At 41.8% G+C, this 72,089-nt stretch overlaps 1 protein-coding gene across 3 annotated transcripts; it reads right to left on the reverse strand.

Moving 5' to 3' along the window:
• Positions 1-10,731: 10,731 nt before the first annotated feature.
• Positions 10,732-60,050, reverse strand: S1PR2 (sphingosine-1-phosphate receptor 2). Of its 3 annotated transcripts, XM_044278780.1 has the most exons (3): positions 59,506-60,050; positions 15,695-15,789; positions 10,732-14,255 (listed from the first exon to the last, which is right to left on the reverse strand). In XM_044278780.1, exon 3 carries the CDS (start codon positions 14,131-14,133, stop codon positions 13,090-13,092), a length of 1,044 nt encoding a protein of 347 aa, XP_044134715.1. In that variant the 5' UTR covers positions 14,134-14,255; positions 15,695-15,789; positions 59,506-60,050; the 3' UTR covers positions 10,732-13,089. The 3 variants fall into 3 exon arrangements, with proteins under 3 accessions (XP_044134715.1, XP_044134713.1, XP_044134714.1); XM_044278778.1 differs by lacking the exon at positions 15,695-15,789; XM_044278779.1 differs by lacking the exons at positions 15,695-15,789; positions 59,506-60,050 and adding an exon at positions 57,475-57,988.
• Positions 60,051-72,089: the final 12,039 nt, after the last annotated feature.

The raw sequence follows: 72,089 nt of genomic DNA on the forward strand, positions 1-72,089 counted from the left end.
AATATAAATTTGACCAGCTAAGAGAGGCACCCTAAAAGCATCTTAAACTCTAATTGTGAGAGGTACATAACTTATGGAAATAAAAGGGTGAGGAACAAGAAAAAAAACATTGTGGATAGATAGAAATTTAAAGGGGGCAATAAATGACAAAAATAAAGTATTTAAATCACTAAAACAGGAAGGTAGCGATGAAGCACTGAAAAACTATCCAAGGAAAAAATACAATATGTAAAAGACAAATAAAAACAGCCAAACTAGAGACCGAGAGATTAATTGCCAAAGAGAGCAAAACTAACACAAAAATGTTTTGAAATTATATAAATAAGTTTAAACAAGAAAGTGTTGGCTGTGTTGGAGTGATGAGGGAGGAGTTGTAGAGAGCGATGAGGAGAAAGTGAAGCTATTAAATATTTTTCTCCACTATATTCACTGAGGAAAACAAAGTGTCAGATTAAATGCACAGTGTCAAAATAAACTTCCCATTAAAAGTGTCCTGTCTGACCCAGGAAGAAGTGCAGCAGCATCTTAAAAATATTAAAATAAACAAATCTCTGGGACCAGATGGCATACACCCCCGTATCCTATGAGAATTAAGTAATGTAATAGACAGACCCCTATTTCTGATATTTAAGGACTCTATACTGACTAGGAGTGTTCCATAGGATTGATGCTTAGCAAATGTGGTGCCAATATTCAAAAAGGATTCAAAAACAGAGCCCGAAAACTATAGGCTGGTAAGTCTAACATCTGTTGTGGATAAACAGTTTGAAGGTTTTCTAAGAGATGCTATCTCAATGAAAATATGTGTATAATGCCGAATCAGCATGGCTTTATGAGGGATCGGTCCTGTCAAACTTATTTAATCAGTTTCTATGAGGAGGTAAGTTCTAGACTTGACTGCGGCGAATCAATGGATGTCGTATATCTGGACTTTTCCAAAGCATTTAAAACTGTATCAAATAAAAGGTGAGTACATAAAAAGAGAATGCTTGGACTGGGAGAAAATGTGTGTATGTGGGTAAGTGGCTCAGTAATAGAAAACAGAGGGTTGTTATTAACGGTACACGCTCATATTGGGCCTCTGGATAGACTTGCGGGATAACAGGCTGAACTGGATGGACAGATGTATTTTTTCAGCCTAACAAACTATATTACTATGGATCTGAACTTCGCTGCAGGAGCTCACCGGGTTACTTTCCCAGAATAGTTGCAGACTGGCAGAGGGATAGCAGATGAAGAAGTCATAATCATTGCTTTGGCTAGTCATTGGCTGCAGCAGCGCCCTTGACCCCCATATATGCTAGAAGTGTGGGATCATGTGAGAGGTATTGCGCAGTGAAGACAGCGGTGAACCCACAGGGCCGGTACGTGTGCTTCCCTTGACAGGTCCCACTGGCTGGGGGCTAACTTAAAATACACATAGAAGTTGGAAAACCCTTTTAAGGATTGAGCAGCTGGAATTCTGCTGCAGGATCTTTCTGTTTTCTGTCAGATAAGCCATTCAATTTGAAGCATACATGTGTCTGAAGAGCTCAGGAGAGATAACTGTTGGCTTCTAATGTGTATGACCACCTATGGCTACCAAGTGGAATATGGTCATTCATTAACAGAAGCTATGTAGAAGAAACCTGTCAACTCACAGATAAGGAAGCGGTATGTAGTATATATATAGTACTTGTGAAGGACAGAATAGAGTTTACACAAGTTTGTAATTCCATTTATCGGTACAATACAGAATATTTCAGGGTCTTAAATGGAATGTGTCATCAAAAAATGACCTATTGGTTAAATGTTTATGTTAAACATTTTTTTTTTCTTTGGGGGGTTTTATTTTTAAATTTCACTCTTTATGTAATTTTCACACCAGATCTAAAATACGTTAAGACTTCCCATCTTTTGAGACGACCTACATGGGCCATAGACACAATGGACAGGAGCTGACCCTATTGACTTCTACGGGAGAGTTTTCTAGGCATGCTCTGCGGCCTGTGTAGAGGTCAGGAGGGAGAAGATAAGCGGTGATATCACCTGCTGTGAATGGTGGATCCAGTGTTATCTATATAGAAGTGTTACTTGTCGTTGTAATTCTGCCTATGGTGATAATAATAATTACTGAAAAGTTACTTGCACAGGAGGGGAAATCATGACCTATTATTGGGCCTAGTGGCCAGCGTGATTTTATTAACTATAGATCATGACATGGGAAAAATGTAAAAAATGTTTTCACAAAAAGAAAAAAAAGCATTGATTTAATGATTCTCAACAAAAGTTATACAAATTACATTTTTTTTTTTTTTTTTAAAGAATGTGATTTAAACAATAGGTCATTTTCTGATGACACATTCCCTTTAATACTTCTTTGACTTCTTCATGACATGACATTATCCAGTGGGACATCTGAGGCTCTGGGTATCATTACTAGAAGAAGAAAGACTACAGTATTCATGGAGGCTGAGTGCTTTCCTCTTCGGCATTTACCTTTTCCTTTTTGATATTTCAATGTTGTACATTTTTGAGAATTGCTAGTATGTATTTCTTGGTTAATATAAGATATATGGTAGTACCCACCACCCTTTAGTATCAGCACTAGAGGTTGACACCAGCTTGCTTTCTGTGGCTGTGTTGCCAATTTATCAAAAACTCTAGTAGTAGACTGTGACATTAGATGAGGAAAATAAAACCCTATAAAACTCACGTCTTTCACAAACATTGCTCTGACTAAGAACATTTCGCTGAAAACGTGTGACTTAATTCTTCTGAACCTTACCCCGTGAATGACCAAAGGCAGTTACAAATTTCACAAGAAGAGAATGACTGTATTTCTGAAATTCTAATAAACATTATATATATGACGCCAACATATTCCACAGTATAGGAGAAGTGGGACTGGCACCACCAATATAGCAAACAGTCTAAACACTACGGGGCACATTTATTAAGACCGGCGTTTAAGAAGAGAAAGAGGAAATACATGCAAGTTCCACGGTACAATGTTATAACATGATAAGAAGGCGAAAGCATAAATAAATTATTGATATGATATGAATGTGCAAACATGATTAGTTATAATGTGCCAGTGCAAATAAAAAAAGTGCATGAGAAATAAGCATATAGAACCTGGAAAATTGCCTTTTGGATAACTAAGGCTTTCATGGGATGCTGCAGGGCTAGACCCCACACGTATTGCCACCATCACTCATCTGCGGCTTCATCAGGGGTCATGATTTCATTGTTATAAAGTGCCAGTGAAAATCAAAAAAGTGCATGAGAAATGAGCATATATAACCTGGAAAATTGCCTTTTGGATAACTAAGGCTTTCTTAGGATGCTGCGGGGCTAGACCCCACACGTATTTCCACCATCACTCATCTGCGGCTTTATCAGGGGTCATGATTTAATTGTTTTTACAGTGACCCAATAAAATGTGTTGATTTTAAATGGTGTGCGTCCCTTTTTATGCATGTATTTCCTCTCTTTCTTCTTTTCTTGATAATATATTCTGCAGCACTTTACAATTTAGAGGGCACTTATACTGAAAAACTGACGTTGCAGGGTAACAAGCTAATGAACAATTCAGTCAACAGGCATCAGGGCCTTGCTCTCAAGAGCTTACAATCTATTCTGCTGAATATTTTTCTTATTTTTTAGGCCATCAGCATTTTTTTACTTCCTGTACCAATTGGTTTTAGAACCCGTTAGTGTTCAGTTTGTCCACTGGACAATTTCTTTAATTAGAAGAGTTACGTTACAATAAGCGAATCAGGGTGTCCTGCTGCTGGATTTCCTATCAGCTCTAAATTTTTGGGATACTAACATTAGGTAATGTAATGTCCTGGTGCAAGGGTACTTTGGACTGTAGACATTGCTACTGTGCAAAGCTATCAACTCTCTACTCTATTGCACTTTGAAGGGTTAACATGCACCATGATTTATAATGTTGTGCACACCATATTGTTGAACTGCATTTATATGTTTATTGTAATATCTCCTGTTCATTTGCACTGTTATTACACTATAGCGGCACTGCGATATGGAAAGGGTTTAATGCACAGCCAGCTAATACTGAGAGACGCTATGACTTTCTACCTATGCAAAGTTTTGGAGGGAAAAAACAGACACGCTGACCTTCTGACTGTCTGGTTTAGCTATGTTTTTTATGTCTGGAAAAACGGCTTATTCATTCCTATTGCCTTGCAGTGAAGCTTTATACAAATCTATGATAGACAGAAATTGTAACACTGTTTCTGTTTAGGCTGTGCTTCTCCACTCCACCCCTTCCACTAGAAGGTTCTAGTTCAGCTATAAACTTTATATAAGGTGAACAGTCAGATCCCCTATTTGTCTGCAGATAGGGGCCCGTGCTTAATATAGGAGACACTGCCAGACTGCATGAGTGACCAGAAGAAGACATTGAGAAGGAATACTCTTCCACAGAACCTGGGTCACCAGCCTTTGGACAGGGAGCCAACCTTCTGAAAGATGGAGGGACAGCTATCTCAGGCCTTTCCCCTATAATTATAAAACGTTATGGGGTCAGAATATGGCTATGAAAAGAAAAACACTTTTTTTTTCCAAAGTTTTTTTTTTTAAGTATCAAAGCACAAGAAAATGTATACAAATGTGATATCAGTGTAATCGTACTGACCAAGTGAATGAAAGGAAAAGGTCAGTTTTACTGCCTAGGGAACACAGTAAAAATGAAACCTATAAAACTATATCAGAATTGCATTGTTTTCCAATTCCACTTCGTTTGGACTTTGATTCCAGGTTCCCACTAGGTCATATGCAATATTAAATGGTGTCATTAGAAAGTACAACTTTCAACAAGCCCTCATACAACTAAGTGAATGGAAAACTAAAGAAAAATTATGGCTCCTGGAAGGAAAGGAGTGAAAAACAGATACGCACTAGGTCATGAAAGGGTTAAAACAGTCAAGTTTAATTTTTGGTTGGCATAGAGGCAATTTAGATGTAGATCTAAGCTAATGCTGACATATTTCTTTGTGGCTTTGAAATACACCGCCTGTCTAAAAAAAAAATCGGCACCAAAAAATGCCTTTAGCTTCGATTACAGCACGCATTCGCTGTGGCATTGTTTCGATAAGCTTCTGCAATGTCACAAGATTTATTTCCATCCAGTGTTGCATAATTTTTTACCAAGATCTTGCATTGATAATGGAAGAATGTGACTGCTGCGCAAAGCCTTCTCCAGCACATCCCAAAGATTCTCAATGGGGTTAAGGTCTGGACTCTGTGGTGGCCAATCCAATGATGTCTCATGCTCCCTGAACTACTCTTTCACAATTTGAGCCCGATGAATCCTGGCATTGTCATCTTGGAATATGCCCGTGCCATCAGGGAAGAAAAAAATCCATTGATGGAATAACCTGGTCCTTCAGTATGTTCAGGTAGTCGACTGACCTCATTCTTGGAGCACATACTGTTGCTGAACCTAGACCTCACCAACTGCAGCAACCCCAGATCATAGCACTGCCCCCACAGGCTTGTACAGTAGGCACTAGGCATGATGGATGCATCACTTCATCTGCCTCTCTTCTTACCCTGATGCGCCCATCACTCTGGAACAGGGTAAATCTGGACTCATCAGACCACATGACCTTCTTCCATTGGTCCAGAGTCCAATCTTTACGCTCCCTAGCAAATTGAAGCCTTTTTTTCTGGTTTTCCTCACTGATTAGTGGTTTTCTTATGGCTACACAGCTGTTCAGTCCCAATCCCTTGAGTTCCCTTCGCATTCTGCATGTGGAAATGTTCTTACTTTCACTATTAAACATAGCCCTGAGTTCTACTGTTGTTTTTTCTTTGATTTGATTTCACCAAACATTTAAGTGATCCCCAATCACGATCATTCAGGATTTCTTCCCCGCCACATTTCTTCCTTGAATACGATGGGTCCCCACTATCCTTCCAGTTTTAAATAATGTGTTGGACAGTTCTTAAACCAATTTTAGTAGTTTCTGCAATCTCCTTAGATGTTTTCTCTGCTTGATGCATGCCAATGATTTGACCCTTCTCAAACAGACTTTTCCACGACCACGAGATGTGTCTTTCGACATGGTTGTTTAAGAAATGAGAAACAACTCATTGCACCAGTAGGGGTTAAATAACTTATTGCCAGCTGAAAGATAATCGCCCCTGCAGTAATTTTCCAATAGGAGGCTCAGAACTATTTGCTTAGTTAAATCCAGGTGGCGACTTTTTTTTTGGACAGGCAGTGTAGGATACTGTAATGTAACTCGTGACTTCCTCACTTTGGGTACTTACGGCTAACTTACATTCTGTAACTGGGAAAGGGTTAACGGGAGTTTATTATTCAATTATATTTGTAATGGCAGGGAGGCCATGGAACAATCTTCTATATATACATACGTATATAGATGTTCTGTCCTCTGCACATGGGGCATGCGCTGGATGCCGCTGCAGAAGAGTCCAGGACTCCTCACCTGAAAGCTCTATTTTTTTCTTTTATAAAAATACAGAAATGGTTGGTTTTGATATGGTTAGCTTTGGAATGCCAATCCCTAGTTGCTTTACAACCTGCTAGTGGTTTAGTGGCTCCAAACCTAATGACAGGTTTGCTTTATCGGGTTTATCTATTTGTAAGTATGGAACAGAGGTTCCAGGTGCCACGTGTGGCCAAAACTCAACCACACACGGTGGCCAATGGCTGACTGATTTTGCTAGTCAAAATGAGTTATTACATATAAACATGTGCGCTCATTGGCCATGGCATATGGGCACAGTTTCAGCCACGTGTGGCATGCCGACAGTTTCTTCTTATCCTCGTGGTGTGGTTGTGTCGCTGTTGCGATGAGGCAATCAGGTACCACAAGCTAAAGTAATGAGGACAGCACTGTTTAGTTGGTCTGCATTGTTAATGGCCACGCTGTATTGCGGAAGGCCATTAACAATGCAAACCAACAGTCCCCATTAATTTAATTAGGGCCTGCTGTGGTCTGTATGGCTACGTAATACCAGACTGCAGCACGGCCCCAATTGCGACATGGCCACCCTGTGTGGTCGTACCCTTACTGTACTGTAACAAACCATGCACCTGTGTGATCATCAACACAATGAATAAACCATCCCCGCCCATTTTATCCTTTTTTTTTAAATAAAAATAATACAAAAAACACTACAAAGCATTCTTATAAAAAAAAGCACAATGTTTTAATAAACATTCAAAATGTTGTACAAACGTACATCAGCAAAAATTGCACCATGGGAAAGATATTACATTTATACAAAAACATGTAGTGTCTATAACTGGAGGAGGTTGAACACAGGCGATGTGAACAGTTTGTAATCTGTGTATGTCAGGATGTGTTACACAGTCATTCAGACACACGAGCAATGGCGTTACACGGGTTTCAGCACTTTACATGCATACTCCCTTGTGTTTCGTGATGGGATGCTTGATGTACCTGTAAGATGGAAAGCACTAGTACCGTTCGCGATAAGAGCCATGAAATACTGGAAATGTTTGTACCGTTCATAATGCTGACACATCAAGTTATATATTAATGTACATATATACAAAAAACACATAGACGCAAAAGCAAAAAGAAAGAGCAGAATTAAATAGTTGTATATGGCGTAAACAGTGTGGGGAACAAAAGATAAAGTGGCTTTCTATCCACTGCCCTTTTTCATTCTTGTGTTAAAAGGAACACTCCAGGAAAAAGTGGTACAATTGCCTAATGTAGGGTCCGCGGGGGTGGAGCATGACACAGGAATTCTCTCATTGGTGTTTTTTGCTCTGCCCCTTTAGGCCCAGCACTAGTCAAATGCAGCATTTCAGTTGTAGAGTTTCTTTAAGGTAGTTGGCAAGTTTTTAAAAAAGTAAAAAAAAAAAAAAAGTTCTCATAATGATGATCATATAATCCACTCACTGATCTAATTCGCGCATCAGGGCTGCCTCACAATGATGTTTAATAATATCCTATGAGCTACAGGTATGGAGCCTGTGCCCATTGCGGTTGTGGTAATGTGACCGTGTACTATGTGACATCATATAGATAAGGATAACTGTGGTGGGTATTAGCAAACATTTACAAGGAGCATGGGGTAACATACAGGTCAATCCCTTTAAACACATTCGTTTTGAGGGCTACACATGGTTATTGAGGGTTGTACATTGGTGTTTTTGGCCTGTTCTTCCGTTTACTGCCATATGTTCCAATGCTGAGAAAAAGTAGGATTACGTAAGAAATGAGGAGAGATTTTCCACCCCCCAAAAAAAATCCTTACTGTGGTGGAACAATTATACTTTGGCCAATTTTTTGCCTGTTTCCCTCCTTTTTATGGAACATATGTTAATGGGTGAAAAGATAGACATTGTACTGTTATCTGACCTTCGTTCTCTCTGGCTGACAACTAATGGTGGGAGTTTTTGAGAGGCTTTCAAGCACTGAACTGATCGGACAACTGTTAGGTCTTGTGAGTCAGCACAGATGTCAGCTAGGAATTAGGCACTCAGCGGAAGAAGCAATGCCATGAGAAACTGGGAGAAGGGAGTTTCTTTGGAAGGTACAGCATATTGATAGAACTTTAAGGGTTCGACCACACGGTCAGATTTCTGCATGCAGTTTTGAAGGACAAAATCCTAAATCCAAGGTCCCCAAATTGTGTTAGCTCGAGATGCACAGATGTTGTTTGGCCACCTTAGAAAAAATGAAATGGCTATAAAAAAAGTTTGAGCCAGCCTAATATAACCATTGAAGGTGTTTATGAGATCAGAAAAAAAATACTTTTTCCCAAGAGACGGCGCAACTTTTAGGCTGTGCATGGTACTGCAACTCAATTTCTTCCAGAGTCACATGGTCAAAATTGGAACTATTTCTGCAAAAAACAGTGCCAATATTGTCTAATATCATGCAAAACATCAACCAAATAGCAGGTCAAATAGTCAAATGTGGATCCCGAGCCAGTAGTTTGGGGACACTACTTTCTAAGGGTTATCCCACGAAAAGTCTCTATCATCTATCCAGGGGGGTCTGACTGCTAGGACCTCTCATGATCCTGGGAGGATCCAAGTGGTCGGACTACCCACAAACCATTATTTTTCACTTATCCTGTGGGTAGATAAGAAATTGTTTTTGTGGAATAATCCCTTTTATGGAATAAAGTAATTCTTAAATACAGAGTTGTATGTACAGCTGATCGATGGCTTGGCGCAGTCCACACCTCTACTAGAAACTTGCATCCAAATTGTTTAGCTTTTTATTCTTGAAAACCCATATTTACCCTTTTTATCCTATGATTACATTTATGTCACAGTACTCTGTTTATTAAATCATATACATAGTATATAATCAGCATTTCTATTGCACTGCAGCCTACAGCTTTGACATAAAGACCCTGGCTCTTTTGTAGTCAGTGTTGCATAGTTTCTTACAGAACTTGAAGGACATGTCCAACTTTGCAACCATTTGTATTGTACAAGTGCATCTAAAAAAAAAAAAAGAAACTTGCTTAAAAATATTCCGAAATTTTAAGTGTACAACTAATATGCAGACTAATGTGTTTCCATGGCTACAGACTACAAACAAATACTTTGTAATCTGATCCTGCAGCCCTGTGTTACTCCACTAGGTTAGTAGGCAAATATGTCAGCGGAGGTGGAGTGGCACATGACTGCAGAAACAGACCGCATCCGGTTTGTTTGTAGTCTGTAACCATGGAGACACATAGGTCTGCATAGAAACTAAATGCACCAAACGGCAAGAGATTTTTCAAAAATTGAGGCTATATGCAAAGTATTTTCATTTTGTATTGCTGATGCACTGGAACAATATATATATTTTTTTACTTTTAGATAAAAAATAGAGTCTTACAGCCCATAACACACATAAGCCTAGAAAAAAGTACATTCTCACTTGTTCTAAAAACTACTAATACTGTATTCAGTAATGGCTATATCTTGCCTAGTTACCTGCCTTACAATTCCAAGGCTGGCGTCAAAATCAGGCAAGCCAGGGACGATGGTGGGGTCCACTAGGCTTGTTGGGTAAAGCAGGGAGTTCACTATTTTATCCAAGGGCCCGTCTACACCTGGCACCAGCTCTGCTACTCCTACACAGGTCAGTTTGCCGCTCTCTCAATCTGGCCAGTGATGTTTTTCACTTTGGCCATTCTAATTTTTAAAGGCTATGGATGCATTCTAGGCATTTTTTTTATGATTTAATTTTACTCATTCTGGGCTTAAACCATTTTTCAATTGGTCTTTATTCAAATTTTTCTGCAGTTTTTTTGATATACGTGGTTAAAAATCTGTTTATTTGCAGACCTCCTGATTTCCATCAGTTAAAGGCTAATGTGAAGCGTTATCTCTGATATCCTGACCTCATAAACATTTAAGCCATATTTTTAGCAATTTGATAAGAGTTTAGCTATAATGAGTGTTCAGGAGATCAGAGATAAGGCTTAAAGGGGTTGTCAGAGCTGAACCTGGACATATCCCCATTTTCACCCAGGCAGCCCCCCTGACTTGAGCATCGGAGCAGTTCATGCTCCGATGCTCTCCTTTGCCCTGCGCTGAATCGCGCAAGGTAAAGGCATTTTTTGGAGTTCCGGGCTCTCCTTAGGGCTGCCAGGTGGAGGCTTCTGCCCAGCAGTGAGCCCAGTGAAGTCACTGGCACTGATGGGCGGGCTTTAGCTCTGCCCATGCCTGTAAAACAGCTAGGGCAGCGCTAAAGCCCGCCCATCAGAGCCGGTGACATCACCGAACACACTGCTGGGCGGAAGTCTCCACCCGGCAGTGTGTTATGGTAAATAAAAGAGCCCTGCGCTATCCAGAAGGTATCCATAGCCTTTAAAGTGGCATGACATGTTCAATAATTACAGTGATATTCCTCATGGAGAACTTTTCCAATTACTCAATTGTGCTAGAGCTACATGGCAAGCAATGGTCCTGTGCAATTATTTTTTTCATGGAGATGCCTGAAGGCCTCGTTCCTGTAATCTTGTGATTTTACTGATACTTGCAAGTAGCCACATGCCACAGTTTAGCCTGCTGCAACTTGAAACCCAGGCTATTCTATAAGAGATGTAGCCCAATTCTCATCCTGTACTGTAGATTTAGGCGTGTAGTGCCCTGACCCTCCCTGGATGAGGATGGCTGCTAATTCTTCTGACCTAGTCTTCATGGTTCAGACCAAATGAAAAGGAATCGTGATCATAATAATGCTGCTATTTGAAGTTTGTTGATAGTAAGACTTTTTTCACTTCCATTTCCTGCTGGGATGAGAAGGTTCCCACAGGAAGTCTATGAGTGCGGCTCTGTTTTATGTCTCTCCAACAAACAGAGAATTTTTATTGGTGTGGCCGGACTTAAAATGAACAAACATTGACAAAATATGAGAATCATCTTTTTAGTGGTTTCTGAGATGTTAGAAAAAAAAAAGAGCCTGTTTTTATTTTTTTAATTTCTTTCAAAAACAGTGCCACACTTGTCCAAAGGCTACATCTGGTATTGCGCCTCAGCTCCAGTGGCTGTTTTTGAAAAAATAAAAAGAAGCAGACTTTATAAAAAGTGCAATAAAATCAATTGCAATATATTCGAAAAGAAAAAAAATTATATTTTGAAGTTCTGATGACATCATCATAAGTTACTAAATGTAACGATCTCCTTAAGATCAGTCAGTAATATAAAAAAAAAACTATTTTCATATGTCTATAATTTACTTGTGTATGGTCTGGAGGACAGGGGGAAGGAATATATATATATATATAAAATATGTATACGAAATTATTATTGAAATTTCTAAATTGATACAATTTAGAAATGATAGCTGTGTTTTCGCTCAATTCTTGTCAGTGCTAGTGACTGGGCCGAGCCCCACCGTTCCTATAATTTATAACAATACTGTACATTGCCAAAATAGTGCCAACTAGTGGTCTATTTATGTCACTACCTACTAAAGCTTTGGGCAAGTGAATAATTTTTATTAAAATTTTTGTAAGCAAAATTTTTGTAAGCAAAATTTTTAGAGTGGTGGGGGATCAGGCTTATTAATGCTAGAATGTTGACTATCATTGCGGCAACAGATATCAGCAATTTTTGCATCAGCTTTTAAGTGCAATATAGAAGTTAAAATTACAAAGATAAAATATATGTTAAACGTGTAACATTTTGAAATAAGTAATAGCATTAAAGTGGTTCTGCACCTTTTTAACAGTTTTTGTATCCACCCTCTGCGGAACATAATTACCTGCTCCCTGCTTCTGAGTTCTGAATCCTTCCATCCACCGCTGCATTTAATGCGCTCGAGTCACCTCTCACGGATGTGGGTCATTTGTGCCACGAAAGCCAATAACAGGCTCCAAGCTGCATGTGACACAGTTGGCTGGAAGTTCACTGGGAGGAAGGTAGAGCAGAGCGTTGCAAATGCATTGGTGGACCAAAGGAGCTGGGACCTACCATTGTGGAGCATTTAAGTATACTTCGCTTGATAGATTTGAGGAAAGGGAAGGTGAACCAATTTTTTTTTTAAAAAGGTAGATGACTCCTTTAAGGAAATTCCTGCTTAAGGTAAGGGGTAGTAAAGATTATTTAATAATCTTAGTGTGCAACAGCCTTTCAATTTTTTTCTTTTTAATTTTGCAATTAAAAATGTGAAAATGTGCTTCTTTTTATCAATGTCAGCTCATGTGATTGGCTACCTTGTAATGACATTGAAAGTCTTTTTGTGGACTTATTTTTGGAGTGTAGAACCACTTCCTTTCCGCTGGCCAGAGAATACTGTAATTGCTTTTTTTGCCCATGTCTACACATATAACACACTGTTTTTCACATTTTTTATGCCACACTTATCGTCTTACTCCCACTGCAAACATAGAGTGCTATGTTTTCTCAAGAGCTTTTCTCTGAAGACCTTAGGTCTAAAACCTGGCAGGAAAAATAGTTTCAGGCCCAAAAGGTAAGGAAATGTCGTCAATATACCTTCCCAGATCTGGTAGCCATACCAAAGTAATCTTGTTCGGATCGCACATAATAACCACCAGTTTTACTTTTAGATAGAAGGGTTCTTCTGTCCAAAAAGCATTGAAAAGTTGTTACGCTCCTAATCACACAAACGTATTGCAGTCCTTTATGACAGGTGAGGTGGGAAAATAGTGTTTTTGCGTGCAACGTTCTAAAGAGCTAGAACTACGTAAGTGGAGCATGCATTTATCAGCGTTTCTGTTCTTTTGCACATAGTTCCAACAGCAAAGCACCCTCAGAAATTCCCTTCTCATGTCTTTGCTCCTCAGAGTATAGATGATAGGGTTCAATGCCGAATTCAAGGTGGCCACCCCGAAGAAGTAGTCAGCTTTGTAGAGAATGGAGCAGGATTTCACTTTACAAGCCACATCCATAAGGAGAATAGTAAAAGCTGGAAGCCAGCAGATAATAAAAACTCCAAGAACTATCGTTACTGTTTTAAGGAGGGCAAGAGTCTGTGGTGCAGCTATTTCTGCATGGCTTGACTTTACAATACAGTATATACGGACATATAAAATCACAATGGAGATTAGTATAATTGTGAAGATAGTAACTACGAACAAAATGTACTTTTTGGCATAGAGCGGGAAGACGGTGGAACATTCATCCAAGTTTCCAATGCAGTTCCAGCCAATGATGGGTAAACCTCCGATAACCATTGAAATAACCCAACAAGCTCCTATCAGGATTATCATCCTACAGTTCCTGTCGCTGCTGTAGACTTTGACTTTAACAATAGCCACATGTCTTTCAATGGCTATAGCCAACAGACTGAAGACAGAAGCAGCCAGAGTTGTGAAAGCCGTGCCTTCACGGATAAACCAGGCCACAGGAGTTAATGTGAAGGTGGTTTTACCAGATAGTAAGATATTAGCAATGTAGGCACATCCTGTAAGAAGATCTGAAAATGCCAAATTTCCGATGAAAAAAAACATGGCGGAGTGAAACTTCTTGTTCCTCCAAACTGAAATAAGGACAAGAATGTTCTCCAGGATAATGACACAGCAAATGATAATAAAGATTACGGAGATGACATCTCGAGAAGAGCTGTCCTTTTTAATCCCTTTAGTATGGTTATAATGTTCACAGATCTTTGACACATTCAGGTAATGCTTGTAGATGCTCATCCTGGCTGTTTTGGTGACCTAAAGCTGGTCAATTGTTCTACAAAGGATCAATGATGGTACAGCGGAAGAACACTGTTTAGTCCATTCTTTTTGTTTCTTAGAGATATCTTCTCTGGCGTGATCTAAAATATATGTAAAATACAATAATGAGTATCAAATAAGTATAACACAAGAGTAGTGGCATGTTAAATATAAGGCAATACAAAGCTGACATAACAAGAACTCTAGAAGAACAGCTAGAAATATGGGCCCTATAAGTAACCTGAGCCTAAGAAATGTTAAGACAACAAAACTATGCACCATTAAAAACATGTAATACAAAAATCTATGGGTTTTCTCATCAACATTTACTTGAATGGGATCTGAGCTGCAGTAAACAAGAGTAAGCATCCCAATACACTTTGAATGCATCTTGGCTTTCGGCTACATTCAAAATGGTAGTTCTGCTGTTGGTGGCTGTAGGAAACAGTTGATCAGTGGAGGTACTGAGTATTGGAGGAGGAGATATAGGGAGAGGATATACAGTATGTAGTAGGAGATATAGAGAAATTAGTTATATGGAGTAATAGGAGGAGATGTAGGAGAGGTTATATGGAGTAATAGGATGAGCTATAGGAGATGTTATATGGAGTAATAGGAGGAGATATAGGAGAGGATATATGGAGTAATAGGAGGAGATATAGAAGAGGTTATATGGAGTAATAGGAGGAGATATAGGAGAGGATATATGGAGTAATAGGAGGAGATATAGGAGAGGATATATGGAGTAATAAGAGGAGATATAGGAAAAGTTATATGGAGTTATAGGAAAGGCTACATGGAGTAATAGGATGAGATATAGGAGAGGTTATATGGAGTAATAGGAGGATATATAGGAGAAAATATACAGAGTAATAGGAGGAGATATAGGAGAGGTTATTTGCAGTAATAAGAGGAGATATAGGAGAGATTATATGTAGTAATAGGAGGAGATATAATAGAGGTTATATGGAGTAATAGGAGGAGATATAGGAGAGGCTATATGGAGTATTAGGATGAGATATAGGAGAGGCTATATGGAGTAATAGGATGAGATATAGGAGAGGATATATGGAGTAATAGGAGGCGATATAGAAGAGATTATATGTAGTAATAGGAGGAGATATAATAGAGGTTATATGAAGTAATAGGAGGAGATATAGGAGAGGCTATATGGAGTAATAGGATGAGATATAGGAGAGGCTATATGGAGTAATAGGATGAGATATAGGAGAGGATATATGGAGTAATAGGAGGAGATATAGGAGAGGATATATGGAGTAATGGGAGGAGATATAGGAGAGGTTATATAGAGTAATAGGAGGCAATATAGGAGAGATTATATGGAGTAATAGGATGAGATATAGGAGAGGATATATGGAGTAATAGAAGGAGATATAGGAGAGGATATATAGAGTAACAAGAGGAGATATAGAGATGTGTTATATGACGCATTAATAAAAGGGTAGACACAGATTACTAGTAGCATGCATTAAGAAGTATTAGGTATCTCATCATTATAATGACTGGTAGGGTGACGTACCTGGCAGCCAGCAGCCTCCAAGGTGTGATGTGAAACTAGTGCTGGCTGTCTGTGTTTGTTGTGTCTGTGGGTGTATGAGTTGTCGCCTCCGCTACCTGAATAAAGTGGAAATAGACACTACATCATCAGGACTTGAGACATTCGGGGACTTCCTACATTTATAGTGATATTAGTAGGAATATCTCCGAGTCACTTCTCCTTCCTGAGACAGATGCACGTATACTGTATGACTGTGGTACAGCACGTGGTACAGCACTCGGGTCATAGTATCTGTGTATACAGGTACATCGTGACATCTTGTCACTTGGAGATTTATTTATTTATTTGTAACCAGTCTGGTTTTTATTTTGTTAAAGGTATCATCAGGGCAGAATACATTTAGATTTGGCTATGAACATGACCAAAGTTCATCTAGCAGGAGCAGCCACTAAATGAGCAGGAACGTACCAGTCACGGGTCCATCAGCCCCAGCTCTGGCTTCCTAGGATCCTGACTTTCAGGTCTTTGATACAGAACCCTCTTTGAGCTATGTTAGTGACATTTGCTGCAGCTCTCTCCCTGTAACTGCCACAGCTTCTAACAGTACATATGGCTTTTGTCCATTGAAGGAAGGAACTGAGCATGTGTGACCACCTCAGTAGAAAGATGTGCACATTACCGTATATATATGTTAAACTACAGAGGGCGCCATTACAATGAAGTCAAGTGAATATCTCAACTGGAGCATTTTTATAACAGTAAAATACAAAAGTTAAGTTTTTTATAATGAATTATATTAAAATAACATGTAATGATGGCTCAAACCCTTTAAGTGTCAAGTTAGAGTTTACTATGCTATATACTGTAGTATTACATTTATAATTCCATATGGCTGGCAGAATGGTGTCACCGTGACTCTCTTTATTATGAGGACAGTACAGACAATCACTGTTGCTGCCATTTACAGTATGCAGACAATTTGACTGGTACCTTTTGGTAAACTATAGGAAGAGGGGTAATCCTGGTATCCCTGGCTGGTTCTTATGGGAAGGGGTATGTAGATATATAGAACTGTCGTTTCTACTCTTATGGAGGCATTCAAAATGGAAAAGTGAAAAATGCTTTGGCGTGTGTATGTGGCAGGATTGTACCTAGGATTTAGGGCATGTTTCACACATTTATGTGACCAGTTAAGTACCTTCCATGTATAAAGGTGCTTCAGCAAAGGGTGTGGAACCACTGTGTCAACCAACAGATATCACTTTGGGATACTCCTAAGGGTTTTATCCTGGCAGTACAAAAATTGTACTCGGGGAGAGGCCAAGAACAGGGCAGGCAGAGTATGTGCTATACAGTAAACAGCCCAAGGTCAGGTCAGGCAGCTGAGGGTCAATACAGAGATCAGGCACGGGTCAGGTCAGGCAGCAGAGGGTCACAATCCAGGAATCAGGCAGAGCGTTGGTACGCAGGCAGACAACAAAACAACGGACCTTCGCGGGATACTAGCAGGATATAGAACCTTTTGCTCAGGCACCTTCACACAGGGGAAGGTGCCCTAAGTACGCCAGGGTTGCCAATCATCAGCTGGTGAAGATTAGGGTGTGCACACTGGACCTTTAGAGCTGGAGGGAGTGTGCGCATACGCCATATGGGCAGAGGAGGATAGGCCTTGCTGGTAAGCAGTCCACAGCCTGTGTGGAGGGATAGGGCCCACCTGGAAGAGGAGAGCAGGAGGAGGGTCTCCACCACCAGGATACCGACCAGTGAGTGGAGCGGAGGAAGCTGCTGGCTGCCGCTGTGACAAGGGGGTGATGAAGGGATAATTACCCTCCAATATTAACAGATAAAAAACAGAGACCCAGGGATTACATATATTATACACACAGGTACCACTGTATATATGTTCACGGCTCACAGAGCTCTCATCAGGCCAAAGGAAACAACATCTCTAGTGACTTCTGTTTAGATTCACGGAACATTTCTACTGCCTGTTGAGATTTATTGTCAGTAGGTGCCTACTACATCTGATGTGTACACTGTGACATTATAGTCCCTTACGTGACATTGCAGTAACATTGCCCTGCTCTTCCCCTGTGCCGTTCCACTCTCCGGTCTGTCACTTTGAGTGGTTAAAATACAATAAAACAATTCAGTACGGATGCAGAGGGCACAGGGGGACATTTCCGCCACCGGCCGGATCCCTAGCTTGAGTCTGTGAATTGTCCGGATGAAGGAAGGGGGTAAAAGAGCAGACACGTCCCCAGTGGGAAGGGTCCCTGCTTGGGAGGGAGAAGCGTTAGGTCACATCTGCTCTTGTGTTCTGAACTTCCGCTTGGGGGGAACAATCTATTTTTGTCCCTCTACGATATCCTCTGTTTCCCAAAACCATTTCCTTTTGGCTTTTCAAGCTGTTTTCCTCTCGAAGAAACTTATGTTAGCAGCAGATTCTTCTAATACCTGGTGGGTTGATACTGTGTCCATTCTTAATTTGCTCTTAAAGCTTGTATGAGATATTCAGATATTTTTGATTTTATTTAAATTCATAGTATCTACTAGGATACCTTTGTAATTATGCAGCCATCATCTACGTATGGCAATCAACTGGTCCTAAAATTCATGATGGTGTATGCTTCTAGCAGATATGCCTTCTATGCAAGAAATCCAGTCTTCAGGATTACCAGTAAATTCACCGGTGGTCCAGTGATGGCAGCTGCTGATTGTCCCTGCTGCCTGCAGTGAAAATGTTATTGGTTGCTATAGGGAACATGGACAGTCCCTTTTAGAGTGTTTCATAAATATGGTCCATTACACGTAAGCTGAGAGACAAGTTCTACATGTCTCCAAAACATGGGAGGTTCTAACCTTTCAGCAGCCTCAGGGAGAAATATTTGCCTTCTTTATGTTAAAGTGTGCTACTTGATAACTGGTGGAGATTTATCAACCCTCTACGGCAGAAAACTGGTGTTAAAAGGTCACAAAACACAGGTTTGAAAAAATCTTAGCACAAATGCCATTTCTACACTGCCCTTGGTACTGTCTGAAAACAGGGATAGGCATAGTGTGGGTGGGCGCCTCATCAAAAAGTAGGTGCATCCTCCAGTGCCGGAGGGATCTCAAGACCGGCGTAAAAAATTCCAGTCTTGATAAATCTCCCCCATTGTTCCAATTCATCTCTATTTTCAAAATCTCTCTTTGCTGCCAGTGAATGGAAACATTCTTGTTTAGGTTCAGAGGCTGAACACCTGTAAAAATCTAATACTTACTGTAGATAATGCTAAAGAGGAAAAATGGACTATTGATCCTTAGGATAGAAGCCATAAATTTCTCATTTTTGGGGTTCCGATCCCCTGAATCTCCACGATCGGCTGATTGAAGAGGCAGTGACTGTGCCTGGTACTGGAGCTCAGTCCCATTCACTAGAACAGGAATTACCTGCAAAGAGTGCTGCCCTTTCAATCAGCTGATCGGTGGGAATGGTGGGAGTTGGACTTCAACCAATCTGATATTAATGGCCTTTCCAACTTATTGAATAGAGTTTGGACTACACCAATTCACACTCAGACAGACTGTGTACAAATGAAGGAAAATGCAAGACCATACTACCCTCCCCAGGTGTGGTCCACCAACAAAGATCATACCAAGAGCAAGCATGCTTCTTTACAATTAATTCTAAATTATACCACCAAATTCTAAAGGAAAATGTCAGGACATCCATCCGTGAGCTGAATCTGAAGAGAACGTGGGTCATGCAGCAAGACAACGACCCTAAGTACACAAGTCATTCTACCAAAGAATGGTGAAAGAAGAAGAAACAGCAGTTCATAGGAGGAAACCTACCAACCGAGCTGGAGCTTTTATACGAAGGAATGGGCTAAAATTCCTCCAAGCCAATGTGCAGAACTAATCAACAATCACTGGAAATGTTTGGCTGCAGTTATTGCTGGACATGGGGTCACACCCAATACTGAAAGGAAAGTTTCAGATACTTTTGCCGCTCACAGACATGTGATATTGAATCACTTTCCTCACTAAATGAATGACCTTATTTTTTACTTTGATTTGGTTTTATTTATCTACTTTTAGGTGTGAAAATTTGATGTAGTTTTAGGTAAAATTTATGCAAGGAGTATAGTAAATGCTCAAGGATTCTTAAACTGTCTGGCAGCACTATAAAAGGGAGATTCACTGTAGCATTATCAGCATTTTAGCTGCAGGATTACGACTTGTGGTTTCACCTTAGCATAAACTTGGTTTCAGCATTACTACTTCTTCCGGTAATGATAAGATGGGTGCTATGGTGCATCACCTACACATGCCATTTACATACAAGTGGGTTGTTTCCCTGTCGTCATGGTGTCTACAAAGCAGACATGACCTGACTCACTCACAGGTGTTTTTTTTCTGTCCCCATGAGATCGCCATCAGCTTTTGATGCCAACTTTTGTTTCCTATGTTCTTCTTCAGTGAGTTGCGGTTATAAAACAGGAAGGAGTCGTGTTGAACGTCTACTGGATTTTTTTTTCAGCTGTTTTCAGCATATGGTGCAAACAAAACCACAGACAATCCAGATTACTAATTGAAGTTTTTGTCTTTATGAACCAAGGGTATGCATAGAGGAAGAGGGGGGGCATGGTAAGGATTAAAGTGTGCCCTTCTCTTATGGTCTAGGTATTTTATTCATTTATGTAGCACCAACATATTCCACACGCACATTGGTCTGAGAGTAGGTTATTAATACAGTGATCCCTCAAGGTACAACGGCCTCAGGATACAATATTTTCAACAGACAATGGTCTTTTCTGACCCATCACAAGTTCAAACTAGACTCAACATACAACGTCTCTGACTTAGATCCAACCATTCAAGGTCACTTCTCTGGTAAAATAGCTGTATTAGTTTCTACTTAACAGCTATTCCTGACTGGTATATGTAAGGACCTGTTATATCTGTCTTAGTTATCTGCTTATTTTTCATAAATCTTTATTTTCTCTTATCTTGGATGACATTTAGGGCTTTGGAACCAATTACTCAAGTTACAATGGTTTCAACATACAATGGTCCTCCTGGAACCAATTAATATTGTAACTTGGGGGACCACTGTAATATCCCAGCCAGCACTCGGTCCGTGATCAATGCTGCAGCGGGAAGGAGCAAACCCCACATCAGGCAAAGTAGAAAATCCCAGCAATTGTATCTTGCTTTCAAAGTTTTATGCTTTTAAATTGTTTCTATTGAAACTGCTGATGAAGGCGCATTAGCTGAAACGCGTCCTTGTATACACTATGTATTGTGTGGAAACTAATTAAAAGCATAAAACTTTGAAAGCAAGATACAATTTCTGGGATTTTCTTCTTTGCCTGAGGGTAGGTTATGGAAAAAACTGCAAGTATGGCACTGCTACCAATTCCGAGTCTAGGACCGTTGTACAGAAGAAGAGACGGTAGTTGCTCAATGTGAAGTGTTATTGTTGCAACAAGGCTTGAGAGAGATGGTGATCACTCTCATTGGGCTGAGGGTAGGCTATGGCAGGAACTGCAACTATGGTGCTGTTACCAATCCTGAGTCCAGGACCGGTGCACGGAAGATGAGATGAGAGCCAGAAACTTCGGAATGTGAACTGTTCGTTATTGCAGTAATGAGACCCCAGGGCACGTCTCTCAGTTTGGACCCCAGGGTACTTTATGTTAACAACATTACACAACATGGTAAGGTAGTTATTGACGTGTCTGGCACCCAAAAGACATAGGGCTTGACTGGGGCCAGCTGCTTTCACTCCCCCATGGTAATTTGAAACCTCCACCCAGCAGGCTAACTGGCGTGCTACATTGGTACCTTCACCAAGCTTCATAGGTGACATTGCTTCAGGCCTCTCTGTCTCTAGGCCACTCTGTCCCTCTCACCATTGGACCACTCTTTAGGAGCTGTGACACTAGTTAGGCAGTAGTGGCTGATTCCCATGTGGCCACCCGAGCCCTCCTCACGGCTGCCAGCCATAGTAAGTAATGATCTAATACTCTCATCCTAACTCCTGAATTCAACTATATTGCCATCTTAAGGCAAATGGAGTAGGAAGACCAAATGTGGCAGCTGGCCCTGGCCACCACAGAGGGGCAGCTTCTGACGATAACCTAATGTGCTTTTCTGTCAGATCTTAAAGGGCTTCTCCCGCCAGACACCAGACAACCCCTTACACGATATCTTTTATGACAGATGGTTGTCGTCGGGGGAGGACTGGCCATAGACCCTACAGGGAAACTTCCCCGTGGGCTGATTCCCAGGTGGCCGCCTGAGCCCTCCTCACGGCTGCCAGCCATAGTAAGTAATGATCTAATACTCTCATCCTAACTCCTGAATTCAACTATTTTGCCATCTTAAGGCAAATGGAGTAGGAAGACTAAATGTGGCAGCAGGCCCTGGCCACCACAGAGGGGCAGCTTCTGGGGAGGTATTTTGTGCTGCTGGAGCAATATTTTGTGATGGACTGTGGTATTTGGCTCTGCTGGGGTGGTATAATGTGCCACAATATGGCATTGCTAGCCATACCTACTTGTGTTGACCCCACCTTCTGTCAATTTGGACCCAACTACAAAATGGGGCCACTTTTAGTTTTTTCAAGGGCCACATTAAGTTCCCAGGCCTGCCCTGCTTGTCGTAGAGAGAGGTCCTCTGATCAGGGATAACCTGCAGGTATAATCTCTACAGCAGTGGTCTCAGGGTTGTAGTTTTCTTGCTGTGGCAGACCTACAACCGCCAGCATGCCCATCAGATTGCAAGTAGATTTCTGCTCTGAAGGCTGCAGAATTGTAAATGTAACTCTGCACGCTATTTTATATATACAGAACTTTTCTCTGTTTTTCTTGGCTTGACCTTGACCTACAACAATGGTTTTATAAGTCATAAAATTTGTCAAGCTTTGGTCCAAATGCTGAAGTGTGACTTTCTCACTATTACACCTATTATCATTTATGAACATGATGACTCATATCTTTCTTCCGCTTATCTTCTGTAGATGTTGTAGTAACGCTAGTTGTTATTTATTTTTTATTTTTTTAGATTTTAACTTTTTCAATACATTTGTTATATTTGACAGATAGGTATGATGTGTGTAATGAGAAATACAACCCGCACAATGAGAAGTCACAAGACAAATGCCAGTCTCTATCACAGTCCATGGATGATGGTGTCCCACAGTGAGCAGACAGAATCACATCTATCAGTATACGGTGATGTCCTTGAGGGAGTAGATACAGGTACCCAGTGTAGATAACATGACTGTTCATACTTGATGGATGGGTGAAGATAAGGCTGTGCACACACCAGTCCTTTAAAGGGGTTGTCTAGATGTTTAATATTGATGACCTATCCTCAGGAATAGCTATCCATATATGATCACTGTAGAACTGACTCCCGCCACCGCACAAATCGGCTGTTTGAAGAGACAGTGGGCTTCTTCCGAGATCAGTGATGTCATGTTCATCGATTACATGGTCTAGGTGCAGCTCAGTCCCGTTCAAACAACGCTGGCACTTTGATTGGTAAGGTGTGAGGAGGCTGCGGCGCTCATCACCCCCTCCCCAAACAGCTGATCAGCAGGGGGTGACGGGAGTTGGACCCTCGCCAATCTGATATTGAGGACCTATCCTGAAGATAGGTCATCAACGTGGACAGGACAACCTCTTGAAGTGTATAGTACTTTTTACAATACATTTTTCTTCTACATCTAATGAAAGCCAAACATATCCACGAGGCCTCATTTACCAAGTGGATGCCAAAAGAGCATTGGTATCTATCTTCTGAACACCGGAGCCTACGAGTGATGTATGCCACTGTATAGACAATGGCATAAGCTGGAGCCTTCCATCAGAGGTACATGCTGGCAAGTATTCCAGAAATATACCTCGGCTAGAAGGCTGAAACATAATGTGAACAGAGCCCTAGACAATCTTTGACTCATAAATGAAATTTGAAGGGAAAACAGTTTGGAGGGTGATATTATAGAGTAGAGTGCATGTCTACAGAGTGATGACATAGAGGTAGTACGGTGCACTGACGTGGACCAGGTGATGGGAGGGTCGCTGACTGGACTGTGGTTAGTTAGTACAGTGTAGTTGTATGGTTGTTTTAGGGATGAGCAAATCGAATTCGGATGAAACAGCCGAAGTCGATTCACATAAAACTTCGTTCTAATACTGTACGGAGCAGGAGCTCCGTACAGTATTTGAATGTATTGGCTCCAATGAGCCAAAGTTATTGCTTTGTGAAGTCTCGTGAGACTTTGCATAATAATTTCATAAATTAATTTGTACTGTAAAAAACCATTTCCCGAACTCTGGTTCGCGAGACTTTGCGGAGCAATAATTTCGGCTCATTGGAGCCAATACATTCTAATACTGTACGGAGCTCCTGCTCCGTACAGTATTAGAACGATGTTTTATGCGAATCGACTTCGGATGTTTCATCCGAAGTCGATTCGCTCATCCCTAGTTGTGGTACTAGGAGAGCCTTATTGGATGGTGATGTCACAATGGGAGCAAAACATACTATAGATATGGATAGTGATGTCACAGAGGGAGCACAGTATAAATATGGATAGTGATGTCACAGAAGGAGCACAGTATAAATATGGATAGTGATGTCACAGAGGGAGCACAGTATAGATATGGATGGTGATGTCACAGAGGGAGCACAGTGAAGATATGGATGGTGATGTTACAGAGGGAGCACAGTATAAATATGGATAGTGATGTCACAGAGGGAGCACAGTATAGATATGGATGGTGATGTCACAGAGGGAGCACAGTATAGATATGGATGGTGATGTCACAGAGGGAGCACAGTAAAGATATGGATGGTGATGTCATAGAAGGAGCACAGTATAGATATGGATGGTGATGTCATAGAGGGAGCACAGTATAGATATGGATAGTTATGTCATAGAGGTAGCACAGTATAGATATGGATGGTGATGTCACAAAGGGAGCACAGTATAGATATGGATGGTGATGTCATAGAAGGAGCACAGTATAGATATGGATGGTGATGTCACAGAGGGAGCACAGTATAGATATGGACAGTGATGTCATAGAGGGAGCACAGTATAGATATGGATGGTGATGTCACAGAGGGAGCACAGTATAGATATGGATAGTGATGTCCCAGAGGGAGCACAGTATAGATATGGATGGTGATGTCACAGAGGGAGCACAGTATAGATATGGATAGTGATGTCACAGAGGGAGCACAGTATAGATATGGATGGTGATGTCACAGAGGGAGCACAGTATAGATATGGATGGTGATGTCATAGAGGGAGCACAGTATAGATATGGATGGTGATGTCATAGATGGAGCACAGTAAAGATATGGACAGTGATGTCATAGAGGGAGCACAGTATAGATATGGATGGTGATGTCACAGAGTGACTAGAGTGTAGTTATACAGTCGTGGTAATAGGAGAGTCTGATTGGATGTTAATGTTACAAAGTCAAGTTGTGAAAGGTGATGCCACATAGGGAGCACTGTACTGTTACTGATGGTGAAGTCACAAAATAGAATAGTCACAATGTTCAGGAGGATGATGTCCCAGGGGGAGCACATTGCAGTTACGCAGTCCTGGATGGTGAAGTCTCAGATGTAGCACAGTGCAGTCTCACAGTCCTGGATAGTGACGTCACAGAGTGAATACAGTATAGTCAAGGATGATGATGTCACAGCGGCAGCACAGTCACGTACTCCTAGATGGTGATGTCACAGGGGAAGCACAGTACAGCCATGGTGATGTCACTAAGTAAAGAGCAAAGTCCCAGTCCTGGATGGTCATGTCATATTACAGAGGGATGCCACAAAGTGGGAACAGTACAGTCACATCATTTTGGATGGCACTACCACAGTATGGTTATCCTGAGTGGTGATGCCACAATGTGAGAACCATACAATTACAACTCTTGGATGGTGATGTCACAAAGTGAGGATAGTATAATCACACAGTCTAGGATGATGATATCACAAAATGAGACCAGTACTGGCACACAGATGGTGATGTCACACACAGAGCTCAGTACAGTTACAAAGACCTAAAAGGTGATGTCACACAGGGAACAATCTACAGTAACACAATCTGGGATGGCGATGTCACATGCCATGTCATACAGGTCATGTAAGTTAATCTTGTTGCAGATCTAAGAGCCATTTGTTAAAATGTTTCATTCTGTTTCACTGATTCATTTACTTGGAGACTTTACAACCATCTTTCAGTCGTTATGCAGATTCCTGTTTTTGTAACTTCACAAAGTACAATGGATTGCATCACTAGGCTGGCAGGTACACTCATCACATGCAAGTGCCACAAAGATTATGTAACCCATAACTTTTGGTTAGTTGCTTGCAAGACTGAATTTGTCAGTTGCTTTAGACCAGACATAACATCGTCCCGGCATCGCGCCGGCGCTACATATGGACGCTACATTTTCCCATGTTTATGCATTTTTGTGTGCATATATATATATATTTTAAACTCTATACATGGTTTTCTGATGTAAGATAATCATAAATGAAATTTGAAAACAGAATTTTGCAGAATGGTCAAGAATATCCAGGCTGAGAATTTGGAAATAAAAGGCACAAATTAAGGGATAGCTGTCAAGTCACTACCTAGTCCTAAGACTCTCAGCACCATATAATAATACATTTCCATGCATCAATGGGCTGTCCATGTAATGCACAGACATGCTGGGCCCTCCAGAGTAAAATATGCTCCATATAGCCAGTCTTCTAGATAGATGTTACATCTGCGGCCCGTATCCAGTGCTGCCCTGCTACTTCTATTAGGAGCATAATTAATTGAACTACTACTACTCCCATTTTTGCCATCAACACCACTCCCCTCCTCTCCCTGCTCTATGGAAAGTTGCATGGCATAGCTGCTTCTAATTGTTAATCAGCTTCTGCTATAAATGCTGGGATGTCCTCTCACTCCTTGCCCGAGTTTAGGTTCCTAGTGTAATAGTTTAACCAGTGAAGGTGTGCTATTCTGATTGTCTGCTCAGATACCGAACTTCTGCTTGTTAACCGACTCTAATACTCTGCTGCCTTCCCTGACCTCTGCCTGTTTACCAACTATGAGTATTGCTTGATCCCTTGACGCTTCACACTGCTGTCTTTGACTCCTCTGGGTCAGCTGTCAATTGCATTGGGACTATTCCAAGAGGGAGTTGACTGGTGGGTCCTCTGCTCAGAAGACCAGATCCCTGCATAGCAGTTAGAGGGTGATCGCCAGAATAATGCCCTTGGTTTGGCCATTGGTATTTTTGTGTGTACTTTGAACCTCTGAGTGTTGGTAGTGATGTGTTTAAGTATAGACTGAATGTTTTGGGCCCTGGTACAAAAATGGTACCTTGGCCCTCTAACTAATGGGTAATTTCTACTCATCCTTTCTCCTGAGGATGGGATACAGTTAAATGTCTTTTAGATGAACACCCACAATTGCAGAGCAAAATTATCTTCTAGAGGGGTGGTCCTGTCAAAGAGAAGGAATGTACACGGGATATTAAGGAAAAATTTGGTTTGAATCAAGGATTTTTTTTTTCAAAGGTGGTCTTTTTTGGAGAGGTTTCATTGTATAACATAAAACATATTAGTTTTTTATGGTGAGATAGCTCTGTCTAGCATTACTATACCATTACTCTACTTTCTTGGAGAATTGGCCTTTTAAGTTATATAGGCTGGTTGCAATTTCTTCTTCTACTCAACACCGGAAATGCACTTATATCTTCTTATTCGCCAGTAGTGCCTTTCCTTACGTTGTAAGATCACTAGAGTCTTGGAGAAGGATAATCTGGGTGGTGGGTGTTACAGCAGCCTGGGTGGTCCTAAATAACCATTTAAACCAACCCTTAGGGAGGTTAAGGATATAACCACTTGACTGCCATTCCTTTAAACATTAGGTTTGGGAAATGTTAAAAAGATCTGCCTTAATTGAAAAAGAGAAGAGCAGGGGGAAAGGAGGGGTGGATGAGGTGAACGGGAGCTGTAAAGGACGTCATTAAACGGACAAACAAAGGCTGACATTGTCCTACATCCCCTTCTAAAACAATAGTCTTTCTGCTCTCTCGGCCTCTGTCTCCAATACGTGAAAACAGCGTGGACCTGTTTCCTGAGACCAAAAGTTCTGTGATATTCTGCTACAGAAGGAAGTTAAAGAAATCCCACATTGTGTGGGTGTGCTCAGCCAGCTGAGAACTTTGAGGGAGCCAGGAATGCCTTCCAGGCAAAGACAGCAAAATCTGTTAACACTAATCCCTACCTCGTCTGCCTTTGTTATATCCTTCACTATAATTATTGGTTCAAAGCTAGTTGTCACAGTTCTGAAAACTCATTGTGGAAAGAAGTTCAACATTTACATCGAATTAACAGGGCTTGCCGTAGAGATGAGCTATGGCATAGATCTATCATTCTGCAAAAAGTAACCCTAGTATGAAATAGAAAAGCTGTACTAGCTTTGTTCTGTCTGCAGGGACAATCTCAGGATTTTTAAGGTGGCCATACTTTTGAGACGACTGTCAGTAGTATGCTCATTCTCCTCACATCTATTCCTTCTGGCCCCCACACACAAATGCTCTCTAGGCTCAGCTGAGCGGGCATGTGTCCTCACTGGGGAAATGGAAATAGGCCACCGCCAGGCACCTCTGGAGGTGGCTTATCTCCTTTAAGAACAAAAGAATCGGAGACGTTGAAATTCTACCAACATCTGCCTTTAGGAGTTAGGCCTCACGCACATGACCGTTGTTTTGGTCCGCATCCGAGCCGCAAAAATGCAGATCCATTCACTTCAATGGGGCCGCAAAACATGCGGACAGCACTCCGTGTGCTGTCGGCATCCGTTGCTCCGTTCCGTGGCCCCGCATAAAAAATATAACATGTCCTAATCTTGTCCGTTTTGTGGACAAGAATAGGCATTTCTGCAAATTGCGGAAGGCACGCGGGAGGCTTCTGTGTTTTGCGGATCCGCAGTTTGCGGACCGCAAAAAACGGAACGGTCGTGTGCATGAGGCCTTAGTTGGGATGCCCCCCTCACACATTAAATTATCATCCATTCCCACTAAAATAGGTAGGTTTGGCTGACATTGATCTAATATGCATTAGGACTTATCACTAAAAAGTTTCCTGAACTCCTTTCCATCCCTCATTTTCAGTGGTGGCAGCTCGGACTTTATGGTCCATGCGATCCAGGGGGGCATCTGTGATTGAGATCCGGCACCCTGTGCAATAAATAAGATCAGACAAACCATTTTTTTTTACCTAAAATGAGGAATGATTTAGAGCTAGGGCAAAATCAGACTATATGTTGGGTTTGACTGTAGTCTGCAACCAAGGAGACACATTTGTCCACATAGGAGCTGAGATATTTATAGTCAAAAATGTTGACAAAGTTGCTATATTTTTGAGTCTTTGTAACAGCAAAAAAGTGTTCATGAAGCGTGATCTGTGAGCCAGAGCCTCTCTTGGGCAGGAGCTAGCATTCATTTTTAAAAACCCACGGATCCATGTGGCACCCTATACTTTTCTCCCAACTCCTCCCAATACTTCTTCCTGGTTCGCCTCCTCTAATCCCATTTCTATCCCTCAGCTTTTCTGCATGATCTCACTCTCTGTCATTTAATAGCAGTTATATACAATGCATCCTACTCCCCCGGCCTCCTCCTCACTCGCCTTTGATAGAACACAGCCGTCATTTCACCTGGGAGAACGAAGGAGGAAGAAATGATGAAGAAACAGGGAAGTCTGAGCCAAATGACAGTTATTTCTAACAGTTCAGGATGAATTGACTAACAGACTGACATTAACAGTAAGGCGGTGACTGTAAAAGTCAAGTTATATAAAAAACGCAAAAAAAAAAAAAGAGATTTCATGCGGGCTATAGGCATTGCTATGTTTTCACTATCACAGATGGCATCGGAGATAGTCGTAATAATGTCAGTGCCGGAGCGTGTCGGAGACGCCAGTTTATGGTGCAAGTTCCTGAGCTCTGTACTACTCAGTATTGTTCAGCTCTGCATCAACAAACTCAGCAGTGGATGAGAAGGGTTTGGTCTCCTGTTGAGAACTGACCCTAATAGCTATTGTTGTCTGACCATGAAGAACGGTTCAGGCAGAGCGTATTAATAGTGATTTGTCTACCGCTGGAGGCGACCAAAAAAAAATAGATATCTAAGTAGCAGGGAAATCTATAGATCAAGCAATTCCAGATTCAGAGACCACATTGTGCGTGAATATGGGAATTTATCATGGCCATTGCCGAAGCGAAGGCATCAGCTGCAATGTTACGGGCAGTAATCTGCATTTCTTCGAGCAGATCCTGAAGAAGCTCATATTACTACTCAAAACATCACTTTGTTAGTGGCCACACGTGCGTACTGTCTCTAATAATGGAACTCAGGGGTGTAGCTAAAGGCTCATGGGCCCTGGTGCAAGAGTTAGGCTTGGGCCCCCCTTTCCCTCAGTGCTTTGTGTGTCTTCTTATGCAGCACAAGGGTCTTTGGGCCCCCTCAGACTCCTGGGCCTGGTAGCGACTGCTACCACTGCACCCTCTATAGCTACGCCCCTGATGGAACTGCTTAACACAAAACTGAAGGCAGAAAGATGTTTTTGAGACATGCACCAATACATGGAGGCTGTGTTGTCCTCCAGCTCCAACAGTGACAAATCTACAGATCCACCACCGACTTCTATATTGGGCAGAGATTTACAGGTATGTCTGTTTTTTTAGGGATCATCATCACTGGCTTTCTGAAATGTGGAGATTTGTCTAGAACAGGGGTACTCAAGTACTTTTTGTAAAGGTCCACATACCCAAGTCTGCCGTAGGATGAAGGCCTGAGCTGAAAAACAAAAAAATACATAAGGAGGGACAACACCATTGGCATGTAGTGCTGCATTATTATTTTTTTTACAATAATCCACACCTCCAAGCCCACCTTATCTCCTTTCTGCCGACCAAACAGTAAGAATGTCCTTTCAGTGCCCCCTTACAATAATGATGCCTCTTTAATGCCCCTTAGACAGTATGATATCCCTTTAGTGCTCCACAGAGCGTGATACCCCTAAGTGCACCCTCACAGCAGGGTGATCCCTTGGTGCCCCCACACATTATGATGCTCCTTAGTGCCCCTGACACATTGTGATGCCTCCTTAGTTCCTCCCCACAGTGTATGAATACCCTAAGTGCCCCCTCATAGTAGTAATGCCCTCTCTTTGCTCATTTCACAGTAGTAATGCCCTCTTTGTGCCCCCTTCATAGTAATAATCCTCTTTATGCCTCCTTCTAAGTAATAATGCCCCTTTAATAGTAGTAATGCCCATTGTGCCCCTTCACAGTAGTAATGCCCTCTGTGCACTGTGCCCCCTTCAGAGTAGTAATGCCCTCTGTGCACTGTGTCCCCTCCATAGTAGAAATGCCCATTGTGCCCCCTTCACATTAGCAATGCCCATTGTGCCCCCTCCAGAGAAAAAATGCCCATTGTGCCCCCTCCATTGTAAAATTGCCCATTAGGCCCCCTTCAGATTAGCAATGCCAATTGTGCCCCCTCCAGAGTAGAAATGCTCATTGTGCCCCCCAGAGTAGAAATGCCCATTATGTCCCTTCACATTCGCAATGCCTATCGTGCCCCCTCCAGAGTAGAAATACCCATTGTGCCCTCTTCACATTAGCAATGTCCATTGTGCCCCCTCCAGAGTAGAAATGCCAATTTGTTCCGTCTTCACATTAGCAATGGCCATTGTGCCCCCTCCAGAGCAGAAATGCCCATTTTGCCCCCTCTGTGTTAAATAACAAAACAAAAAAAACACAGTACCTACTCTCCTTGCTCCATTCCTGAAGCTCACAGTCCTCTCTCCCCTGCAGACACAGATCGCTCTGAAGCACTTTGTGGGCGAAGCTTATGCAGATTTTCGGACTGCAGGCTCCACCCACACAAGCCGGCAGCGAGATCTGTGTCTGTAGCCTGAATAGGGGGGCAGAAAGAAATCTTCCTGCTTCACTATTCAGAGAGCCACCGGTCTGGAGGAGGGGAGGAGCGCCGCAAGCTAAGCGGTGAGTGACAGGACCCAGCTCCCTGCGCTCCAGCAATGAGCGCTTCCATCTGTATTGATGGAAGCCCTCGATGCTTCTGGACTGTGGCACCCCCTGAGAGATGGCACCCGGGTGCGTGTAGAGGTCCGCATAGCTGGCAACCACGGTCTGGATTCGGACCGCGGTCCACCAGTTGAGTACCCCTGGTCTAGAACTTTGCCTTGGTTTCCTTTACCAAACCTGAAACCAAGATGATCTGTATCAGAAGTGTAAAAATACAGTATGTACAGTGAAATTCCAGTTATTAGTAAATGGCAGATTTTTGGACATATTTATAGGGGTTGTCTGGCTAGGAATTTTTGTTTTATTAAAAGGGGGCAGAATGGCTTAAAAAGTAGTACCATTACTGATCTACCTCTGCTCCCGCTCCAGTGCTTCCTCGTTCTTCTGTGGTCTCTACTTCTTGGTTCCTCTTGACACAAAAAAGTAATCGCTCAGCCGATCACTGGCCACAGTGGTGACACATCTCAGCCATTGATTAGCACATTTCCATGTCTAGAGGGATCAGGAAGTAGAGATCAGCCAGGGACTGGAGAAGTGCCGGGATGAGAGTGAAGGAAATTGGTGAAGTGAATATGACTTATTTTTTAAGTGATTCTCTCCTTTTTCAAAAAAACTTTTCCTGACCCCTATTAATTATTGGATGTTTGGAACAACAGCCAGACAAACATTAATACAGTTCATACTTTTTAGTAAGAATGGGTTGTCTGTTTTGCAAAGTCTTGTGACCGGTGGACCTCTGGGGATCAGTATTGGTTCTTCTATGGATCATCAGCTTTCAGAATTGATAGCTTGTAACCCTGGGTGATATACCTACTGGGGCCTACACAACCGCTATGCCCTATCAAATCCATAAGCACAGCTAGTACTGGCGGATAAAGCCATAGTCGTAGTGTCCTCTTCAGACTCATCAGTCAGATGAGTCACAAGAGACAATGGAAACTTAAATGATAATCCAATAATGAAACCTATAGGCAAAAAATATGTAGACATCCCCTAATAGTAAGGCCACATCTGAAATGTAGATAAGAACACACTGACCTGGAGTAAATTTCTAGTAATGAATGAGCACCATAAAGCTACGTCGAGGATTTGCTTATGTGCCGTGGATCTGCACGAGGAATAGCCCCATTATTATTCAATGAGTCTAATCTGTGCCTTTTCTGTGAGTAATCCCCGAGCGTAACAAACTCGCCCACTATTCTCACTGATGGCAGCGCGAAAAATCTGCACAATTTTTCCACCGTGAGTCTGATCGCGGAACTGATGTGCTCGACATGTAACTAAATCTTCACGCAAGCAGCAGTATGTCACCACCAGACATCTGAGAAGCTCTGACAGACGTTCTTCAGAACCTCCTCCTTGAGGTTCCTTTTGTTTTGCTTTCGTTTTCTCATCTCGTTAGCCTCTCTCAGCTGTCATGTAGGTACACTGATTGCATCCCTTTAAATCCCTTCCCATACTGCATCACTTTGCGGTTTATACAACTTCCTGAAGTGTGTGCATGCTGGATGCTACTACTGAGTCTTCTACAGATAAGTTTTGTGCATTCATTTGTATTTTCCTGTTTGCTGGATCCCAGGTGACCCTGACTCCCTCCGTATCAAGTGTAGGGAGCCGGTGGTCGTGTCCCCTCACTATTATAGGGTGTTCAGGTGTTATACAGTCGAGGAACGAGGATATGCGATCATCTACCATTGAGAGCTCTGCTCTGCTTCTGCAGTATGTGGAGTATGGATCCATAGAAAGTGTATAGGATCAGTACTCCACATGCTGCAGAGCACACTGATGCAAACGGAAGGTGCAGATCTCTCCGAGAAGGACCACTCCACCATCTGTGCTTTACATGAAAGTTAAGGTACCCTTTAACAGTGCATACTTGTGTGACCGCACTTGTCCTTGTTCAGTACAACAATCTTTTCTACCAGCGTTGTACTGAATACTCTGAATGAATCATAAGCCTGCCCTGATCCTAAGGATAAGTTGCCTTTAAAGGGGTTCTCACCTGCACCTATCTCTTGAACAAAGCTCCCAAAGAGAATGAGAGAACAGCAAGCATGCGTGGCCAACATCCATTCCAGCACCTACCTCTAGAACAAAGCTCCCAAAGAAAACGAGAGTGTACCATACATGCATGGCCGCCCTCTATTCATTTCTATGGATGTGCCAAAAATAGGTGCACTGGTTTACCTGGTGTGCTCTCCAAAAATAGCCAAGCACACCGCTTGGCTATTTCTGGCAGTCCCATAGAAATGAATAGAGAGCAGCCACGCATGCTTGGTGCTAAACTAGATATAGCTGCGGGTCCCAGAGGTGGATCCCACAGTTATCTGACATTGGTGTTATATCCTAGCAATAGGCCACCAATGATCGAGGTGAGACAAGGTCACCACATACACATTCAATAAGGCAGACGGCTATCTCTCCTGACTCACCCATACACATTTTACTTGTCCTGTCTGTGTACTACTCCTGTTTCCTCTGTCAGACCCTATCTCTTCTTCTTGATTGGCAGAGTTAGGAGAGATGACTATGCAGGAACCTGATCCTGTCAAATAAGAAGGAGAAGGAGGGGTTGGCAGAGGAAGCATGAGAAGCAAGGGTGCACAGAGTTGCTGGGGCCTGCCCTTGGTGCACTTAACTGCTCATTTGCATATGGATTCAAAGAACTTTTTCTCCAGAATGAAGCCAAAGATCATTACGTTCAGCTGAGCTAGTCCTACAAAGCATTGTGCCTGGCTTATCAGGGAATTTCCTGCTGACAGATTCCCTTTGTTCTCTACTACTTAGGCATAATGAAACAACATTGTGATCTTCCCCAATGCCTGGACAGAGGAAAACAATCAAGTTATGTTTTTTTTTTTTTACTGGCTGGACATAGTAAAATAATAGGAACATGTCTCTTCTGCCTAAGCCAGGTGAAGTACCGGTGAGATATGTACTTTACTGCCTCAACATAACAACATAATGGTTAATTTGGTGAACATTAGGGAGATTTATCATAACTGGTCTGAAGAAAAACTGGCCCTTGTCCTTAGCAACAAATCAGATTCCACCATTCATTTTCTAAAGGAGCTCTTAAAAATAAAAGTTGGAATCTGCCTGGTTGCTAAGGGTACTTTCACACTTGCGTTGCTTGATTCCGGCAGGCAGTTCCGTTGCCTGAACTGACTGCCTGATCAGGCAAACTGTATGCAAACGGATGTCATTTTTTCTGACTGATCAGGCATTTTTCAGACTGATCAGGATCCTGATCAGTCTGAAAAATGCCTGATCAGTCAGAAAAATGCATTGCAATGCATTGCAATACCGGATCCGTTTTTTCCGGTGTCATCAGGCAAAACGGATCCGTTTTTTTAAAAAAAATCATTTTTAAAGGTCTGCGCATGCGCAGACCGGAAGGACGGATCCGGCATTCCGGTATTTTGAATGCCGGATCCGGCACTAATACATTCCTATGGAAAAAAATGCCGGATCCGGCATTCAGGCAAGTCTTCAGTTTTTTTCGCCGGAGATAAAACCGTAGCATGCTGCGGTTTTCTCTTTTGCCTGATCAGTCAAAACGACTGAACTGAAGACATCCTGATGCAAACTGAACGGATTACTCTCCATTCAGAATGCATGGGGATATGCCTGATCAGTTATTTTCCGGTATAGAGCCCCTGTGACGGAACTCTATGCCGGAAAAGAAAAACGCAAGTGTGAAAGTACCCTAATTTGTTTGTTTGCTACATCAGTTTTCATAAGTTTCCCCCCTTGTGCCAAGGTGGCCCTTACGACAGACCCAACTCATGGCATGTCATCATCATGCCATTTTATGGCTGTTCTACAAGTACAAATATATTTAGCACCAAAAACTATTATGGTCTGGTGGTAGTTCATGATAAATTTGTTGAACCCATTCCAAGACACCTTGTCACGTTCCTTTTCTTCACTTTGTTTCCAAACCATGGTACGTGTCCCAGTTCTCCTCTAAGTATGGTGCTCATCACTTGTATCCTTTTTTCCAATGAACACTATTCGGGCACGTTCAGTATGGTAAATATACCCCAAGATAATTTCCAAAAACACCACATCTTTAATGAAATGGCATCTCCGCTATTGTACCACCACCTGTGTGCAACCTTCTTTTCTTTACATACTTTCTCAATCCTTAAATATTCTTCGCCAAAATAATGTGATAACATTTGGAGCCATGACTGCATGGTACGTGAGTGTAATCAGGCCAGTCTATACACACACATATCCCGCATGTGTGCTGCATCCCCTTTGCCCCTATGTGTTTTGTTTTTCCCTGTATTGCTTCCTGTCACGCAGAGGTCTTATCAGCGGAGGGCTGTCTGCACTTTGGTAATCACTTCAGTTCCAGAAAGAAACTTGCTAGACAGAAACTGTGTTGTAAAAATAGATTTGCAAGGACAAAAAATTTGCATTACCTCCGACAACTTTCTAATACATCGACCCAAATTGTCCTAGTAAATGTCCTAGTAATCGAGCAGCTTGTAAGGAAATGAAACTGTACAAGATCAGACCCTGGAGGTCTCATTCAAAAAGTAATCTCTTACGTCTCTACAAGACTATTATGGATAGGGAACACTCTTCCAATATGGAGGAGTAAATGAGCCCCATATTTATGTCATAACCTCTTAATCTGCCCCTGGTTAATCAGGATGTAAGGCGTTCTAAGGGAGCTAAGAACTTTATGCAAGACCCTCATCATGGGTGAAGATGACCACCACTGATCTAATGTCTGTGGGCTGTCTGAGCCTTGATGAACATCTGATATAAATCTGGATTTTTATTATTCTACTTTATTTCTCACTAGATATGTAACCTTCTGGAGATCTTGGAAATGGTCAGCTCCCTAAGCCTTCACAGGAATCATATTTGTTGGCTAAGAAATTGTACAAGTCTATGGCCAGTTTTAGTCTAAAATCAGTCAGATAGATGGTCAGTGGAATCATATGTGAGTGTTTTGGTCTTCCAAATGGGCTATTAGTATGTGCAACATGTGTTCTTTAACTGGGCATAGACATTAGATAAATGTTGGCCAAACTCGATTATTTTGGTGGAACCAGCCAACCACCTAATGTGCATAGGAGCCTGCTGACTTGGATTTCAACAGTTTGATCCTTTAGTTTTTAGGAGATAAGGACACATACACACGTAGCTGAGCTGAGAAGGTATGTGTATGGAAGGTTCAGTAGAGATAGCTGGTGGCTGAACAAACCTTCGGTCAACAGCTATCTAATGTGTATGGCCAGCTATTGGATCAGATTGACCAGATATCTGGGTCTACAATCTTCAAGGTTTTGGTAAAAGACTTCTTGTTCCATTTCTTTCTTCTTCTAAAGTTCATCTGATTTAACAAGCTTTTTCCGAGCATCACATGCCAAGTGACACCAAAATAGAAAAACTGCCTCTGTCATTTCGGTAACCACAAAAAAAGTATGCAAATGTACACCAATTTCCCTTTTTGTTAGTTAAAAATCTCTATGTGACCTAAAAGGTGCATTTCACACTGTACTGGATCTGTGTTAATGGGTCTGAAAGAGGTTGTCTACCCAGGACAACCTGCCATATTGTTACATCGATGGCGCATGCCCATGGCTGCCCTACTACTTTGGGCAGGCATTGGTGTCACTCTTCTCGGATTTGAACAAACTCTGCCTGCCCTGACTTCGACCTTTCACTGACTGTAAGTTTGCCTGACCCCTTGGTGCCCCGCACTGTTGTCTCTGTCCCCTGAGAGTCAGCTATCAACCACACTGCGACTACTCTAGGAGGCAGAGGCCTGGTGGCTCCCCTGGAGTGAAGTCAAGATCCCTGTATAGGAGTTAAAGGGTGAATACTCTGGGAATGCCAAGATAATGCCCTAAGGTTTAGCCCAATAGCAAACCGGTTGGTTGACACAGTGGGTCTACACCCAATGATCGCAATACATATGTCCTATGGCCATATACTGTAGAAGTCATAGAGGCATGCCCACTAACTTTAATGGGCGGGAAGATACAAAAGCCAGACCTCACCAAACTGATCAGCTATGGAGACTGAATTTAGATGGGCAGGTTTTACTCTCTGTACCACATCTGTACCCATCTTGCCCACTTATCTTTTCTCTAGAAACACCCATAAAGCAAAACGAGATCATTGTCAGATGTCACAGCTAAGGCTACTTTCACACTTGCGTTTTTGCTGGATCCGGCAGGGTCCAGCAAAAACACTTCCGTTACTGATAATACAACCATCTGCATCCGTTATGAACGGTTCCGGATGTATTATCTGTAACATCACCAAGACGGATCCGTCATGAACTCCATTGAAAGTCAATGGGGGACGGATCCGTTTTCTAATGTGGCAGAGAAAACGGATCTGTCCCCATTGCCTTGCATTGGGGGTAATGCTGGATCCGTCTTGCATCCGCATCCCAGGACGGAAAGCAAAATACAACATGTTGCGGTTTGCTCTCCGGTCTGGGAACGCAACTAAACGGAATGGAATGCATTTTGGAGCGTCCTGTTCTGTTCAGTTCAGTTTTGTCTCCATTGACAATGAATGGGGTCAAAACTGAAGCGTTTTTTTTTCCGGTATTGAGCTCCTATGATGGAACTCAATACCGGAAAACTTAAACACTAGTGTGAAACTACCCTTAAACATATTGTCTATGGACTGCAGTAGCTTTAAAAAAAATCACACATCAAGTCAAAGTTGTAATGATGGTTAATAAGTTTATGGTTGGTCTTATGATCTTTAGCCCTAGTCTAACCTGTCCATCTATCACAATGTAATCACTAGCACGTCAATAAAATCCCATAGATAAATATTAGCTTTCTTTTCCTATTTGTGCTCATAGATAACTGATCACAGCTCTGGAAGCTTAAAGGGTTTGTCCAAGATTATTCTAAATTTCTGACAACCCCTAGAATTGCTTAAAATGGAAAATAAAAACATGTTGTACTCCTTTCTCCAGAGCCGTTGTGGCCCTAGCTGGTCTGGTCCTCCTACCCATGTTTATTTACAGACAGCAACGATGTGCACAGTGTCGCGCAGGTGTATGGAGTGTCACTGCAGTGATTGGCTGCAGTGCTCAGTGGTCAAACAGAGGCAGGAGGACCGCACAAGCGCAGCAGAGGATGGTACTAAAGACAAGGGTGAGTATGACAAGGTTTTTTTTTATTTTTTTTAAAGCAATTGTGGGGGTTGATCTTAGGCAACCTCTTTAAAGCGAATGCCCCCGACTGCACAGTTTAAATATAGTATTATACAATACTGCTGTACTTTCTAAATACATTACATTACTTGTATGTATCATGAGTTTAATCCTCTGTTATATACAGGGAGTGCAGAATTATTAGGCAAGTTGTATTTTTGAGGATTAATTTTATTATTGAACAACAACCATGTTCTCAATGAACCCAAAAAACTCATTAATATCAAAGCTGAATATTTTTGGAAGTAGTTTTTAGTTTGTTTTTAGTTTTAGCTATTTTAGGGGGATATCTGTGTGTGCAGGTGACTATTACTGTGCATAATTATTAGGCAACTTAACAAAAAACAAATATATACCCATTTCAATTATTTATTTTTACCAGTGAAACCAATATAACATCTCAACATTCACAAATATACATTTCTGACATTCAAAAACAAAACAAAAACAAATCAGTGACCAATATAGCCACCTTTCTTTGCAAGGACACTCAAAAGCCTGCCATCCATGGATTCTGTCAGTGTTTTGATCTGTTCACCATCAACATTGCGTGCAGCAGCAACCACAGCCTCCCAGACACTGTTCAGAGAGGTGTACTGTTTTCCCTCCTTGTAAATCTCACATTTGATGATGGACCACAGGTTCTCAATGGGGTTCAGATCAGGTGAACAAGGAGGCCATGTCATTAGTTTTTCTTCTTTTATACCCTTTCTTGCCAGCCACGCTGTGGAGTACTTGGACGCGTGTGATGGAGCATTTTCCTGCATGAAAATCATGTTTTTCTTGAAGGATGCAGACTTCTTCCTGTACCACTGCTTGAAGAAGGTGTCTTCCAGAAACTGGCAGTAGGACTGGGAGTTGAGCTTGACTCCATCCTCAACCCGAAAAGGCCCCACAAGCTCATCTTTGATGATACCGGCCCAAACCAGTACTCCACCTCCACCTTGCTGGCGTCTGAGTCGGACTGGAGCTCTCTGCCCTTTACCAATCCAGCCATCTGGCCCATCAAGACTCACTCTCATTTCATCAGTCCATAAAACCTTAGAAAAATCAGTCTTGAGATATTTCTTGGCCCAGTCTTGACGTTTCAGCTTGTGTGTCTTGTTCAGTGGTGGTCGTCTTTCAGCCTTTCTTACCTTGGCCATGTCTCTGAGTATTGCACACCTTGTGCTTTTGGGCACTCCAGTGATGTTGCAGCTCTGAAATATGGCCAAACTGGTGGCAAGTGGCATCTTGGCAGCTGCACGCTTGACTTTTCTCAGTTCATGGGCAGTTATTTTGCGCCTTGGTTTTTCCACACGCTTCTTGCGACCCTGTTGACTATTTTGAATGAAACGCTTGATTGTTCGATGATCACGCTTCAGAAGCTTTGCAATTTTAAGAGTGCTGCATCCCTCTGCAAGATATCTCACTATTTTAGACTTTTCGGAGCCTGTCAAGTCCTTCTTTTGACCCATTTTGCCAAAGGAAAGGAAGTTGCCTAATAATTATGCATACCTGATATAGGGTGTTGATGTCATTAGACCACACCCCTTCTCATTACAGAGATGCACATCACCTAATATGCTTAATTGGTAGTAGGCTTTCGAGCCTATACAGCTTGGAGTAAGACAACATGCATAAAGAGGATGATGTGGTCAAAATACTCATTTGCCTAATAATTCTGCACTCCCTGTATACTCCAGAGCTTAAATCACTATTCTGCTGGTGGAGTCACTGTGAACATACATTACTTATCCTGCACTGATCCTCGGTTACATCCTGTATTATACTCCAGAGCTGCACTCACTATTCTGCTGGTGGAGTCACTATGTACATACATTACTTATCCTGTACTGATCCTGAGTTACATCCTGTATTATACTCCAGAGCTGTACTCACTATTCTGCTGGTGGGGTCACTGTGTACATTAATAACATTACTTATCCAGTACTGATCCTGAGTTACATTCTGTATTATACTCCAGAGCTGCACTCACTATTCTGCTGGTGGAGTCACTGTGTACATACATTACTTATCCCGAACTGATCCTGAGTTACATCCTGTATTATACTCCAGAGCTGCACTCACTATTCTTCTTACTGGCTAAACACTTTAAATTTTAATAAGCATTCTTTGCAGGTTCAATGTCATTACAGAGCTCTGGTGATTTGCACTCTGGGAATGCATTTTACACTAGGGATATGTCTGGCATCAAACTTGTTGTGTGTTAGCAATAACAACCAGACAGAATAGTGAATGCAGCTCTGAAATATAATACAGGCTACAATATTAATTAATATTTCATAATGTTATCACATGGGAAAATAATCTGCGTATAGCTAGTGCTGATTGACGATATTCCAAGTTGTATATAGACACTGTACGGTGCTGTTATTAGGGCACTATACTATATACACACTGTACGGTGCTGTTATTAGGGCACTATACTATATACACACTGTATGGTGCTGTTATTTGGGCACTATACTATATACACACTGTATGGTGCTGTTATTAGGGCACTATACTATATACACACTGTACGGTGCTGTTATTAGGGCACTATACTATATACACACTGTATGGTACTGTTATCTGGGCACTATACTATATACACACCGTATGGTGCTGTTATTAGGGCACTATACTATATACACACTGTATGGTGCTGTTATTTGGGCACTATACTATATACACACTGTATGGTGCTGTTATTAGGGCACTATACTATATACACACTGTATGGTGCTGTTATTTGGGCACTATACTATATACACACTGTATGGTGCTGTTATTAGGGCACTATACTATATACACACTGTACGGTGCTGTTATTAGGGCACTATACTATATACACACTGTATGGTACTGTTATCTGGGCACTATACTATATACACACTGTATGGTGCTGTTATCTGGGCACTATACTATATACACACTGTATGGTGCTGTTATTAGGGCACTATACTATATACACACTGTATGAGGCTGTTATCTGGGCACTATACTATATACACACTGTATGGTGCTGTTATTTGGGCACTATACTATATACACACTGTATTGTGCCGTTATTTGGGCACTATACTATATACACACTGTATGGTGCTGTTATTTGGGCACTATACTATATACACACTGTATGGTGCTGTTATTTGGGCACTATACTATATACACACTGTATTGTGCCGTTATTTGGGCACTATACTATATACACACTGTATGGTGCTGTTATTTGGGCACTATACTATATACACACTGTATGGTGCTGTTATTTGGGCACTGTACTATATAGACACCGTACGGTACTGTTATTTGGGCCCTATACTATATAGACACCGCATGTGTTATTTGGGCACTGTACTATATACACACTGTACGGTGCTGTTATTAGGGCACTATACTATATAGACACCGCATGTGTTATTTGGGCCCTATACTATATAGACAGCGTATGGTACTGTTGTTAGAGCACTATTCTATATAGACACTGTATGGTACTGTTATTTGGGCACTATACTATATAGACACTGTATGAGGCTGTTATCTGGACACTATACTATATAGACACCGCATGTGTTATTTGGGCCCTATACTATATAGACACTGCATGTGTTATTTGGGTACTATACTATATAGACAGCGTATGGTGCTGTTATTTGGGCACTATACTATATACACACTGTATGGTGCTGTTATTTGGGCACTATACTATATACACACTGTATGGTGCTGTTATTTGGGCACTATACTATATACACACTGTATGGTGCTGTTATTTGGGCCCTATACTATATAGACACCGCATGTGTTATTTGGGCACTGTACTATATACACACTGTACGGTGCTGTTATTTGGGCACTATATTATATAGACACAGCATGTGTTATTTGGGCCCTATACTATATAGACAGCGTATGGTACTGTTGTTAGAGCACTATACTATATAGACACTGTATGGTACTGTTATTTGGGCACTATACTATATAGACACTGTATGAGGCTGTTATCTGGACACTATACTATATACACACTGTATGAGGCTGTTATCTGGGCACTATACTATATAGACACCGCATGTGTTATTTGGGCACTATACTATATAGACACCGCATGTGTTATTTGGGCACTATACTATATAGACAGCGTACGGTGCTGTTATTTGGGCACTATACTATATAGACAGCGTATGGTACTGTTGTTAGAGCACTATACTATATAGACACTGTATAGTACTGATATTTGGGCACTATACTATATACACACTGTATGAGGCTGTTATCTGGGCACTATACTATATAGACACCGCATGTGTTATTTGGGCCCTATACTATATAGACATTGCATGTGTTATTTGGGTACTATACTATATAGACAGCGTATGGTGCTGTTATTTGGGCACTATACTATATACACACTGTATGGTGCTGTTATCTGGGCACTATACTATATACACACTGTATGGTGCTGTTATCTGGGCACTATACTATATACACACTGTATGGTGCTGTTATCTGGGCACTATACTATATACACACCGTATGGTGCTGTTATTTGGGCAATGTACTATATACACACTGTATGGTGCTTTTATCTGGGCACTGTACTATATAGACACCGTATGGTACTGTTATTTGGGCACTATACTATATACACACTGTATGAGGCTGTTATCTGGGCACTATACTATATACACACTGTATGGTGCTGTTATTTGGGCACTATACTATATACACACTGTATGAGGCTGTTATCTGGGCACTATACTATATAGACACCGCATGTGTTATTTGGGCACTATACTATATACACACTGTATTGTGCTGTTATTTGGGCACTATACTATATACACACTGTATGGTGCTGTTATTTGGGCACTATACTATATACACACTGTATGGTGCTGTTATTTGGGCACTATACTATATACACACTGTATTGTGCTGTTATTGGGCACTATACTATATACACACTGTATGGTGCTGTTATCTGGGCACTATACTATATACACACTGTATGGTGCTGTTACTTGGCACTGTATGGTGCTGTTATTTGGGCACTATACTATATACACACTGTATTGTGCTGTTATTTGGGCACTATACTATATACACACTGTATGGTGCTGTTATTTGGGCACTGTACTATATACACACTGTATGGTTCTGTTATTTGGGCACTATACTATATACACACTGTATGGTGCTGTTATTTGGGCACTGTACTATATACACACTGTATTGTGCTGTTATTTGGGCACTATACTATATACACACTGTATGGTGCTGTTATTTGGGCACTATACTATATACACACTGTATGGTGCTGTTATTTGGGCACTATACTATATACACACCGTGTGGTGCTGTTATTAGGGCACTATACTATATACACACTGTATGGTGCTGTTATTTGGGCACTATACTATATACACACTGTATGAGGCTGTTATTAGGGCACTGTACTATATACACACTGTACGGTGCTGTTATTTGGGCACTATACTATATACACACTGTATGGTGCTGTTATCTGGGCACTATACTATATACACACTGTATGGTGCTGTTATTTGGGCAATGTACTATATACACACTGTATGGTGCTGTTATCTGGGCACTGTACTATATAGACACCGTATGGTACTGTTATTTGGGCACTATACTATATACACACTGTATGAGGCTGTTATCTGGGCACTATACTATATACACACTGTATGAGGCTGTTATCTGGGCACTATACTATATACACACTGTATGAGGCTGTTATCTGGGCACTATACTATATACACACTGTATGAGGCTGTTATCTGGGCACTATACTATATAGACACTGCATGTGTTATTTGGGCACTATACTATATACACACTGTATTGTGCTGTTATTTGGGCACTATACTATATACACACTGTATGGTGCTGTTATTAGGGCACTATACTATATACACACTGTATTGTGCTGTTATTTGGGCACTATACTATATACACACTGTATGGTGCTGTTATTTGGGCACTATACTATATACACACTGTATTGTGCTGTTATTGGGCACTATACTATATACACACTGTATGGTGCTGTTATCTGGGCACTATACTATATACACACTGTATGGTGCTGTTACTTGGCACTGTATGGTGCTGTTATTTGGGCACTATACTATATACACACTGTATTGTGCTGTTATTTGGGCACTATACTATATACACACTGTATGGTGTTGTTATTTGGGCACTATACTATATACACACTGTATGGTGCTGTTATTTGGGCACTATACTATATACACACTGTATTGTGCTGTTATTGGGCACTATACTATATACACACTGTATGGTGCTGTTATCTGGGCACTATACTATATACACACTGTATGGTGCTGTTACTTGGTACTGTATGGTGCTGTTATTTGGGCACTATACTATATACACACTGTATGGTGCTGTTACTTGGTACTGTATAGTGCTGTTATTTGGGCACTATACTATATACACACTGTATGGTGCTGTTATTTGGGCACTATACTATATACACACTGTATGGTGCTGTTATTTGGGCACTGTACTATATACACACTGTATGGTTCTGTTATTTGGGCACTATACTATATACACACTGTATGGTGCTGTTATTTGGGCACTGTACTATATATACACTGTATTGTGCTGTTATTTGGGCACTATACTATATACACACTGTATGGTGCTGTTATTTGGGCACTATACTATATACACACTGTATTGTGCTGTTATTTGGGCACTATACTATATACACACTGTATGGTGCTGTTATTTGGGCACTATACTATATACACACTGTATGGTTCTGTTATTTGGGCACTATACTATATACACACTGTATGGTGCTGTTATTTGGGCACTATACTATATACACACTGTATTGTGCTGTTATTTGGGCACTATACTATATACACACTGTATGGTGCTGTTATCTGGGCACTATACTATATACACACTGTATGGTGCTGTTATTTGGGCACTATACTATATACACACTGTATGGTGCTGTTATTTGGGCACTGTACTATATATACACTGTACAGTGCTGGTTTTTGGGCACTGTACTATATACACACTGTATGGTGCTGTTATTTGGGCACTATACTATATACACACTGTATGGTGCTGTTATCTGGGCACTATACTATATACACACACACTGTATGGTGCTGTTACTTGGCACTGTATGGTGCTGTTATTTGGGCACTATACTATATACACACTGTATGGTGCTGTTATTTGGGCACTGTACTATATACACACTGTATGGTTCTGTTATTTGGGCACTATACTATATACACACTGTATGGTGCTGTTATTTGGGCACTGTACTATATACACACTGTATTGTGCTGTTATTTGGGCACTATACTATATACACACTGTATGGTGCTGTTATTAGGGCACTATACTATATACACACTGTATGGTGCTGTTATTTGGGCACTATACTATATACACACTGTATGGTGCTGTTATTTGGGCACTATACTATATACACACTGTATGGTGCTGTTATTAGGGCACTATACTATATACACACTGTACGGTGCTGTTATTTGGGCACTATACTATATACACACTGTATTGTGCTGTTATTTGGGCACTATACTATATACACACTGTATGGTGCTGTTATTTGGGCACTGTACTATATACACACTGTACGGTGCTGGTTTTTGGGCACTGTACTATATACACACTGTATGGTGCTGTTATTTGGGCACTATACTATATACACACTGTATGGTGCTGTTATTTGGGCACTATACTATATACACACTGTATGAGGCTGTTATTAGGGCACTGTACTATATACACACTGTACGGTGCTGTTATTTGGGCACTATACTATATACACACTGTATGGTGCTGTTATCTGGGCACTATACTATATACACACTGTATGGTGCTGTTATCTAGGCACTATACTATATACACACTGTATGGTGCTGTTACTTGGCACTGTATGGTGCTGTTATTTGGGCACTATACTATATACACACTGTATTGTGCTGTTATTTGGGCACTATACTATATACACACTGTATGGTGCTGTTATTTGGGCACTGTACTATATACACACTGTATGGTTCTGTTATTTGGGCACTATACTATATACACACTGTATGGTGCTGTTATTTGGGCACTATACTATATACACACCGTATGGTGCTGTTATTAGGGCACTATACTATATACACACTGTATGGTGCTGTTATTAGGGCACTATACTATATACACACTGTATGAGGCTGTTATTAGGGCACTGTACTATATACACACTGTACGGTGCTGTTATTTGGGCCCTATACTATATAGACAGCGTATGGTGCTGTTATTTGGGCCCTATACTATATAGACACCGTATGGTACTGTTGTTAGAGCACTATACTATATAGACAGCGTATGGTACTGTTATTTGGGCACTATACTATATAGACAGCGTATGGTGCTGTTATTTGGGCACTATACTATATACACACTGTATGGTACTGTTATTTGGGCACTATACTATATACACACTGTATGGTGCTGTTATTTGGGCACTATACTATATACACACTGTATGGTGCTGTTATTTGGGCACTATACTATATACACACTGTATGAGGCTGTTATCTGGGCACTATACTATATAGACACCGCATGTGTTATTAGGGCACTATACTATATACACACTGTATGGTGCTGTTATTAGGGCACTATACTATATACACACTGTATGAGGCTGTTATTTGGGCACTATACTATATACACACTGTATGGTGCTGTTATTTGGGCACTATACTATATACACACTGTATGGTGGTGTTATTTGGGCACTATACTATATACACACTGTATAGTGCTGTTATCTGGGCACTATACTATATACACACTGTATGAGGCTGTTATCTGGGCACTATACTATATACACACTGTATGAGGCTGTTATCTGGGCACTATACTATATAGACACCGCATGTGTTATTAGGGCACTATACTATATACACACTGTATGGTGCTGTTATTAGGGCACTATACTATATACACACTGTATGAGGCTGTTATTTGGGCACTATACTATATACACACTGTATGGTGCTGTTATTTGGGCACTATACTATATACACACTGTATGGTGGTGTTATTTGGGCACTATACTATATACACACTGTATAGTGCTGTTATCTGGGCACTATACTATATACACACCGTATGGTACTGTTATTTGGGCACTATACTATATACACACTGTATGAGGCTGTTATCTGGGCACTATACTATATACACACTGTATGAGGCTGTTATCTGGGCACTATACTATATACACACTGTATGAGGCTGTTATCTGGGCACTATACTATATAGACACTGCATGTGTTATTTGGGCACTATACTATATACACACTGTATTGTGCTGTTATTTGGGCACTATACTATATACACACTGTATGGTGCTGTTATTAGGGCACTATACTATATACACACTGTATTGTGCTGTTATTTGGGCACTATACTATATACACACTGTATGGTGCTGTTATTTGGGCACTATACTATATACACACTGTATTGTGCTGTTATTGGGCACTATACTATATACACACTGTATGGTGCTGTTATCTGGGCACTATACTATATACACACTGTATGGTGCTGTTACTTGGCACTGTATGGTGCTGTTATTTGGGCACTATACTATATACACACTGTATTGTGCTGTTATTTGGGCACTATACTATATACACACTGTATGGTGTTGTTATTTGGGCACTATACTATATACACACTGTATGGTGCTGTTATTTGGGCACTATACTATATACACACTGTATTGTGCTGTTATTGGGCACTATACTATATACACACTGTATGGTGCTGTTATCTGGGCACTATACTATATACACACTGTATGGTGCTGTTACTTGGTACTGTATGGTGCTGTTATTTGGGCACTATACTATATACACACTGTATGGTGCTGTTACTTGGTACTGTATGGTGCTGTTATTTGGGCACTATACTATATACACACTGTATGGTGCTGTTATTTGGGCACTATACTATATACACACTGTATGGTGCTGTTATTTGGGCACTGTACTATATACACACTGTATGGTTCTGTTATTTGGGCACTATACTATATACACACTGTATGGTGCTGTTATTTGGGCACTGTACTATATATACACTGTATTGTGCTGTTATTTGGGCACTATACTATATACACACTGTATGGTGCTGTTATTTGGGCACTATACTATATACACACTGTATTGTGCTGTTATTTGGGCACTATACTATATACACACTGTATGGTGCTGTTATTTGGGCACTATACTATATACACACTGTATGGTTCTGTTATTTGGGCACTATACTATATACACACTGTATGGTGCTGTTATTTGGGCACTATACTATATACACACTGTATTGTGCTGTTATTTGGGCACTATACTATATACACACTGTATGGTGCTGTTATCTGGGCACTATACTATATACACACTGTATGGTGCTGTTATTTGGGCACTATACTATATACACACTGTATGGTGCTGTTATTTGGGCACTGTACTATATATACACTGTACAGTGCTGGTTTTTGGGCACTGTACTATATACACACTGTATGGTGCTGTTATTTGGGCACTATACTATATACACACTGTATGGTGCTGTTATCTGGGCACTATACTATATACACACACACTGTATGGTGCTGTTACTTGGCACTGTATGGTGCTGTTATTTGGGCACTATACTATATACACACTGTATGGTGCTGTTATTTGGGCACTGTACTATATACACACTGTATGGTTCTGTTATTTGGGCACTATACTATATACACACTGTATGGTGCTGTTATTTGGGCACTGTATTATATACACACTGTATTGTGCTGTTATTTGGGCACTATACTATATACACACTGTATGGTGCTGTTATTTGGGCACTATACTATATACACACTGTATGGTGCTGTTATTAGGGCACTATACTATATACACACTGTACGGTGCTGTTATTTGGGCACTATACTATATACACACTGTATTGTGCTGTTATTTGGGCACTATACTATATACACACTGTATGGTGCTGTTATTTGGGCACTGTACTATATACACACTGTACGGTGCTGGTTTTTGGGCACTGTACTATATACACACTGTATGGTGCTGTTATTTGGGCACTATACTATATACACACTGTATGGTGCTGTTATTTGGGCACTATACTATATACACACTGTATGAGGCTGTTATTAGGGCACTGTACTATATACACACTGTACGGTGCTGTTATTTGGGCACTATACTATATACACACTGTATGGTGCTGTTATCTGGGCACTATACTATATACACACTGTATGGTGCTGTTATCTGGGCACTATACTATATACACACTGTATGGTGCTGTTACTTGGCACTGTATGGTGCTGTTATTTGGGCACTATACTATATACACACTGTATTGTGCTGTTATTTGGGCACTATACTATATACACACTGTATGGTGCTGTTATTTGGGCACTGTACTATATACACACTGTATGGTTCTGTTATTTGGGCACTATACTATATACACACTGTATGGTGCTGTTATTTGGGCACTATACTATATACACACCGTATGGTGCTGTTATTAGGGCACTATACTATATACACACTGTATGGTGCTGTTATTAGGGCACTATACTATATACACACTGTATGAGGCTGTTATTAGGGCACTGTACTATATACACACTGTACGGTGCTGTTATTTGGGCCCTATACTATATAGACAGCGTATGGTGCTGTTATTTGGGCCCTATACTATATAGACACCGCATGTGTTATTAGGGCACTATACTATATACACACTGTATGGTGCTGTTATTAGGGCACTATACTATATACACACTGTATGAGGCTGTTATTTGGGCACTATACTATATACACACTGTATGGTGCTGTTATTTGGGCACTATACTATATACACACTGTATGGTGGTGTTATTTGGGCACTATACTATATACACACTGTATAGTGCTGTTATCTGGGCACTATACTATATACACACTGTATGAGGCTGTTATCTGGGCACTATACTATATACACACTGTATGAGGCTGTTATCTGGGCACTATACTATATAGACACCGCATGTGTTATTAGGGCACTATACTATATACACACTGTATGGTGCTGTTATTAGGGCACTATACTATATACACACTGTATGAGGCTGTTATCTGGGCACTATACTATATACACACTGTATGCTGCTGTTATTAGGGCACTATACTATATACACACTGTATGAGGCTGTTATTTGGGCACTATACTATATACATACTGTATGGTGCTGTTATTTGGGCACTATACTATATACACACTGTATGGTGGTGTTATTTGGGCACTATACTATATACACACTGTATAGTGCTGTTATCTGGGCACTATACTATATACACACTGTATGGTGCTGTTATTTGGGCACTATACTATATACACACTGTACGGTGCTGTTATTAGGGCACTATACTATATACACACTGTATGGTGCTGTTATTAGGGCACTATACTATATACACACTGTATGGTGCTGTTATTTGGGCACTATACTATATACACACTGTACGGTGCTGTTATTAGGGCACTATACTATATACACACTGTATGGTGCTGTTATTAGGGCACTATACTATATACACACTGTATGGTGCTGTTATTAGGGCACTATACTATATACACACTGTACGGTGCTGTTATTAGGGCACTATACTATATACACACTGTATGGTGCTGTTATTAGGGCACTATACTATATACACACTGTATGGTGCTGTTATTTGGGCACTATACTATATACACACCGTATGGTGCTGTTATTTGGACACTATACTATATACACACTGTATGGTGCTGTTATTAGGGCACTATACTATATACACACTGTACGGTGCTGTTATTAGGGCACTATACTATATACACACTGTACGGTGCTGTTATTAGGGCACTATACTATATACACACTGTATGGTGCTGTTATTAGGGCACTATACTATATACACACTGTATGGTGCTGTTATTTGGGCACTATACTATATACACACCGTATGGTGCTGTTATTTGGACACTATACTATATACACACTGTATGGTGCTGTTATTAGGGCACTATAGTATATACACACTGTATGGTGCTGTTATTTGGGCACTATACTATATACACACCGTATGGTGCTGTTATTTGGACACTATACTATATACACACTGTATGGTGCTGTTATTTGGGCACTGTACTATATAGACCACGAACCAAGTAGTGCATGTCTCCACATACATTCACACGACCATATTTGTAGTCCACATCCGATCCACATTTTTTTGCGGAACTTCAAAATGTGGGACGCACACAGCCGGTATCCATGTTTTGCGGATCAGCAATATGCAAACTGCAAACCGGATATGTTTATGTAAAAGGGGCCTAAGATGTCGTGCGCAAGACTGTATGAGTTTGGCTTTCTGCAAAATGCGGGTCCACAAAATAGAGACGATGTCCGTATAGCACCTTTTTTGCGGACCCTTTGTCTTCATTGAGTCTGTGGACTGCATTTTGTGGCTGAGATTAGGGCACGTTCTATCTTTTGCGGAATAGAAACATAGACCGCAAAATGCATATGGTCGTGTGCATGAGGCCTAAAATCAATGGATACGTGGGGTTGGACCCCAGTTAATCATAAAACTACGCCATATCCTTCTGAGAAACCATCACATTTACAGGATGGGAAACAAAAATGTCACATTAAAGCTGAAAACGAGCCCATTGCAGCAATGTTTAGCGACCCCCAGTCCACCGCCACTTCCCTCCTACCGCCACATATTTATGAGTTCCCCCTATAAATTTAGATCTGCGGTGGGATCCTTTCCAGACAAGGCAAATATTGTTTAGGATGTAATTCTAGCTGCAGCTATATCCCTCATCGCTCAGCATATCTCTACAGCAGGCGGAAAGAGTTAATGCCTGTAAAAATTGGTGTGTGAGAAAAGCCCCGAAAACCTCAGCCCTCAGCGCAGTCCCATCTGATGGAGAACATCTGTTCTGTAATGCTAGGCAGGCACAGGAGATGACACATGTGGGCTGAGATGTCACATCTTACGTGAACCCTTATTAGCTACAGCCCAAGCCACTTTTGGGGCTGGGAGAATACACAGAGAATGGGTGGAAGGGCAAGAGGTCTGAATTCCAGGGTCGGAGGGTAAACAGAGCGTCAAGGGGCGAGAGGATAATAGTCTGCAGAATAAGAGAACCTAAAACAGATTGGTAAAAAAAATGTCCATACAATGCCATGACAAAAGAAATGTAAAATTTTTTTAATTCTTTTTCATCTTTTAAAATTGGAACATACTGGTGGAGTCACCATGTACATACATTACATTACTTGTATTATACTCCAGAGCTGTACTCACTATTCTGCTGGTGGAGTCACCGTGTACATACATTACATTACTTATCGTGTACTGATCCTGAGTTACATCCTGTGTTATACTCCAGAGCTGCACTCACTATTCTGCTGGTGCAGTCACTGTGTACATACATTACTTACCCTGTACTGATCCTGAGTTACATTCTGTATTATACTCCAGAGCTGCACTCACTATTCTGCTGGTGGAGTCGCCGTGTACATATATTACATTACTTATCCTGCACTGATCCTGAGTTACATCCTGTATTATACTCCAGAGCTGCACTCACTATTCTGCTGGTGAAGTCACTGTGTACATACATTACATTACTCATCCTGTACTAATCCTGAGTTACATCCTGTATTATACACCAGAGCTGTACTCACTATTCTGCTGGTGCAGTCACTGTGTACATACATTACTTATCCTGTACTGATCCTGAGTTACAGCCTGTATTATACTCCACAGCTGCACTCACTATTCTGCTGATGGAGTCACTGTGTACATACATTACTTATCCTGTACTGAACCTGAGTTACATCTTTTATTGTACTCTGGAGCTGCGCTCACTATTCTGCTGGTGGAGTCACTGTGTACATACATTACATTACATATCCTGTACTGATCCTGTTACATCTTGTATTGTACTCCAGAGCTGCACTCACTATTCTGCTGGTGAAGTCACTGTGTACATATATTACATATCCTGTACTGATCCTGTTACATCTTGTATTATACTCCAGAGCTGCACTCACTATTCTGCTGGTGCAGTCACTGTATACATATATTACATTACTTATCCTGTACTAATCCTGAGTTACATCCTGTATTATACTCCAGAGCTGCACTCACTATTCTGCTGGTGAAGTCACTGTGTACATACATTACATATCCTGTACTGATCCTGTTACATCTTGTATTATACTCCAGAGCTGCACTCACTATTCTGCTGGTGCAGTCACTGTGTACATATATTACATTACTTATCCTGTACTAATCCTGAGTTACATCCTGTATTATACTCCAGAGCTGCACTCACTATTCTGCTGGTGCAGTCACTGTGTACATACATTACATTACTTATCCTGTACTAATCCTGAGTTACATCCTATATTATACTCCAGAGCTGCACTCACTATTCTGCTGGTGCAGTCACTGTGTACATACATTACTTATCCTGTACTGATCCTGAGTTACATCCTGTATTATACTCCAGAGCTGCACTCGCTATTCTGCTGGTGCAGTCACTGTGTGCATACATTACTTATCCTGTACTGATCCTGAGTTACATCCTGTATTATACTCCAGAGCTGCACTCATTATTCTGCTGGTGCAGTCACTGTGTACATACATTACATTACTTATCCTGTACTAATCCTGAGTTACATCCTGTATTATACTCCAGAGCTGCACTCACTATTCTCCTGGTGGAGTCACTGTGTACATACATTACTTATCCTGTACTAATCCTGAGTTACATCCTGTATTAGGCCTCTTTCACACAACCGTATGGCTTTTTCAGTGTTTTGCAGGCTGTTTTTTCTGGATCCGTTGTTCCATTTTTTTTTTTCCGTTGGGTTTCCATTTCCTTTCCGTTTTTCCGTTCCGTTTTTCCGTATGGCATATACAGTATACAGTAATTACATACAAAAAAAAAATTGGGCTGGGCATAACATTTTCAATAGACGGTTCCACAAAAAACGGAATGGATATGGAAGACATACGGGTGCATTTCCATATGTGTTCCGTTTTTTTTGCGGACCCATTGACTTGAATGGAGCCACAGAACGTGATTTGCGGGCAATAATAGGACATGTTCTATCTTTTAATAGAATGGAAATACGGAAACGTAATGCGTACGGAGTACATTCTTTTTTTTTTTTTTTTGCGGAACTCACTGTTCTGCTGGTGGAGTCACTGTGTACATACATGACTTATCCTGTACTGATCCTGAGTTACATCCTGTATTATACTCCAGAGCTGCACTCACTATTCTGATGATAGAGTCACTCTGTATATACATTACTTATCCTGTACTGATCCTGAGTTACATCCTGTATTATACTCCAGAGCTGCACTCACTATTCTGATGATAGAGTCACTCTGTATATACATTACTTATCCTGTACTGATCCTGAGTATATCCTGTTTTATACTCCAGAGCTGCGCTCATACCCTAATACTTACACCAAACACTTTACAATGTGATGTGTATTTCTTTATGGGGTTTCTAAACCAGGCAGTCCCTCGATACCAGTGCCAGTGAGACCTGAGAAACAGACCATGGTGGACGTAGATGTTACCCATGACAACAGTCATTCAGGTGGTCTGACTAAAGCTGCATTGCCGCTGTGTACCCCACCTCATTCTGTTAGTAATCAGATTTTTTCTAAAAATAAATCCAGGTGGAGAACCTCTTTATTTTTGGCTGTTCTGTATGTCGACAACTTATGTCATAAATACTTTTGTCATGACAAATTGTTCTGTACATTATTGATATATTACTCCATCCCGATCTCAGACTCCTCTGTTTCTAAGCTAAACCTACAACTCTGACAGATGAAGTCAAACGAAAATACATGAGCTAGCCAGGCGGCATTCTCCTACCGCTGTGCCACACCTTTCCACAATCCACACATTTCATAAAACTAGAAATGAAATAGACATTGAGAATGTCACAAGAATATTACTAATGTCACCAAACAGCATGAAAACAATCTGTATATAGGGGAGGGATCATATACATGTCAGTATAACTGCTGTAAAAACTTCTTACTGTAATATTACAATATAATACTCCATGTATCATGGCCTATATCTCCTCCTATTACTCCATATATTCTCTCCTATATCTCCTCCTATTACTCCATATATTCTCTCCTATATCTCCCCCTTTTACTCCATATATTCTCTCCTATATCTCCCCCTTTTAGTCCATATAACTTCTCCTATTTCTCCTCCTATTACTCCATATATCTCCTCCTAGTACTCCATGTAACCTCTCCTATTACTCCATATAACCTCTCCTATAACTCCTCCTATTACTCCATATATCCTCTCCTATAACTCCTACTATTACTCCATATAACCTCTCCTATATCTCCTCTTATTACTCCATATATCCTCTCCTATATCTCCTGTTGTTACTCCATATAAACTCTCCTATAGCTCATCTTATTACTCCATATACCTCTCCTATATTTCCTCTTATATCTCCTCCTATTACTCCATATAACCTCTCCTATATCTCCTCCTATTACTCCATATATCCTCTCCTATATCTCCTCCTATTACTTTATATATCCTCTCCTATATCTCCTCCTATTACTCTATATACCCTCTCCTATATCTCCTCCTATTACTCCATATATCCTCTCCTGTATCTCCTAATACTCCATATAACCTCTCCTATATCTACACCTATTACTCCATATAACCTCTCCTATATCTCCTCTTATTACTCCATATAACCTTTCTTATATCTCCTCCTATTACTCCATATAACCTCTCCTATATCTCCTCCTATTACTCCATATATCCTCTCCTATATCTCATCCTATTACTCCATATATCCTCTCCTATATCTCCTCCTATTACTCCATATAACCTCTCCTATATCTCCTCCTATTACTCCATATAACCTCTTTTATATCTCCTCCTATTACTCCATATAACCTTTCTTATATCTCCTCCTATTACTCCATGTAACCTCTCCTGAATCTCCTCCTATTACTCCATATAAGCACTCCTATATGGCTTTCTTTTATTTCATATGACTACTATACAATGTCTGTACTGTTCTTCTTAAAACGTATGCCTCCTTACAACTTCCATACGTCCATGCTTTTTTACTTTGTTGTCTGAGTCATTGCCTTTCGTCTGCAGCTTCACACACGAGTCCATTGTTTCCCTGATTGCCTTGGTTCAGCTTTGTTCCTACTACTACAGAACTATATAAATCATGGATTCCTATGCTTTATAAACATGAAATGCTTCACTTACTTGAGAATCCTCATTGCATTTCTCTGCCTTATCCTAGTTTTCCTGGCATAGTGGAAGCCCATGGTTCATCTTTCATCTCTGTTCCTTGTAACTTTCCTTTCATCTCTTCTCCCTCGTACTCCTTAGCAGACACAAAATCCCCTCATTCATCTCTGAATTCCTTTGTCTTATATTTCAGGATACAACATCCAAATCATATAATGATCTGGTCTCCTGGAACTCTCCGTCGGCCAGGTAGCACAACAGGCAGGTCTGCGTCTGCCTTCCAAATTCATTGGTCCTGTGTGGATTTGTCTCCACCTCTCACATAGTGTGTACACACACCTAAATGCCTGCCGTGCATGGTTGCTACCTCGCTCAGTATGTATAGGAGTTGCTTATCCCCTGGAGCTAAGTCCCTGTCATTTGAAGTGGCCCATTCCCACAGTTTGAGAGTTCTGAATTAGAGACCTTCCTCGCTTAGACTTTACAGCTGTCTTTGGGAACTAGGAATGTGGGAAAGATCTGTACTGCCTCAAAAACTGCCACAAAATTCCATGTTTGATTCCATCTAAAAGTGGTTTCCCAGTTTGTACAACTCTCGAAAGGTGTTCCTTGTATGATGCAACCATCACAGGAGGTCCTAAAAAACGATTTACCTAGCAGAAATTAAAGTATTATATGGCAGCCCCCGAAAACAATATGCCAGCTGCACAATACGTGGACAAGATGTATCCATCAGATTGAAAGCTTCTTCTTGTCTAGAATGGACAAGTAAGGTCCATTTACGCTGGTAGATTTATGTCCAGTAACAAGATCCAATTGACAAGATAGCAAGTTGTTTAGTGCTTGTTTAAAGACCTTCATATGGGCAGATAATTGCCGGAACCAACGGCTCCATCAATGGTTTCTATGTCAACATATGCTTGTTTGTTGGCTGATCAGTGGGCCTTTTCACGAGGCAATTATTGAAACATCTCTCTTGGTCCATAATCAGCCTATGTAAAAGGCTCATATGAATGATGAGGTGATTATGAGAGTCATAAGTATTAATTTCCCCACAGAATTCAAGAACCTGGTTGGCAGACTAAGGTCTACAAGACTGAATGCCCCACTCTTTCCCAAATGGACAAATAAGAGGTCCTCCAATGAGATGATCACCAGAGATCCTTAAAATTTGACTAGCAGAAAATAAATTAGGGGTGGCACCCATCAAAACCAATGAACCAGATATGTACATATATTACGTTAAGTTGGATCCACCAGCTTGTTCGGAACGGACAAGTAAGGTGAGCTCCAATAATGCGTGATCACTGGAGGTCCTCATCAAAAAATTTCCCTGTTGAAGATTGAAGTATTATTTGACACTCGCCAGAATCAATGCGCTTCCTGCGTAATATATGGTCAATCAGAGTCCATCAGATCGATAGACTCTCTTCGACCCAAATAGACAAATAAGGCTCACACTTTAGTTATTTGACTAGTTATTTCCATCAGTTATTGTTTGCCAAAACCAGTAGTGAAGCCTACTGGAAGATAAGGTATAATGGAAAGATCTGCACCTGTTCTGTGTTTTCGACCCACACCTGGTTTTGGCTCACAATAACTGATGAAAATAACTGACCAAATAACTGAATAATGATGAGGAGGTCCTAAGTAATTTCCCTCAGCAAAAAGTTACGTATTACTTGAATAAATGAGTAGACAATATAACTTATCGTCCACCAGAGCTAGATACCCTCTGTGTCCTAAATGGACTACCCTGTTTCATAACATACTGGCAATGATGTGAAAATTAAACCTCCATTAATAATTCTTCTTAATTGATACCACTACTTTTTCATTATTGAAACCTCAATCTTATATGATATGTGATGAACTTCTGTACATCCTACCACCAAAATATCAGGGCAAGTCCTTCATTCTATTGACCAAATACTCTGTACGTCCTAACATATCTTGACTCTGCAGTGCCTAGGTCTGTTCATCCAGCAGTAGTATGGTACACAGTACTTCTTTGCACCTGTTAGAGTGCCTTCATCGTCTCCTTACCTTTCTTAGGTTTGCATTCAGCACTTGCTAATCCCAGACGTGAAGACCCACAATCCAAATTTTACAAACTTGTTAAATCCACAGAAAAAAAAGTGCATCCAAAGCTGAGGATCTCAACCCAAGCACATGATCCAGAATAGACCTGTAGCTGCTGTGTATCTGGACAGGTCTTCGGATCTCCTAGGCTGTAGAATGTATCCTTGTCTGCTCCAAGTCAGCATCTTAGTAAGTTGTCAACTTTCCCTCTCCCACTCGCAACTTGCCAAAGTGGGGGTTTTTTGGGGTGTGCTCACTACAGCCATGATTTTGTCCTGTGCTCTCTCTCTCTCTTTCTCGCTTTCTCACTCCTTCCCCCTCTTCTCCTTGAAAAACAGAATCCAGATGTTTTCCTCTACTTTTGGCTCTGGGACTCTCTGAGAAGAAGAAGAAAGGGGGGTTAGACTGAGAGAGGGGGCCGAGCTTAATAAAGGAGGGAGTGGGAAAAAAGGAAAGAAAAAAACAGCAATGCCTTATAGCAAAACATGTCTTTTTGGTCAGCAGCTCGAAGACAGAAGAGGACAGGGAGAATTGAGCTCTACAACCCCTTTCTGACTATCTCCTCCCCCTCGCTCTCATTCAGTGCTTGCCTTCCCCCTCCACACTCTTTGCAGGCACACAGTGACTATTCTTTACTATCTAACTAATTATGGAAACTGCAATTTCAACAAGGCAGCTGCTATATGGGGGGAGGGTTTGACTGTTTTCTTTTGTGTGGAATCAGTTCTAAGCAAGTTTTTATTTTTATATTTTTTGGGGGGGTTTGAGGAAGGAAAATCTGGAATTGCATGAAGTCATGTATGTAAGCGTAAGGTTAAACTGAACCACAAGGTAACCAACCTGCTGACAGTGACGAGATTAGGAGGTAAAGGGTCATCTCTGTGTATACTGTGACAGTATCCTCTGCCACTCCTGGGCCCCCATGCAAAGTCTGCACCAGGGCCCTTGAACCATCACACTATTATGTGACAGTCCTTCTAGAGTCCTTCAGCAGCTACAACTCCCAGTATACACACTTGCTTGGCTGCTCTCAGAACTCTCATAGAAGTCACTAGAGCATGCTGGGGGTTGTACTTTCACAACAGCTGGAGTACTGGAGGTTGCTGACCCCCTGGTCTAAGAGGTGGTACGGGGCGTGGTGTTAACGATAGAAAATTTGATGAAATTCAGCCACAAATTGCTCAAAAATAAAGAAAATGTGTGTGGGGGGATTTATGATAATGGTAATATTTAAAGTCCACTTTCTTTGAGTCTGCGTTTGCGTACTTTGCAACAAATTTATCAAATGGTGCACATTGTTTGTCAAATTTGCCGTATATTAAACCTAACACTATTGGGGGCAGTGTATTAAAGCGCTACATCAGTTTTGTTGCTAATTTAGTGGCAAGTTGGGGTTTGTGCCAAAATGGGCAACTGGTTCTGACACCCTTGTCACTTTTCCAAAAAGTGGGCGTGGCGTGGGTGGAAGAGGTGGGCCACCGGCAAGACCTCCACGGCTCGACTCATTTAACATGTGCATAGAGAGCTGGAGCATCACTAATTAACATAGATCAAAACTGGAGCAAGTGGTGAAAGAAATGCCTATAGGCGCAAATAAACATAAAAAGGCCAAAACGCCTCTATTTTCCAACTTTTTCAAGCCAGAATTTTGGAGTGCAGCAAAACTTATGTGTTTCAGAAACTTTTTGCATGTTCCTCTGCAATTTTTGGGGAAGTGTCTAGAAAATAGCGGAGTGCTAGCTCAGTTATCTCCATAGTGCCCATAGAAGTGAATGGAGCCGTGTCTATGCTTGTGCGATGCGCTCGGCATTCATCTCTATGGGACTGCCGAGACTCCTAAAGAGACTCCTAAAGAAATTAATGGAGAGGACGCCGCTCTCCATTCTGGAGATAGATGCAGGTCCCACCTTTGAGACCTAAACCTATCTAGTGATCATCACATCAATGTCCCAGGTGACACAACCGCTTTAAGGCTGAGTTCATTCCATACTTATGCTGTACGAGATTTACGTCTGATATCACATTAGATTCTAGTTCCTATTTTGCAGATGCTGGTGCTGTTTGTCCTCTTATTGTTAGCGCTTGATTGCTGTGGTTGCTGACTGAGATGATGGAGGACACGTCTCAGGAAGTCCTGGTGACCTGTAAGGCGCCTGTGGTGGAGGTTGGTCATCACATGATCCAGCGTGCCTCGGGCACACAGCACGCTCATGTGGTTGTGCACTAGTCTGCTGGTGGAATCACTGTGTACATACATGACTTATCCTGTACTGGTCCTGACTAGAGATGAGCGAAACAAAGCTGCCGAAGTAGAATTCGATTCAAATTTCAGGAAAAATGTGATTCGCACCAAAGCCAAATTTGCACGCGATTCGTGGTAACAAATCACAGATTTTCCTAAAATGTCTGCTGCATGTGTGAGGACTTGGAGCAAGAAACTCTGGGAAGGCGTGATCACCCACAATGCCATGCATGCAGCCAATCAGCAGCCAGCCCTGTGATGTCACAGCCCTATAAATAGCCTCAGCCATCTTGGATTCAGCTATTTTCCAGTGTACTTAGTGCAGGGAGAGACGTCAGCAGGCGCTAGGGACAGTGCTAGGAAAGACTTAATTGTGCTAAAAAAAGATTTACAAGTGCAAGGAAAGATTATTCAAGGTGTAGGGAAAGGATAGGGAAGAATCATTCCACAGTATGGAAGCAGAACAGGGTTCAGTAGGGGAGTTTACAGCCTGGGTAATAGGAACAATCCTATTACACCTTGCTGCACTGACTGGGGATCCAAATTGCCATTATACAGCTCTGTAATTCCAGCAAACCGTTCTTGTTATTGGGCTGCAAGTGCTGTGTAATACAGCCATTAACAGGGTTTATTACAAGGAAATTTTTCGATGTCTTATTTTCCCTTGTGCGGTGTAGTCAGTGGCGCACCAACAGGGGTGGTCCAGAGGTTCTGGACCCCCCCCAGAACAACCAGTGCATAATTTTTTATTTTTATTTTAATCCCTCAGGGCCGCACCGCCGATCACCACAGACGCCGCTGCCCTGCTTCCAGTTGCCGGCGCCGGTGGGGGGGCAGTAGGAGGTGAGCGCTTCCATTGTGGAATCGCTCATCTACATATTCATCTGTATCGCCGTCCTCAGGACAGCAATACAGGTGGCTGTGCTGCGGCGGGGCAGGGGAGGGAGAGGCATCTCCCTTCCCTGTTCTTCTGTTAGGCTCCAGGCATTAGTGCCTCAGCCTATCAGAGGCCAGCTCAGGCGGCACGATGACGTCATTATCATCGTGCCGCCTAAGCCGGGCAGCACACAGCAGGGACACAGGCCGGAAGAGGCCTGCATTGCATCACTGCTGATGAAGGTAAGTATTAGTGTTTTCATTTTGTTTGTTTTTTTGGGGGGGAGCTAGCACTATGGAGGCATCTGGCATTTCTTACAGCCCCATTTTTTGGGGGGTGGCACTCTAGGGGCATTTATTTCTTGATCATTTTGGGGGGCACTATGGGGGAATTTCTTACTGGCACATTATGGGGGGGGGGGCACCATGGGGGAAAGGAGCACTATGGGGGCATCTGGGAGCTATAAAGGGTCTTTATTGGCACGTTATGGGGGGCACTATAGGGGTGAGCGGCATTATGGGGCATCTAGTGGCGCTATAGGGGCATTATGGGGACGTGGGGCTCTAAAAGGACAATTTTTTACTGGCACATTATGGGAGGCACTATAGGGGAGAGTGGCACTATGGGGCATTATTTGGGGGCACTAAGAAAAAGCATTTTTTACTGGCACATTATGGGAGAGAGGAGTACTATAGGGGCATCTGCTGGGGGCACTAAGTAGGGGCATTTTTTTACTGGCATATTATGGGGGACACTATGGAGAAGGGGAAGAGGAGCACTATGAGGGCATTTACTGGGGCACTATATAGGGGTATTTTATACTGGCATACATTATGGGAACATTAGCTCAACTGGGGGCACTAAGCAGGGGTATTTCATATACTGACATATTATAAGGAGAATTATTACTACTAGGGGGAATTATGGGGAGCTTTACTACTACTGGGGGGCTATAAGAAACATGATTACTAGTATGGGCACTATAGGGACATTATTACTACCAAGTGTGCTCTGGCAGAGAATTATTTCTATTCGTGGGATTTTGGCGAGGACTGTTACTTTGGGGGGCACCCTGGCATAGTATCAGCTTAGCACAATTATTTTGGGGGGACATTATCTTTATACTATTAGTGTCTGGGCGCAGTTATTGTTTAGAGCACTGTGTGCCAATAATTGTTGAAGGGGGCACCATCTGTGTGGTAGTAGTATTTCCAGGGGGACTGTTTCAGCAGTATAGTATTGGGGGTGGCAGGAAAGGGGGTTCAGAAGATGTGAAGATGATGGAAATGTGGGAAACTAATGTCTGTTTGTCAATCTCTGCAGAGACGGGAGATGGCTGAAAAATCATCATGGCGGTCTGGTGTAAATGGAGAAGATAAAGAAAGAGAACGTCTACAACAAAGGTGACATCACTGGATGTAAGAGGTAGGGGGCGCTATGTAGGAGAGGAGATGCTCTGGCTCTTCCCCCTGCCATTTGCAGAAGGAGGATTCAGAGCTGGGTGAGGACGGTCAAGGGGGGCAGCAGGCCACGGGCGGGTGGCAGATGGTAGGGGGAACCACAGGCCTTCAGCAGGATCTGGGGAGGGAGGAGAGCGGAGGAGCTTCCTGGCTGTAGCCTGCTGTCTATTGTATGATGTGAAGCAGGCAGTGCAGCCAGGACAGGCCTCCCTCTCCGTATGATGTGTAGAGACAGGCCGCAACCATAGAATGTCAGCTGTACAGTGTTTGTTGGGAGTGGCCTATTATATGTAGGAGGGGCTTTTAATAATGGGCGGGGCTAAAAAAGCCACTTCTACAGGACTTTTAAAAATGGGCAGGCAAAAGAATCAACGCAGCACGCTACGTGCGCCGCATTTTTAAATAATAAGGGGGCTTTGAAAAATGTGCAGGCAAAAGAATTGGCACAGCACGCTACACGTGCCACATTTTTTGCCTTTCCGACACCCCCTAGACAAAATCCCTGCACAGGGGTGGGGCAGAGGCCTAAATATTTCTGGCGCAGGCACAGGTCACAGCAGAGAGCAGAGTAGGGGCCGTGGTAGCAGGAGTCGCAGCGAGAGGCCTGAGCTTCCGGTGTCATCTAGCGGTAATGTCTTGACCAGCAACCCAGCAGTTCTTGGATGGTTGACTCGATCAGACACCTCCAGCCAATGGGTTCATCAGACACAGACCACTCTGTGGCCTCCTGATGCTACGGCTGCCATCTCCACACTGTCATTGTGCCACTCTGTGGCCTCCTCATGCTGCTTCCACCTCACCACTATGTCATAGGGCCACTCTGTGGACTTCTCATGCTGTTCCCACCCTCCCCACTTGATGACTGGACCACCATTTAACCTTTTCGGCCTGGCTGACATCATCATTTATTTGACCCTTCTTCTGATCTGTCAAAAGGAAGGTAAAATGAGACACACACCGGATCCTGTCTGTGTAGCAGCTGTAAGACCTGTATGACATGGTCCCATCAGAATTGGCTTATGATTTGGTAGCCAAAAGCAGGAGTGGGTTCAAAACACAGAAGACATGCAAATATCCCATTCACGTGTCATCTCTGTTTTGGATCCACTTCTGTTTTTTTTTGGGCATTAGCAATACTGATGGATTACTGACCAAATGCTGACCGAGTGAAGGCGGATGCTTCACAGACAGGATCCGTTTTTTGTGGGTTATTGTTCTGACGGATCAGAGGAAGGGAAAATGAATCAGTGACGTCAACACAAACTTACTGCTGACACCCTCTCCACTCTGTCGGGGGGCTCTACTTCTATAAGCGTTTAATAGAACAGCTAACGTAGACATCTATGTGGGGTGCGCTTCTTCTTGGAGCTAACATTGACCTGTAAGGCTGAGTTTACACTTGAGTTATTTGGTCAGTTTTGGCCCCGTGACTGCCCCAATAAGTGAAGTGTGCAGTGATTCTAAGAGCGACACCTGTCATCTGCATGTCATACAGACTCACAGTATTATTTCACTACCACAGCAGACTCCCTATGCGTGTTACTGCAAAGCACTGTGTTCTACACCACTATACAGGCTGTCTGCAGCCAGGAAATAGCATTTTTTTTACGCGATTCTTTGCAAACATATTCAGATCGAAACACATTTTTTGCAAAAATTCAGGGAACCAGACGAATTGAATTTTTGAAAAATTCGCTCATCTCTAATCCAAACTTACATCAGGTATTATAATCCAGAGCTGCACTCACTATTCTGCTGGTGTAGTCACTGTGTACATACGTTACTTATCCTGTACTGATCTTGAGTTACATCCTGAGTTATACTCCAGAGCTGCACTCACTATTCTGCTGTTGCAGTCACTGTGTACATACATTACTTATCCTGTACTGATCCTGAGTTACATCCTGTATTAAACTCCAGAGCTGTGCTCACTATTCTGCTGATGGAGTCACTGTGTACATACATTACATTACTTATACTGTACCAGGGGTGTAGCTAACGGCTCATGGGCCCTGGTGCAATAGTTAAGCTTGGGGCCCCCCTTCCCTCAGTGCTTTGTGGCCAGGGGCAGGAAGCACAAGGCCTTCGTGCTGCCCGATGCAAAAATTGAAACGGCACCCCCTTGAGCCAGAGGTGTAACTTGACCAGCATGCACTTTCTATAATACTGGTGTCTTCTTATGCACCACAAGGGTCTTTGGGCCCCCTCAGGCTCCTGGGCCCGGTAGCGACAGCTACCTCTGCACCCCCTATAGCTATGCCCCTGTACTGTACTGATCCTGAGTTACATCCTGTATGATACTCCAGAGCTGCACTCACTATTCTGCTGGTGAAGTCACTGTGTACATACATTACATTACTCATCCTGTACTAATCCTGAGTTACATCCTGTATTATACTCCAGAGCTGCACTCACTATTGTGCTGGTGCAGTCACTGTGTACATACATTACAGTACTTATCCTATACTGATCCTGAGTTACATCCTGCATTATACTCCAGAGCTGCACTCACTATTCTGCTGGTGGAGTCACTGTGTACATTACATTACTTATCCTGTACTGATCCTGAGTTACATCCTGTATTATACTCCAGAGCTGCACTCACTATTCTGCTGGTGCAGTCACTGTGTACATATATTACTTATCCTGTACTGATCCTGAGTTACATCCTGTATTATACTCCAGAGCTGCACTCACTATTCTGCTGATGGAGTCACTGTGTACATACATTACATTACTTATCCTGTACTGATCCTGAGTTATATCCTGTTTTATACTCCAGAGCTGCACTCACTATTCTGCAGCCTCCAGAGCTGAAATTTCCCAGCATTCTTTGATAGCTCAGTATCGGCTTCTTGCTTTCTCTGGTGATTGGCCAATTCTTAGGTCAGGGCAGCACAAAGATTGACTGTGCACAATTATAGCCATAATGTGATTGCATTCGATTGTGGTGCGGTATTATGTGTATATCCATGAGGTCGCATGCAACCGCAATATCATGCTTCCCAAAAAATTGTTGAATTTTTTTCCAATGATCGTAGATCCCATGGGGTTTTATTAAAATTGCATGTGATAATATGCATTATTTGAGGCTATCTTCTCAGGACCGATATAAAACATGATTATCATAAGACATAAAAACATAATTCCCAGAAAGAAGTAAAAAAAAATACATAAAACTGACAAGCACAATGCGTCAGTGTGATGGATTCCCCTGACCCGGGGAGCACATGACAGTCACTAGTCTGCAGCATGTGTGCCAGCCATGACCCAGGGCAGCTCCATCTGTAAACAGCGACCACATCAGGACAATGCCGTCCCCTTCCTGAATGGATCCCCCAGAGCCAGGAGGCTGCTTAAAAGCTTTACTTTACGCTGTGCAACAGAGGAATTCTATTCATTGTCAGCCCGGTGCTGCCAGCAGTGTGCCAGAATGAGGACAATTCACAAAGAAAGGCCCCGGAGCGCTGTCATAGAGGAAATAAATCACCAAAAAACTGGTTTAGGGAAAAAAAAAATCTCTGCTCGGGACCAGTCTAAGTTCGCTGCAATATGTTTATTACGTCTCGCCCCATCCAGATTTGGCCCTATTTGATTTTTATGTTTATCTTCCCATATGCAAAACGGGTCCCAAAGACAAAAATGGGGGAGATTTATCAAAACTGGTATAAAGGAATAACTGGCTTTGTTGCGCATAGCAACCATGGCATGCAAATGGTTAAATAATCTCTTCCTAACAAAGCTATCAGCCCTCTACCTCACATAGGTCAAGAGATCTCCCCATTCATTGCTCCAATTGCTCCACTAGATTTATTTCAAGGGGGCGTGCACTTTCTCAGGGGGGGGGGGGCGTGCCCTGTCTGCTGCTGATGGTGGCAGTTGAAGGATGGAACTGAGCATGGGCTTACAACTAAGTGAGCAGGACAGAGAACAGACAGCAGGTGGCGCTATATAGATGGATTTCAGTGAATAACTAATTACATGCAATTACAGAAGTATTCAGATCCAGGGGCTGGTTTGAAATTGGCACAACATATTTAAGAAATAATAAAGCTTATACTCCCCTCTCCGATCATCTTACGATGCCAGTGCCTAGGTCCCCACTTCCTGCTGATGTCTTGACAAGGCTGCTGAGCCAATCGCTGGCTGAGGCGGGTCCTCATAACGACTAGTGATTGGCTGAGCGCCATCCCCAGCCATTTCCTGCCGTGTCGAGACAGGAGCAGGAAGTGGAGTGCTCTTTTTTCAATTTTACTTTTACCTTTTTTTACATTTTAATTTTAGATTGGAACTTTTTATTCTTTTTATACTTTTACTTATACTTTATTATGCTGAGCCAATTCTAATATTCACGGGGGGAAAAAAGCACTGTCTTATGAAGGAACATGTGACCCAAGATCATGTGGACAGCCCGATAACAGGAAGAATTGTACTTATTGTAGTTCTTCATAATGGCTCCTGTGTGTGATCATTATGTATACTGGGAAGAAGGGTCATGCAGGTCGGATCCATTCTCTACTTCCAGCTATCACTAGGACCTGTTGTCATTGATTGAAGGGGTTAACCTTTTGAGGACCAAGTCATTTTTCATCATAAGGACCACAGGAAGTTTTCAGTCTTTGCCTCCCTTCATTACAACAGCCTGACATGTCTGTATTGCTAACTGCTTGCACCCCCCGTATAGAAACAATTCTGGAGCATCTTTTTTTATGACTCTATGTAGTCATTCCTCTATTATTCCTACTAGAAGTCGCTGAATGAATTGCTAGCTTTTTGAAATGAAGGTCCAGATGGGTGTTACTAGTTGGGGGGGGGGGGTGTCCCTGCACAGTCTAACACTGGCAGCACCAGGAGCGTTGCTAGGGTCTCAAAAGATCCGGGGCCCAAGCCCCAATGCATATTGACCAATTATCTAAGTCGACCAACTGACCCCAACCTCCCCCACCACCACAAACACTAGCACTGAAGACATTTTACTGTACTTACTGTACAGCTATACCTGTCACATCCAGGGCCTCCAGGTGACGTCTCCTCTGATGTAGATCTTCTCTGTCATCATCTTCTCCATTCGTCCAGGACAACTTCTCTCAGCCGCCTCGTCTCTGCAGAGTGTGACACACAGACATCTTAGTGTCCTCACTTTTCTGTACCCCCAAATACTATTCTGAAGAAAAATGAGTGCCATACAGATAATCTTCCCCATAGTAATAGTGGTCCTCATAGTCCCACCAATAGTAATTTCCTTCTAGAATGCCCCCATTAGTAATACTGCCCCCTACAGTGCCCCCAACAATGATAGTGCTCCCTAAGAGTATGCTCATTAGTAGAAGAGACCTCCAGTAATAATAATGCCTTTCCAGAGCCCCCAGTAGAAATTAGGCCCCCTATTGTTCCCCCACTGGTAATAAAGCTCTCTACAGACCCCTCAATAAGTAATAAGGCCCCCATAGTGCTCTTAGTAGAAATAATGCGGATCGATAAGTCCCTTCTATAGAACCCCAGTAGTAATAAGAACGCCTAATGTCTCCTGGATTTAAAATGCCCCCACAGTGCCCCCATATTTATATTGCCCCCTACTGTTATAATGCTGTCCCCTTTAGTGCCCCCATATTTATATCACCCCCTACTGTTATTATGCCCCTACAGTGCCCCCAGTATTCATACCGCCCCCTACTGTTATAATGCTCACCCTGACGTTCCCCAGTATTGATAACACCCCCTGTAGTTATATTCCTCCGTTTAGTGTCCTCAGCCCCTCCACCATACAGTCCCATGTAAATAACATTATTTTCCTCCCTCCATCATAGAGTCCCATGTAAATACCATCACACCATCTCTCCTGCTCCTTCCAATATACAGTCCCATGTAAATAGCATTACCCTCTTTCGAGCCGCCTTCAACATACAGTCCCATGTAAAGAACATCACACCCTCCCCAGCCGCCTTCAACATACAGCCCCATGAAAATAATATTACCCCTTAACATTCAGTCCTGTGTAAATAATATCACTCCCTTCCACAGCAGCCTTCAACATGCATTCCCATGTAAATACTTTCACCCCTCAATTTTCAGTGCCATGTAAATAACTTCCCCCCCTTGAGCCCAAACATACAGTCCCAGTTAAATAACCACAACTCTGCACATTGCTCTGCCTCTCCTCATGTACAGACCTCACCACAGCTTCTTCCCAGGACTTCTCTTCACTGCTGAGCTGTGCTCTCCTGCATCGGTCATCATCGCAGGTCCTTTTCAGCTACTGCTTTTAGAACTGATCACATGACCTGTGATGTCACCACAGGTCCTTCAGCTCTTGCGGGGCATTAGATTCAATTGTATTGCCATTCTGAAGACGGCAATACAGTTGTATCTAGCTGGCAGGCAGGCCTGGAATGTTTTAGCCTAGCAACGCCCCTGGGCAGCACTGATTGGATGCTCCAGAATTGTTATTACATACGGAATGCAAGTGGTTACTAAACCAGGGGAGGAAAGGGGACAGGTCCTATTTGACTCAAAATTAGCTGACACAGCTGTATACATGGCTGGACTGCCCACCTGGAAATTCTGGCAAATGTCAGATGGGCCGTTGCCGGGATGGGCCACCCCAGACCCTAAAAGTAGTTACCATCGCAGATACAACTGAGATATAGTTGAATACTGCCATTCACTCACATAGGTCATGGGCACCTTTATTACTAGGGGCACTATAGAAGGGGTTATATTAACTACTGGGGTCACTAAAGAGGGGCTATAATAACTACTGGGGGTACTATAGAAGGGCTATAATAACTACTGGGGGCACTATAGAGGGGCTATAATAACTACTGGGGGCACTATAGAAGGACTATAATAACTACTGGGGGAACTATAGAGGGGCTATAATAACTACTGGGGGCACTATAGAAGGACTATAATAACTACTGGGGGAACTATAGAAGGGCTATAATAACTACTGGGGGCACTATATAGGGGCTATAAAAACTACTGGGGGCACTATAGAGGGGCTATAAAAACTCCTGGGGGCACTATAGAGGGGCTATAATAACTACTGGGGGCACTATAGAAAGGGTTATATTAACTACTGGGGGCACTATAGAGGGGCTATAAAAACTACTGGGGTCACTAAAGAGGGGCTATAATAACTACTGGGGGTACTATAGAGGGGTTATAATAACTACTGGGGGTACTATAGAAGGGCTATAAAAAACTCCTGGGTGCACTATAGAGGGGCTATAATAACTACTAGGGGCACTATAGAAGGGCTATAATAACTACTGGGGGAACTATAGAGGGGCTATAATAACTACTGGGGGCACTATAGAGGGGCTATAATAACTACTGGGGGAACTATAGAGTGGCTATAATAACTACTGGGGGCACTATAGAGGGGCTATAATAACTACTGGGGGCACTATAGAGGGGCTATAATAACTACTAGGGGCACTATAGAAGGGCTATAATAACTACTGGGGGAACTATAGAGGGGCTATAATAACTACTGGGGGAACTATAGAGGGGCTATAATAACTACTGGGGGCACTATAGAAGGGCTATAATAACTACTGGGGGCACTATAGAGGGGCTATAATAACTACTGGGGGCACTATAGAGGGGCTATAATAACTACTGGGGGCACTATAGAAGGGCTATAATAACTACTGGGGGCACTATAGAAGGGCTATAATAACTACTGGGGGCACTATAGAGGGGCTATAATAACTACTGGGGGCACTATAGAGGGGCTATAATAACTACTGGAGATACAATACACTACTATACACATGTTAGATACCTGGGCAGTTAACTGAAAGCCAGGTCACATAATACTTGTGATGGTCACCTGATGGCTCACATGACTGATGCCATGTTTAGTCCTATCTAGCTATCCTATGGATGTATTTTATAGGATTAAAATGGGCCATACCATTTTTTTTTAGGGAGAGGCTACTGTATGGATATAATAAACGTCTGC

The sequence above is a fragment of the Bufo gargarizans genome, chromosome 2 (assembly GCF_014858855.1).
Source record: "Bufo gargarizans isolate SCDJY-AF-19 chromosome 2, ASM1485885v1, whole genome shotgun sequence".
Lineage (NCBI taxonomy): Eukaryota > Metazoa > Chordata > Amphibia > Anura > Bufonidae > Bufo > Bufo gargarizans.

Bases quoted from the DNA above. Each gene is read 5' to 3' on its own strand.
- S1PR2 (XM_044278778.1), bottom strand. From the start codon at position 14,133: ATGAGCATCTACAAGCATTACCTGAATGTGTCAAAGATCTGTGAACAT.